The 71585-nt window shown below is 45.1% G+C and overlaps 1 protein-coding gene, 1 long non-coding RNA gene and 1 pseudogene across 6 annotated transcripts; 1 reads left to right on the top strand and 2 right to left on the bottom strand.

The window, feature by feature from the left end:
• Positions 1-1752: 1752 nt before the first annotated feature.
• Positions 1753-2288, bottom strand: LOC114028430 (annotated as a pseudogene).
• A 24329-nt stretch (positions 2289-26617) lies between these two features.
• On the top strand, positions 26618-43054 carry VSIG4 (V-set and immunoglobulin domain containing 4). 5 transcript variants are annotated; one of them, XM_027842668.1, is made up of 10 exons: positions 26618-26801; positions 30505-30861; positions 31389-31667; positions 33092-33160; positions 35568-35654; positions 35861-35947; positions 37406-37459; positions 38261-38362; positions 41174-41195; positions 42274-42497. In XM_027842668.1, exons 1-10 carry the CDS (start codon positions 26738-26740, stop codon positions 42275-42277), a joined length of 1125 nt encoding a protein of 374 aa, XP_027698469.1. In that variant the 5' UTR covers positions 26618-26737; the 3' UTR covers positions 42278-42497. The 5 variants fall into 5 exon arrangements, with proteins under 5 accessions (XP_027698469.1, XP_027698468.1, XP_027698467.1 ...); XM_027842667.1 differs by having other exon boundaries at positions 38261-38365; XM_027842665.1 differs by having other exon boundaries at positions 26620-26801; positions 42402-43054.
• A 14458-nt stretch (positions 43055-57512) lies between these two features.
• On the bottom strand, positions 57513-60601 carry LOC114028437. The gene is made up of 3 exons (XR_003567361.1): positions 60499-60601; positions 58444-58671; positions 57513-57693 (listed from the first exon to the last, which is right to left on the bottom strand). It is a non-coding gene; the product is annotated as an uncharacterized LOC114028437 (long non-coding RNA).
• Between the last annotated feature and the right edge of the window lie 10984 nt (positions 60602-71585).

The following is a 71585-nucleotide window of genomic DNA, read 5'->3' as shown; positions in this document are numbered from 1 at the left end:
GAGGAATACCACCATGTCTGGCCCTACTTCCTATTTTTGTAGTCATATCTTTTCTTCTCTTTTATTTATTTTTAACATTTAAAAAAAATTTGGAATTCCACTTCTGGGAAGCCAAGATGGCAAAGTAAGAAGTAAATCACTCTCACCCTCCCTTATTGACCTCTGAAAGCCCAGAAAATATTGCCCCAAGAAAAACCCTGGAACATCTGAGGCAGCAGAAAGATGCGGTGCAGCAATCTTGTAGCCCAGGAAGCTTGAAGGATTAATGGTAAAGGCCCCTTTTGCTTGGAGGGAGGGGGAGCAGTGCAGGACGGGAGGTGTACCAGCAAGCCAGTGGCAAACCCCACCTCAGCAAACCCGGGGGAGATCCTGAGCCCCAGGGTGAGCAGGCAAATGGCAACACCAGGATCCCATCCCCCACCCTGAGTACCTCAGTACAGGTAGAGGAACCAGTAGACACCTGCTCAGAAAACCACCATGTGCAATGGCATTTTCTAGCAGCCAAATCTCCCAGGGCCTCAGCACAATTCCAAGAAGCACGACTCCAGGAGGCAAAGCTCTAGGCTGACAGACATCCTCCAGCAGCCAAACATTTGAGTGCAAGACCCAGGTGAGCAGGAGCCAAACAAAGGAACACAAGGCCCCAGTGAGCAGGCATTCCCCCAGGGGCCAGACTTCCCACCCCCACCCTGAGAGCTCCAGTGTGGCTGATTCCAGCCCAACACCAGGTAAGCTGCCAGAACCCTACAGCCTCCAACTGCCAGCACTTGAGACCCCAGCACACAAAGCCAGTGACCAGGCCTCAGGGTCCCAACACAAGAAGCTTGGGTCAGTGCCCCCTGCACTCCAGCAGGAGAGCTCAACTCTTTTTTAAAAGTCAAGAAATAAGCAAACACCATGAGCAAAAAGCAGAAATGGACAATGACCGTAGATTCTTAGTACAGAGACAGTGAAGATCAAGGCACAAATTCAGAAGAGGACAACATTGTCAATACACTCACATCTGAAACCTCAAAGGGGAATATGAATTGGTCTCCAGCCCAAAAAGCCTTCTTGGAAGATCTCAAGAAGGACTTTTTTTTTGAGTTTTTAACCCTGCCCTGGTGCTCCCTTCATTTATTTAGACATGAAAGAATGTTGAATTACATTCACAGTCGATCTACAGGGAAATAAATGGGGTAGACATAGGAAAATAGTCCTGAAACAGTACTGAGAGACTCAACAAGTTGACTGGATTTCTGTTTGTGTCAGAGTCAAGCTGCCCTGCCCCTTTCTCATACTGATAATTTCAGACCTGGATGTGGGGCAGCAGATGGTTGGCTCCCCCTCGTCTGGGGACAAAAGGGCTCTGGAAAGAGGCACTCATCTGGGCAGGAAGGTAAGTCTGCTCCTGTGATATTGAGGTGATTCTGAGGCATCTTTGGGACCATTTGCTTTAGCCCCACCTTAGGAAGCATTAAAGCAGTCTCATTTGAAATAGAAATACCATGAGGTATGGAAGGAAATGCAGTGACAGGATGTCTGAGGGCAAGCCAAGGATCTGGGCAACTCCTGCTGGCCTGAAAGAGAAGCCTCCGAGCTTTACTCCTTCTGACACCTGCAGAGTCCTGGCCTTAACACCTCAAATACAGCAGCATAGACATCTGTGTGGCAAACCAAGAAAATACCCCATAAGAAACCAGCAAATGATATGGTCCCCTCTGGTCACTTCAGTAGAGACTAGACAAGACAAACTTTGGACAAGGGTTCAGATCACAGTTCAACGTGACCTGTTTTGGCCACTAACATGATTTTGGACAGTTCAGCTTGGAATGCCCCTTGCCTGTAGGTCACTGCTGTGCTGGTCACTTCAAATTCTTCAGGTTTCAGGGGAACATCTGCATCTTTTCCAGTTGAAGCTTTAGAATAAGCCATGCCATATTCAACCTCTGCTCCCTGCACTTCCACCTTAAACTGAGTAAAGAACAGCTAAGACTTTCCCTGGGGCCTCCAAATGATGCAGGTGAGGAGTCAGCTGTCATCACTGTTTGCCACTGCTCATTAGTCCCAGCTTGAGCAGCATATGTGAATGTGTAAGTGTGCCCTCCCACCTGCCTGTGGCTCTGCAAGGAGTGCACCACTCCACTGGGCCACACGTCAAACTCAACGGCATGGTCACCGTCACTGCCGACCACTGCTGCTGCTGCTGCTATTGCCAGGAGCAGGAGGAGTGAGGCCCAGGGACATAAGCCGGGGGTGCCACTGCTGCCATGGCCACTGGGCACCACCATTTGAGCTGGAGGTTGGGAGGGAAGGACTCAAGAAGGATTTTAAGATTCAAATAAGAGAAGTAGAAGAAAAACTGGGAAAAGAAATCAGAAGTATGCAAGAGAGAGTCAATAGCTTGGAAAAGGAAGGACAAAAATTAACCATAGAAAATAAGTCCTTTAAAAATACAATTGGCCAAATTGGGGGGAAAGTACACTGAAGAAAACAATTATTTAAAAATTAAAATTGGCCAAATGGAAAAGGAGGCACAAAAACTCACCAAAGAGAAGAACTCCTTAAAAAGTAAAATGGGCCAAATGGAAAAGGAGGTACAAAATCTAAAAGAAGAAAACAATTCGTTAAAAATTAGAACTGGGCAAGTGGAAGCTAATGACTCTATGAGAGGTCAAGAATCAGTCAAACAGAAATAAAAGAAAGAAAAAATAGAAGAAAATGTAAAATATCTTGTTGGTAAAATAACTGACCTAGAAAATAGATCCAGGAGAGACAATTTAAAAATTATTGGTTTACCTGAAAACCATGATGAATAAAAAAGAGCCTGGACAGCATGTTTCAAGAAATCATCAAGGAAAACTGCCCTGAGGTCTTAGAACCAGAGAGTAAAATAGTCATCAAAATAATCCACTGATCACCTCCTAGTGATCCCAAATTGAAAATGCCAAGGAATATTGTAGCCAAATTCCAAAATTACCGGGTTAAAGAGAAAATACTATATGTTGTTTACAGGAAACACATTTGAAGCAAAGGGATACACACAAAGTAAAGGTAAAACACTGGAGCAGAATATATTAAGCTTCAACTGAAGTAAAAAAAAAAGGCAGGGGTAGCAATTCTGATCTCAGACAAAGCAAAAGAAAAAATAGATCTAATTAAAAGAGATAAGGAAGGAAACTACATCCTACTGAAAGGTACCATAGACAATGAAGTAATATCATTACTAAACATATATGCACCAAATGGTGTAGCATCCAAATTCTTAGAGGATTAGTTAAGGGAGTTACAGGAAGAAATAGATAACAAAACTATACTAGTGGGGGAACCTCAACCTCCCCATCTCAGAACTAGATAAATCTAACCACACACACAAAAAAAAACAAACAAGAAAGAAGTTAACGAGATAAATAGAATTTTAGAAAAATTAGATATGGTTGGCATCTAAAGAAAACTGAATGGGGATAGAAAGGAATATACCTTTTTCTCAGCAGTACATGGCACCTACACAAAAATTGACCATGTACTAGGGCATAAAAACCTCATAGTCCAATGCAGAAAGGCAGAAATATTAAATGCAGCAAAAGAGGTTCTTAGCAGAAGTTTTATGTCTCTCAATGATTACATGAATAAAATAGAGAAAAAAGAGATCAATGAATTGGTCATGCAATTAAAAAACTAGAAAAAGAAAAAATTTAAAATCCTCAATTAAATATCAAATTAGAAATTCTGAAAACCAAAAGAAAGATTAATAAAATTAAAATTAAGAAAACTATTGAACTAATAAATAAAACTAAGAGCTGGCTTTATGAAAAAAAAATAGATAAACATTTGGTTAATTTGATTTAAAAAAAAAAGAAAGAAGAAAACCAAATTACCAGCATCAAAAATGAAAAGAGTGAATTCACTGTCAATAAAGAGGAAATCAAAACAATAATTAGGAGCTATTTTGCCCAACTATATGCCAATAAATTAGATAATCTTAGTGAAATGGATGAATATTTACAAAAATATAAATTGCCCAGATTAACAGAAGAGGAAATAAAATGCTTAAATAACCCCATTTCAGAAAAGAAATTGAGTTCATCAATGAACTCCCTAAGAAAAAAAAATCTCCAGGGCAAGATGTATTTACAAGTGAATCCTATCAAACATTTAAAGAACAATTAATTCCAATACTACATAAACTATTTGGAAAAATAGGTGAAGAAGGAGTCCTACCAAATTCTTTTTATGATTACAAATATGGTATTGATACCTAAACCGGGTAGAGCCAAAACAGAGAAAGAAACTTATGGACCAATTTCCCTAATGAATATAGATGAAAAAAAATTTAAATAAAATATTAGCAAAGTGATTACAGCAACTAATCTCAAAAATAATACATTATGACCAGGTAGGATTTATACCAGGAATGCAGTGCTGGTTCAATATTAGGAAAACTATCATATAATTGACCATATCAACAACAAAAGTAATAGAAATCATATGATTATCTCAATATATGCAAAAAAGCACTTGACAAAATACAATACCTATTCCTATTAAAAAACACTAGAGAGCATAGGAATAAATGGAGTCTTCCTTAAAATGATAGGTACCATCTATCTAAAACCATCAGCAAGCATTATATGTAATTGGGATAAGCTAGAAGCATTTCCAGTAAGATCAGGGGTGAAACAAGGATATCCATTATCACCGCTGTTATTCAATATTGTACTGGAAATGTTAGCTTTAGCAATAAGAGAAGAAAAAGAAATTGAAGGAATTAGAATAGGCATAGAAGAAGCAAAGCTACCACTCTTTGCAGATGATAATGATGGCATACTTAGAGAAGCAAGTAAAAAATTACTTGAAATAATAAATAAATTTAGCAAAGTTGCAGGATATAAAATAAGCCCACATAAATCATTGGCATTTCTATATATTACTAATAAAGCCCAACAACAAGAGATAGAAAGAGAAATTCCATTTTAAGTTACTGTAAACTTTATAAAATATTTGGAAGTCTACCCACCAAAACAAACTCAGGAATTATATGAACCCAATTACAAAACACTTTTCACACAAGTCAAGTCAGATCTAAATAATTGGAAAAATATCAGTTGCTCATGAGTAGGCTGAGCTAATATAATAAAAATGACAATTCTACCTAAATTAATTTACTTATTCAGTGCCATACCAATCAAACTATCAAAACTTGTTTTATAAAGCTAGAAAAAAAAACAATAACAAAATTCATCTGGAAGAACAAAAGGTCCAGAATATCAAGGGAACTAATGAAAAGAAATGCAAGGGAAGGTGACCTAGATGTACCAGCCGGTAAATTGTATTGTAAAGCAGCAGTCATCAAAACTACATGGCACAGGCCAAGAAATAGAGTGGTGGATCAGTGGAATAGGTTAGGTACACAAGACACAGTAGTCATTGACTATAGTAATCTACTATTTGATAAACCCAAAGACTCCAGCTTCTGGGATAAGATCTCACTATTCAACAAAAACTTCTGGGAAAACTGGAAAATAGTATGGCAGAAACTAGGCATAGACCAACATCTTACACCAGATACCAAGATAAAGTCAAAATGGATACATGATTTAGACTGATATTATAAGCAAACTAGGAGAACAAGGAATAGTTTACCTATCAGATCTATGGAGAAGGGAAAAATTTGTGACTAAACAAGAGATAGAGAATGTTATGAAATGCAAAATGGATAATTTTGATTACATTAAATTCAAAAGTTTTTGCACAAACAAAGCTAATGCAACTGAGATTAGAAGAGAAGCAGAAAGCTGGGAAATAATTTTTACAGCCAGTGTCTCTGACAAAGACCTCATTTCTAAAATATATGGAGAACTGAATCGAATTTATAAGAATACAAGTCATTCCCCAAATGATAAATGGTCAAAGGATATGAATAGGCAGTTTTCAGATGAAGAAATTAAAGCTATCTATAGTCATATGAAAATAAATGCTCTAAATCACTACTGATTGAAGAAATGCAAATCAAAACAACTCTGAGGTACCACATCACACCTATCAGATTGGCTAACATGATAAAACAGGAAAATGATAAATCTTGGAGAAAATGTAGAAAAATTGGAACACTAATGCATTGTTGGTGGATTTGTGAACTGATCCAACCATTCTGGAGAGCAATTTGGAACTATGCCCAAAGGTCTATAAAAATGTGCAAACCCTTTGATCTAGCAATGCCACTACTAGATCTGTATCCCAAAGAGATCACAAAAATGGAGAAAAGACCCACATGTACAAAAATATTTCTAGCAGCTCTTTTTGTGGTGGCCAAGAACTAGAAATTGAAGGGATGCCTATCCATTGGAGAATGGCTGAACAAGTTGTGGTATATGACTGTAATGGAATACTATTGTGCTATAAGAAATGATGAGCAGGCAGATTTCAGAAAAGCCTGGAAGGACTTACGTGAACTGATGCTGAGTGAAATGAGCAGAACCAGGAGACCATTGTACACAGTAATAGACACATTGTGGGATGACTGTCTTTAATAGACTGAGCTCTTCTCAGCAATGCAAGGATCTAAGACATCTCCAAAAGTCTCATGATGGAAAATGCTATCCACATCCAGAGAAAGAACTATGGAGTCTGAATGCAGATGGAAGCATACTATTTGCTCTCCTTTTCTTTCTTTTTTTTCCTTTTTTTTTTTGTTTTGTTTAGGCAATTGGGGTTAAGTGACTTGCCCAGGGTCACACAATTAGTAAGTGTCAAGTGTTTGGTCTGAGGCCGGATTTGAACTCAGGTCCTCCTGACTTCAGGGTCGGTGCTCTATTCACTACGCCACCTAGCGGCCTCTCTCCTTTTCTTTTGTTGTTTTGTTTTATTTCTTCTTTCTCATAGTTCTTTCCATTAGTTCTAATTCTTCTGTACATCATGACTAATGTGAAAATATGCTTAATATGAATGTATAAGTAGAGCCTATATGAGATTACACACCATCTTGGGGAGGGAGGAAGGGAAGGAAGAGAATAAAATTTAAAACTCAAAATTTTATGGAAGTGAATGTTGAAAATAAATTATTTATTTTTTTAAAAATTTGAGTTTGAATTCTCTCTCTTCCTCCAGCCACTCTCCTACCCATTTGAGAAAACAAGCAATATGATATCAATTATTCATGTGAAATCATGCAGAACATATTAGCCATATCACAAAACAGCAAGAAAAATAAAGTGAGAAAATTATACTTCATTCTGCACTCAGAGTTCATTAGTTCTCTTTGGAGGTGGAGAGCATTTTTCATCATGAGTCCTTTGGGATTGTCTTGGATTTTTGTATTGATCAAAATAGCTCAGTCATTCGCAGTTGATCATCCTTACAACACTGCTGTTACTATGCATAATGATCTCCCGGTTCTTCTTAATTAATTTTGCATCAGTTCACATAGGTCTTGCCATGTTTTCTGAAACCACCCCCTTATCATTTCCCATAGCACAATAGTACTCCATCACAATCATATGGGCATATAGGCATCCCCTCGATTTTCAATTCTTTGCCACCACAGAAAAAGCTGCTATAAATATTTTTATACATACAGATCCTTTTCCTTTTTCTTTGCTCTCTTTTGGGTACAGACCTACTGGTAGTACTGCTAGGTCAAAGGGTATGCACAGTTTCATAGCACCTTTGGGCTTAGGTCCAAATTGTTCTCCGGAATGGTTGGATCAATTCACAACTCCACCAACAGTGCATTAGTGTCCCTATTTATCCACATCCCTTCCAATATTTGTCATTTTCCTTTTCTGTCCTATTAACCAATCTGATAGGTGTGAGGTGGTACCTCAGAGTTGTTTTAATTGGCGCTTCTCTAATTATTAGTGATTTAGAGCATTTTTTTCATATGACTATTGATAGCTTTCCCTCCTGGATCACTACCTTGTCATGGCAGAGGGGTCTGTGTAGCTCATCAAAACAATGAGCTACGCCATGCAGAGTTACCCAGTGTAGACACAGGTCATAGCGAAGAGCTCTGACAAAAGGTGATTCACTGGAGAAGGAAATGGCAAACCACTCCAGTATCTTTGCCAAGAAAACCCCATGGACAGTATTAAAATGATAAAAGACATCATGGCAGAAGATAAGCCCTCAGGTCAGAAGATGTCCAGCTGACTGTGGCTCAGATCATGAGCTTCTTATTGCAAAAATCAGACTTAAATTGAAAAAAGTAGGGAAAAACATCAGACCATATAGGCATGACCTAAATAACATCCCTTATGAATATGAAGTGGAGGTGATGAATAGATCTAAGGGCTTAGATCTGGTAGACAGAGTACCTGAAGAACCATGGATAGAGGTTCACAATATTGTACAGGAGGCAGCAACAAAAACATCCCAAAGAAAAAGAAAAGCAAGAAAGCAAAATGGCTGTCTGATGAGGCCTTACAAATAACAGGGGAGAGAAGGAAAGGGAAAGATATACCTAACTGAATGTAGAATTCCCAAGAATAGCAAGGAGAGATAAGAAGGTCTTCTTAAAAGAGCAAAGAAATAGAAGAAAACAATAGAATAGGAAAGACAAGAGATCTCTTCAAGAAAAGTAGAGATATCAAGAGAATGTTTCATACAAAAATAGGCATGATAAAAGACAAAAGTGGTAGGGATTTAACAGAAGCAGAAGAGATTAAGAAGAGGTGGCAAAAATACACAAAAGAACTATCCAAGAAAGATCTTACATTCTGGAGAACAAAGTCAAGTAGGCCTTAAGAAACATTTCAAACAATAAGGCTAATGGAGGTGATGGAATCCCAGCTGAGCTATTTAAAACCCTAAAAGATGATGCTGTTAAAGTGCTGTACTCAATATGCCAGCAAATTTGGAAAACTTAACAGTGGCCACTGGATTGGAAAAGAGCGGTTAACATTCCAGTCCTAAAGAAGGGCAATGCCAAGGAATGTTCAAATTACCAAACAATTGTGCTCATTTCACATGCCAGCAAAGTTATGCTTAAGATTGTGCAAGCTAGGCTTCAGCAGGATGTGAACCAAGAATTACCAGAAGAGCAGACTGATTTTTGAAGAGACAGAGGAAGTAGAAACCAAATTGCCAACATTCTCTGGATTATAGAGAAAGGAAGTTCCAGAAAAACATCTACTTCTGCTTCATTGATTATACTAAAGTGTTTGTGTGGATCACAACAAAATGTGACAAGTCCTCAAAGAGAGGGGAGTACCAGATCATCTTATTGGCCCCCTGAGGAACCTGTATACGGGCCAAGAAGCTATGGTTAGAACCAAACATGGAACAACTGATTGGTTTAAGATTGGAAAAGGACTACGACAAGGCTGTATATTGTCACCTTATTTATTTAACTTATATACAGAGCACATCATGTGAAATGCCAGGCTGGACAAATCAAAAGCTGGAACTAAGGTTGCCAGGAGAAATATTAACAATCTCAGATAGGCAGAAGTTACCACTCTAATGGCAGAAAGTGAATAATAATTAAGAAGCCTCTTGATGAGGGTGAAAGAAGAGAGGAGAAAAGCTGGCTTGAAGCTTAACATCAAAATTACTAAGATCTTGGCTTCCTGGCAAATAGAGGGAGAAGAAATGGAAGTTGTGTCATATTTTCTATTCATGGGCTCAAAGATCACTGCAGACAGTGACCGCAGTCATGGAATTAAGAGACACTTGCTCCTTGGAAGGAAAGCTATGGCAAATCTGAACAGCCTACTAAAAAACAGAGATATCACTAGGCTGACAAAGTCAGCTATGGTTTTTCCAGTAACGATGTATGGTTGTGCGAGTTGTGAAAACTGAATCCCGCAGAATCAGCTTTTGAATTGTGGTGCCGGAGAAGACTTTCGAAAGTCCCTTGGACAGCAAGGAGGTCAAATCAGTCAATACTTAAAGAAATAAATTAGAATATTCCTTGGAGTTTAAATACTGAAGCTGAAGCTTAAATAGAGGGTGAGACGCATAGATAGTGTCATGGAAAGAATGAACATGGGCTTGGTCAGACTTTGGAAGATACTGGAAGATAGAAGGGCCTGGCGTGCTTTGGCCCATAGGGTCACAAAGAGTCGGATATGACTGAACAACAACAAATTGATAGCTTTGATTTCTTCTTCTGAAAACTGCCTGTTTATACCCTTTGACCATTTATCAATTGGGGAATGGCTCTTATTTTTATCACTTTGACTCAGTTCCCAATATATTTCAGAAATAAGGCCTTTATCAGAGGAACTTACTGTAAGTTTTTTTTTATATTACTTCGTTGTCTATGGTACCTTTTAGCAAAATATAGTTTCCCTAATTATCTCTTTTAATTAGGTCTATTTTTGCTATTGCTTTATCTGAGATCATGATTGCTACCCCTGCCTTTTGCAGTTTAGCTGAGGTATAATAGATTCTACTCCAGCCCCATACTTTTACTGTGTGTGTGTGCGTGCTTGTGTATGTCTTTCTGTTTCATGGTCCTACTTCCTATTCCTGATAAGTCAAGCTGTGGGCCAGGAAGCATAGCCTTCACCACAATGTTTTGTTCTTTGTTTTTATGGTCCTTAGGAATGAAGGTTCATCATTACTTTTTATGGTTTGGGATTCACCTAATGTTGACCCAGGAGGCAGATCAATGTTCGGAGGAGGAAACTGAGACCCAGAGATGGCAAGTGAGTGGCTCTACATAATGTAGCAAGTCATTGGTAGAACATCCTCTCCAAAAGCTATTTTAGGCTCATTTTAAGAACTAGTCCTGAGAAGATAGTCAGTAGAGAGAGATCTACAGAGCCAGGGGAAGAAAGAATGCAGTAGCAGCTCGCTGAAGTCTGGGAGTACCCTATTGCACATTCATACCTGCATCCTTCACCAGTCTTTTTTGATCTTTATTAATACAATATATCCTAGATAGTATGGTGTAATGGTTAGAGCATTGAACTCCCACCTCTGACATTCAGGAGTGTCTGTATTACCTAGTGCAAGTCATTTCAGATCTCTGGGCCTTAGTTTCCTTGTCTCTAAAATGAGAGGCAGTTGGGTGGTGCAGTGGATAGAGCACCAGGCCTTGAGCCAGGAAGACCTGAGTTCAAAACCAACCTCAGATACTTACTGTGTGACTGTGGGCAAATCACTTAACTCAGTTTGCCTCAGTTTCCTCATCTATAAAGTGAGCTGGAGAAGGAAATGGCAAACTACTCCAGCATCTTTGCCAAGAAAATCTTAAGTGGGGTCATGAAGAGTTGGACACAACTGAAAAATGACTGAACAACATGAGAGAGTTGGAATTGATGACTTCTGAGCTCCCCTCCAGTTTTAGGCCTATGATCCTATGCACCATTTTGACCCCACAGGAGAGCTCTGATAGTGCTAGAAAGAGAATGAGTCATGCACACCTGCTTCGCCATGACTTTGGAGACACTATCAAGAAGAGTAGGTCAGCTTGTGCTTCTTGGGGAAGGGAGGTGCCCTTCTAGAAGGGCCTATGATGGAAACCATGAGAATCTCTTTGGTTCAGCATTCAGCTGCCTGGAGTCCTCTGTCTGTGTTCTCTCCCCTGGTGAATTCATCAGTTCTCATTGCTTCGTGTATCTGTCTTTGTCCTGTCTCCTAAATCCCACACTCACGTGTCTACCTGCCTTCTAACAATCTCCTCTTAGACTTTCCCTCCCACCCAATTCAACATGGCCCCAACATAACTCATCGCCTTTCCTCAACCAAACCAATCTCTCCTTCTGGCTTCCATCTCTGTCAGTCCCCCTCTCATTCTTCTCAGTCATTTGGCCTCAGAACCTTAAAGCCATCTTGGACCCTTCCTTCATGTCCAATCATTTTGTAGGATCTTAAAAATATACTAATCGTAGGAGCCTAACCCAAGAGCTAGTAGAGACCTTAGAAACCATCTAATCCAACCCCTTCCTTTTATAGAAAAGGAGACTGAGGGCTGGAGGTGAAACAACTTGTCTAATATCATACAAGTCGTAAGTCAAAGGTAGCAGTTAGGTGACTCAGTGGATAGAGCACTGGGCTTGGAATCAGGAAGACTCATCTTCCTAAGTTCAAGTCTGGCCTTAGCCACTGCCTAACTGTGTGACCCTGGACAAGTCACTTAACCATGTTAGCCTCAGCTTCCTCATCTGTAAAATGAGCTGGAGAAGGAAATGGCAAACCACTCCCATATTTTTGCCAAGAAAACCCCAAATGGAATTATGAAGAATTAGACATGAGTGAAAAACAACTGAACAACATTGCTTGTTGTCTTTTGTTCTCTAAGAGGGCCAAAATGACGTTACTATGTTGGAGTCGAGGTACAGTGCCTCCAACTGTGACTGATTAGACCAATATGAGCTCAGAGTGCTCTACCACAGGTCGGGCACAAATAGTCTATATGAACACTTGGGGTGGATTCTCTAAATTTGTGCATCTCGGGTTTCTTTTGAGTTAATTTAATTCTGCTTTGCTCATAGAGCACAGCACCTTCTCTGATGAGGGCACGACATGCTGAGCAGTCCTGTACCAGTGTCTCCCATGTCACACAATCAATTCCAAAGTTCTTAAGAGAGACTTTGAGAGTGTCCTTCTGACCACCATGTAAGAGCTTGCTTTTTGTGAGTTCTCCATAAAATAGTCTTTTAGGCAAGTGTACTTTTGGCATTTGAACAACATGGCCAACCCATCATAGTTTCATTCTCTATAGTAGAGTTTGACTCCTTGCCAAATCTGGTAGTCTGAGCCTACTCTAGCATTAAAGTCACCCAGTATTATAAGCTTGTCCTCTTTTGGCACATTGATGATAAGGGTCTACAGATCTTCATAAAATTTTTCTTTGACCTCATCAGGGTTCGTTATGGTGGGAACATAGGCACTGATGATGGTGGCGTGATGTTTTCCTGCAAGTGGCAATCGCATTGTCATGAGCCTGTCATTCACTCCTTGAAAGCAGTTCAGCCCAAAAAAGAACCTGTGTCTAATATCTTATCCTGCCAGGGTGATTTTCAGAACCATCCTAAGACAATTCACATGGAAGTGATTCAGTTTCCTGGCATGGCGCTGGTAGACTGTTCAGATTTCCCAGGCATACAACAATGAGGTCAGCACAACGGCTCTGTAGACCTTCAGTTTGATAGTTAGTCTAATATCTCTTTCTCCCACACTTTCCTTTGGAGCCTCCCAAGCACTGAACTAGCTCTGGCAATGGGTACGGCAACCTCATTATCAATGTGTACATCCCTGGAAAGTACACTGCCAAAGTAAGTGAACTTATCCACAGCATTCAAAACGTCTCCATTTGCTGTAGCCAATGGTTCCATGTATGGATGGTGTGGTGGTGGCTGATGGAGCACCTGTGTTTTTTTGGTGTAAATTGTTAGGCCAAAATTAGCACAAGCAGCAGAGAAATGATCTATACTTTGTTGCATCTCAGCTTCAGAGGTCTCATTGAGTGCACAATCATCTGCAAACAGAAAATCATGCACCAACACTCCCTCCCCTTTGGTCTTGGCTTGTAGCCTTTTCATGTTGAAGAATTTACCATCTGTGCAGTAGTAGTTCGTCCTCATTGAAAGTGTTTGACAACATGGATGAAAACATCATGCCAAAAAGCATGGGAGCAAGCACACAGCTTTGTTTCACTCCACTGGTGACTGGGAAAGCACAAGAACACTGTTTGTTATCCAGAACCCGGGCAAGCATGCTGTCATGAAACTGATATGCAATGCTGCTGAACTTCTCAGGGCAACCAAATGTTGACCTAATTTTCCATAAGTCCTCATGACTGACAGTATCAAAGGCCTTGGTCAGATCTACAAATGTTGTGTACATTTGTACATTGTACATTGTTCTGCTCCTGGCATTTCTCCTGGAGTTGTCGGGCAGCAAACACCATATTGATCATTCCTTGGCCCTTTCTGAAGCCACACTGACTCTCAGGTAGATGACCATCTTCCAGATGAAGCCTATCAAGGAGGACTCTGGCAAGAATCTTGCCAGGAATGACTAAGAGAGAGAACCCCTTGTGACTGTTGCAAGACAATCTATTTCCTTTACTTTTATAGATATGGACAATGGAGGCCTCCTCTTGAACCTCCTCTTGCCATATAACCCAGAAAATTTCAGTCAGATTTTGAATGAGCAATGGACCCCCCACCTTGTAAATCTCAGCTGGAATAGAATCAGCACCTGGTGCTTTGCCACAGGATCCTGATGGCATTCAAAACATGCTCTTCAGTTGGAACTTCAGCTAGGGAGGGATTGACTTCAACCTGAGGTGAATGGTCAATGGCTTCAGCATTGATTGATGATGATCTGTTGAGAACACCATGGAAGTGTTCAGCCCATCTCTATAGGATCATGTCCTTATCACTAATCACTGTGGCTCCACCAGCACTGAGCAGTTGAGATGCACCATAGGTCCTTGGCTCATAAATAGCCTTCAGGGCATCATAAAAGTACTTTGAATTGTTACTATTAGCATAAAACTGAATTTCATCTGCCTTCTTACTAAGCCAAGAATCCTACATCTCTCTAAGGTTTGCTTGTACTTTACTTTTGATGGAATTAAATGCTGCCTTCTTAGAGATAGATGAACTATTCTGCTGGTAAACCCTGTGAAGTTCTCATTTTTCATGTGGCAGCTTCTGAATTTCTCCATCATTTTTATCAAACCAGTCTGGATGTATTTCTGGCCCAGATGGGCACATGCAGTGCTGTACAGCAAATCTCTGAAAGTTGCCCACTCCTTTTCTGTTCCACTGTTGCTAACTATGTGTTGGCTCAACTTTCCCCCCCAAGTTAGCAACAAGCTGGTTCCCCTCAGAGAAGAGCTCTAATCTGTTGACATTAATTCTTCTGGTAGTCATTTTGCGTTGGGGCCGCCACTTTTGTGGAGGATAAGGCTATGATCAGTCCAACACTCTGTGCCAAACATTGCCTTCGTCACTCTCACATCCTGCCTGTCTCTTCTCCTTACAATCACATAATCTATTAAATGCCAATGTTTGCAGCTAAGCTGCATTCACAAGGTTTTATTGCGTTTAGGCAAACAGAAGACAGTGTTGGTGATGAGAAGGTCATGAGATGCAGAAGTCTTCAGTAGTGAGTGACCACTGCTGTTGCTGTTTTCAACTCTGTTCCTCCCTAGGACTCCTTGCCAAATCTGGTAGTCTGAGCCTACTCTAGCATTAAAGTCACCCAGAATTATAAGCTTGTCCTCTTTTGGTACATTGATGATAAGGGTCTCCAGATCTTCATAAAATTTTTCTTTGACCTCATCAGGGTTCATCATGGTGGGAGCATGGGCACTGATGATGGTGGCATGATGTTTTCCTACAAGTGGCAATCGCATTGTCATGATCCTGTGATTCATTCCTTTTGGGAGGCATACAAGCTTGTTGACTAGATTAGTTTTGATTGCAAAACCTACACCAGCTTCATGGCACTCCCCTTCACTGCTGCCAGTCAAGAAAAATGTGTATCCAGCTCCAACTTCAGTAAGCTGGCCTTCATTTGCCAGCCTTGTTTCACTCAGGGCTGCTATTTGGAGGTGATACCTACTGAGTTCTCTTGCTACGTGAGCTGTTCTAATGGATTTTGTGTTGTCCATAAGTGTGCACACATTCCATGTGCCAAGGGTGAGTGGAATCATCTTTGCAGACATTTTTGCACATTTTTTTTGTGTGTTTCAACTGCAGGGTGGGATCCTAGCCTGCCACAGTAATCAAGCCAGGGTTGGGTAAGCAGACAATTTTTAAGGCATCTTTTTTTATTTTTTTTTTATTTTTGCTTTTTTTGGTGAGGTGATCAGGGTTAAGTGGCTTACCCAGGGTCACACAGCTAGTAAGTGTTAAGTGTCTGAGGCTGGATTTGAACTCAGGTCCTCCTGACTCCAAGACCAGAGCTCTATTCACTGCGCCACTAGCTGCCCCATAAGGCACCTTTTCTAGCCCCTTCCTCACACCAGGAGGTGAGAAGTGCGATCCTTAAAAGGCTGCTCAGACACCCAGGGGGCTGCCGAATCCCACCGCTGCTTCCAGTGAGAAGACGATCCTATGACCTGGGCTGCCTGTGTGCAGAGTTGTGACTACAGCTCCCAGTGCACCTGCACCTGCTGCTTTGTCACTTGCCTGTCGCCACAGGACTTTGAGATAGGTAAAAATGGTAAAATGGTATGAGTGATGTCTTTTGATTCATGCGTAAATTGGATTTAAGTGAGGCAGAGTTGCACGAAGTTGTCATCCTCACTCTGTCTTCCAGAGTCATCACAGTCCAGTGGCAGAACAAAGTCAATGTGACTGGTGATGGCTCGAGATGCAGTGATGACCTTGGCGTCTTCGATGTCTGACCAAGTTCTAAGCACTCCACAGCGCCTGCTTCAGCTGCCTTCATGGCCATTGGAACAAATTGTTCTTACTTACCCATTCCACCAGGGGAAATCTTCACATGCTTGGGGTAGACACCCTCCTAACTAACTGAACAACAACGATGTAAATGGAAGAGCTTGGGATTTCAACCTACGTCCTTTGACTACAGACGCTACCCCTTTCCCACAATGCTGTGCTGCCTGTATTCAATGGCTAAGTCTTATCAATTCTACCTCACCACTAGATCTAGCATACTTCCCTCCCCCTCTCTCCACTGCCAGTGTCCCCACCCAAGTAGAGGCCCTCATTGCCTCCTACCTGCACTGTTTCCAAAGGCTCATATTTGTCGTCTCCAGCCTTCAGTCTCACATACTGGCATTTCTACGTACACTGTTGGATTCATTTTCTTAAGATAATTCCATTCTATCAGTCACATGGTCAGCTACTTTTAGTGATAACTCATAAAGCCCAAATTCCTCAACTTGGCATTACAGAGACCCTCCGTCATCTGCTCCTGCTCTCCCACTCCAAGACTGTACAATATAACACACAGCATTAAAAACACCATTGTACTGCAATGGTGGGGGGAAGAGGAGGGACAGATGTTGATTCTATATTAAGAACTATCTAGCAATTCAAGCCGTCTGAGTGGAAATGGACTCGTTCTTAGGTAGTGAGCTCTCTGTCACTGGAAGTGTTCAAGTAGAGGCTAAGAACCACCATGCCAGATATGCTTTAGAAGGAATCTTTCTATGAGGTAGAAAGTGCAACAGATGCCTTCTGGGGTATTCCAGCTCCCCTATACAAACTGTCAGTTCCACCTACACTGGTGTGCCTGCTGTTATCAGAACACTGATTAGACCTTCCCAGGCTCTGTGCCTTCACTCACACTATCACTCCTTGGTCCTATGGTCCCTCAGGGCACAGCTCAGAAGTCCATCCTCCTCCAGGCCCCCCTCCTGGTGATCCTGAGGGCACCATTATCTTCCTCTTCAGAAGTTCTATATGATTAGACTATCTATATCACAGGGGCACTGAATATCAGACCGTTAAGGGCCCTTAGGGACCATCTGGTCTGATCCCTTCACTTTACTGAAAAGGAAACTGAGGCCCCAAGAGGGAAAATAATTTGCCCAAGTTCTCACAGTAAATGTGAGAGCCAGGATTTGAACCCAAGTCTCATTAGTTGGGTGATATAACAGTCCAAAAAACCTAATGGGATCTGAGGCTACAATGAGAGATAGAGCCTCCAGGAATAGGGAGGTGATAGATGGCTCCACTGTCCTCTGCCCTGGTCAGGCCATGCCTGGAGTATTGTGTCCTCTTTGGGCCTTGAGTTTAAAACATTGATAATCCGGAGAAAGAACTTTGGAGTCTGAATGCAGATGGAAGCATACTATTTGTTCTCCTTTTCTTTTATTGTTTTGTTTTATTGCTTCTTTATTGTGATTCCTCCCATTAGTTCTAATTGTTCTTTACATCATGACTAATGGGAAAACATGCTTCATATGAATGTATAAGTAGAGCCTATATCAGATTGCATACTGTCTTGGGGCGGGAGGAGGAGAGAGAGGGGGACAAAATTTGAAACTCAAAATCTAATGGAGGTGAATGTTGAAAACTAAAAATAAATAATTATTTTAAAAAACATTGATAAACAAGAAATCATTGGTATGAGCGGGTTGGAGATGAGGAGCCAGGATAGTGAAGGGCCTTTGGTCTGTGCATACAGCTTGAAGGCATGAGATATTTAGCCTAGAGAAGAGATGACTCATGGGAGGCATGGTGAGGTGTTCAAGTATTTGAGAAGGTCTGACATGTGAAAGAAGGATTTGATTTGTTCTTCTTGGCCTCAAAAGGCCAAACAAATAGAAATGAGAGAAAGATTTACAGTTGAGGTCAGAATAAACATCCTAACACTGAGTTGCCTCCAGTGGAGACTTCAGGAGGGAGTGAGCTGCCCTTCACTAGAGGTTTTCAAATGGAGACTGGCCAACTGATTGCTCAGAGACCCTCGGCTGGTATGGGACAGGACTCAGACTTTAGCTTGAACTTTCTAAATGTGTACTCTAATTGGTGTGATTTTTCAGCTTATTTGTGTTTTTGGTCCATCCTGTGCTTTCACTGGGACCTCTTGGTATGGAAACTCTCTTTACTGATAGAGGTTAGTGCTTATTTTGCTACTTCTAACTTTTAAGTATTCCCTAGGGCTACAGGTCAGCACCTTCTCTACATGGTCCTAGAGAGCTACTGAGAGCACTGAGGATGTGATATACCCAGGGTCACCCAACAAGTATGTGTCAGAGGCGAGACTGGAATGCAACTTCCTGACTCCTGAGGTCAGAAATTACTTAATCCAGTGCATTTCTTTCTTTCCAAAAAAGATCTCCTTGTAGAGGCATAGCCAATATTTGGAGCATTGACACCATATTTATGTTCCATGCCATCTTCCCTCCTAAATGATGATCCTAGCTTAGTCATTTTTACCTCCTCCAGGGCTAGCACAGGGCCTTGTACACAAGAGATATTTATTGAATGAAATGGAAGTAATTGATAGCAATAGGGCGTCCTGATGGGTTTCAGTGCCAGCCATTAACACCATGCCTCTGGGAACCAGTGACTTCTAACATAGAAGGAATGTGGGCTGAATTTACCCATGTGTCCTTCCCCACAGCCATTTTTGGATCAATAAGCAATAAGGCACTGATATTAAATCCTTCACCCCTCTACCTACTCTCAGGGATCTTTTTATAAGGCAGCCATTCAGACTGCCTCAGGATAAGGTCCATCCAGCTCTCTGATGACTTGGAGTACAGAGTAACCTGGTTTTGAGTGCCAACTTGGCCACCTTCTAGCCCTGTGATCATGCTCTGGTCATTTAACCTAAACAGTAGGGTGCCCATCTGTAGAATGGGGATAATAAGGCTAGTCCCCCCTCCCTTGAGGCAGGGTGACAGTGCATAAAGAGCTGGCCTCAGAACCAGGAACACCTGGGTTCAAGTCCTGTCTCTGACACACACTGGCAGTGGGACCCTGGGCAAAATCCCTTCTTCTCAGTGCTTGGGGCAACACTCTAAGCCTCTACTTTGGTAGCTATACCTATGAGGGCCCAGGTCTGGGCCCCATCTTTTACCTCACAGGGTTGTTATGAAACACAAAGTGAGGCGATGACAATCTCATGATCTTTCAGAAACAGGAGACTTGGTTTGGGACTTTGAGAAAAGTCTCCTTATTGTGAGGGTGGGGAGGCTATGAGTGGACATGACCACTGGCACCTCCTTGAGAGGTCCAGGGGCATCTCCTGGGGCATCGGCCTGGAGAGTTTCCTGATCAATTTGATACGCCGATTGGGAGGTGAGCCTTTGCCTGGGACTTTGGACTATATCTTCTTATGGAAGATATGGGCATGCCCTTTGATACCTCCTAAAAGATGAGCCTTTTTTCCCATTGGAAGATCAGCTGGTGTCATATAAGGGGCCCTGGGCCCTGGTGGAGGTATGTGATTTTCTCCAAAGGTCTGCCCTCTTAACAGTTGTCAATGATTTCCTGGGGTGGAGGCAAGGGAGAGAAGCTCATGGAAACTCTCCATGTGCACTAACCTAGGTGGCTCCTGGCCTCAGCCTTAGAGAGGTGGCAGATTAACTTTTCTACCTGAGCAATATTCTCCATGGAGAGGAAAACTATTTTGAGAGGTAATATGGTAGAATGAATAGGTCACTAAACTTGGAGACATGAGCACCGGGATTCAAACCCTGACCTTACAGACTCCCTAGCTGTAAACTCTATGTGCCTCAGTTTCCTCATCTGTAAAATGAGAAGATTGGGGGCAGCTAGGTGGCTCAGTGGACAAAGCACCGGCCCTGAAGTCAGGAGGACCTGAGTTCAAATCCTACCTCAGACCAAACACTTGACACTTACTAGCTATGTGACTCTGGGCAAGTCACTTAATCTCAATTGCCTAAAAATAAAAATAAATAAATAAATACAAAATTAGAAGATTGGAAACCATGGCCTTTAAGGTCCCCATTCAGCTCTAAATCCATGATCCCAGATAGCCAGAGTGATGAGAGTTCTTGAATCCCAATCATCTTAGATAAAGGAGAGGGGAGGTCCCAGACAGTACCACACTTGGGTTTCCTGCCTGGTACTCCTGCCTGGCACCAGAGTTTGAGAATCTAATCATTTACCAAGAGAAGGGGAGTTCTTGGGTAGCCCCAGCCTCCTGAAGAGAGAATGGCCCTTGATGCTCAGAGATCAGCCATCATATGAGAGAGGAAAAGACTGGACTAGGTCCTTTGCCATCACCATATATTGTCTGCACTAGAGGTCCAGTGGAAGAAAGAGGTGTCCTTTTTAAAAACCTCCAAGTTTGTTTCCTTGGGGGTCATGAATCCAAATCCCTTAGTATGGTACCATCTCCTTGGATGCCATGATGACTTCCCAGGATGAAAGTGAACCGGCAGCAAGACAAACCTGGGAACTCTATGAACACAATTACAAAACACTTTTCAAGCAAATCAAGTCAGATCTAAATAATTGGAAAAATATCAGTTGCTCATGGGTAGGCTAAGCCAATATAATAAAAATGACAATTCTACCTAAATTAATTTATTTATTCAGTGCCATACTAATCGGACTACCAAAAATTATTTCATAGAGCTAGAAAAAATAACAACAAAATTCATCTGCAAGAACAGAAGGTCCAGAATATCAAGGGAACTAATGAAAAGAAATGCAGGGGGAAAGTGGCCTAGCCATTCCAGATCTTAAATTGTATTATAAAGCAACAAGCACCAAAACTACTTGGTACTGGCTAAGAAATAGTGGTGGATCAGTGGAATAGGTTAGGTACACAAGACACAGTAATCAATGACTATAGTAATCTACTGCTTGATAAACCCAAAGACCCCAGCTTCTGGGATAAGAACTCACTACGTAACAAAAACTGCTGGGAAAACTGGAAAATAGTATAGCAGAGAAACTAGGCATAGGCCAACATCTTATACCATATACCAAGATAAAGTCAAAATGGGTTCACTATTTAGATATAAAGGCTGATACTATGAGCAAATTAGGAGAGTAAGGAATAGTTTACCTATCAGATTTATGTTGAATGGAAGAATTTAGGCCAAACAAGAGATAGAGAACACTATGAAATGCAAAATGGATAATTTTGATTACGTTAAATTGAAAGGTTTTTGCATGAACAAAGCCAATACAACCAAAATTAGGAGGGAAGCAGAAAACTGGGAAACTTTTACAACCAGTGTCTCTGATAAAGGCCTCATTTCTAACATATATAGAGAACTGAGTCAAATTTATAAGAATACAAGTCATTCCCCAATTGATATATTATCAAATGATATGGAGAGGCAATTTTCAGAGGAAGAAATTAAAGCTATCTATAGTCATATAAAAGAAACTCTAAATCACTATTGATTAGAGAAATGCAAATCAAAACAGCTCTGAGGTACCACATCACACCTATCAGATAGGCTAACATGACAAAACAGGAAAATGATAAATGTTGGAGAAGATGTGGGAAAATAGGAACACTAACGCATCATTGGTGGAGTTGTGAACTGATTCAACCATTCTGGAGAGCAATTTGGAACTATGCACAAAGGGCTATAAAAATGTGCATACCCTTTGATCCAGCAATGTCACTACTAGGTCTATATTCCAAAGAGATCACAAAAATGGGGAAACGACCCATATGTACAAAAATATTTCTAGCAGCTCTTTTTGTGGTGGCCAAGAACTGGATATTGAGGGGATGCCCATTCATTGGGGAATGACTGAACAAGTTGTGGTATTATGAATGTGATGGAATACTATTGTGCTATAAGAAATGATGAACAGGCTGACTTCAGAAAAACCTGGAAAGACTTGTATGGTCTGATGCTGAGTGAAACGAGCAGAACCAGGAGAACATTGTGCACAGTAACAGCCACATTGTGTGATGACCAACTTTAATAGACTCTTCCCAGCAATGCAAGGCTCTAAGACATCTCCAAAAGTCTCATGATGGAAAATGCTATCCATATCCAGAGAGAGAACTATGGAGTCTGAATGCAGATGGAAGCATACTATTTACTCTCTCTTTTTTTGTTTGTTCCTTCTTTCTTGTGGTTTCTCTCATTGGTTCTAATTCCTCTTTACAACATGACTAATATAAAATTTAAAAAAAAAAAGAAAGTGAACCGGCAGGTCAAAAGGTTGCCTATTGTCCAGGTACATTTCTCTTCTAGGGGGAATCGAACCATAGGGTCCCACCAAAGGGCTGAATGCCCAGATAGGGCTTGAAGAGGTACTCTACAGCCTGAACCCCAAATTTGTTTTCCTTCTAAGAGGAATCCAACCCATAGTGTGGTGCTATGATACTGCAAGCCTTCAGGACCCTAGGGGAAGGTGGGATTCCCTGTAGAAAGAGGATAGTTGTGTTGATTGTGATTTATGTGGGCTTTGTATTTTCCACAAGATGGAATAAAGACAGTAGTCCAGTGGTACCTCTATATCAATTTTTAGCATGAATGATTACATGAGAGCTGGATACCCTTTTACCCACATCTGTGACACTCATACCCATATTTGAGCTAGATTATGCGATTTCCCAGAGTAAACTCTGGGTGGGGGCATGCAAACCCCAGCCTTTGTTGATTTTGGGGTAGTCACTGAGATTAAACCTGGCTCATGTAAACCAGGGGTTCTTAACCTGAAGTCCATGAACTTGTTTTTCAAAAGGGCTTTTGATAACTGTATTTCAAGTAAAATTGATGACCTTGGGGAACCTATGTGTGGTGTTCCATGTGTTTAAAACCTAATTCTGAGAAGGGGTCCATAGACTTCCCCAGACTGCCAAAGGAAAGAAAAAGAGTAAGAACACAAAAAAAATGAACTTAACACAATAATTCCTGGTGACAGCCTCCCAGAGTGGTGAACAGGACCACCCAAATTACAAAGATGTTGAAAAGAAAGTCCCTCATTAACTGTCAAGTGATGTAGAAATGTGAGCAGCTAATTACAAGAAAAACACATCTTTATCTTGTACTTAAGAGCCTGTGAAGTACTTGTCTCATAATCCTTCTGTGGGGGAAGCAGGACAAGGATGTTTCAGCAATTTTATCAATGAGGATGTCAAGGCTCAGAGAGTGATTATAGATTTGCCCAAGATCCCATGACCAGTGTGTATCAGAGAAGGGATTTGAACCCAGAACTTCCTGGTTCTGAGGCCAGCTTTCTTTGCACCATGTCACCCTGCCTTGAGGGAGGAGAGACAGAAGCTTATTAGCCCCATTCTACAGATGAGCCCCGTGCTGCTTGGATTGAGCGGCCAGGATGTGATCATAGAGCTAGAAGGTGGCCAAGATGGCATTCAAACCCGGGTCTTTCTCTATTCCAAGTCTAGTGTTCTTTCTAAAGGAAAAGACGGGTCTTCAGAGCACAGGGCCAGCCAGGTTCCAAAGGCTGGGTTGGTAGGCACCACGAAGAGGGAGAAGACTTTGGGGGCAATGACCGTGATGAGGTTGTTTCTGACTTGGCTCTCATGGCCAACCCCCTCATTTTACAAATGAGGAAACTGAGTCCCAGGGTGGGGGAAAGACTTGCCCAAGGCCCCACATACATCTAGAGACTGAAGGAACTTCAGAGGCCATCTAATACAATACTTTATTTATGGGACAACTAGGTGGTACAATGCTTAGAGCCCTGGGTTTGGAGTCAGGAAGAAGTAAGTTCAAATCCAGCCTCAGCCACTTAGTTTCTGTGCAACACTTAACTTAACCTCTATATGCCTCAGTTTCCATAATTGCAAAATGGGGATCATAATAGCACCTACCTCCTAGAGTTGTAGTGAGGATCAAATGAAATAATTGTTAAGCACTTAGGGTAGTGCCTGGCACACAGTAGGTGGTATCTAAATGTTAGCTATTATTATTATTATTTTATAGATGAGAAACAGACTCAGAGGGGAAGTGACTTGCCCAGGGTCACACAGTCATAAACATCATAAGCAGCATTTGAACCCATGTCTTGTGATTTCAGTCAGTGGTTTTTCTCCTGTCTGAGATCTCATAGCTAGTAAACAGTAAGACTTTAATATCCTCCCTTCAGGGGCTTATTACCTATGTGACCATGGGGAAAGCACTGAACCTCTCTGGGCCTCAGTTTCCTCCTCTGTAAATTGGATGTAATCATGCCTGAAGTGTCTACCACAGGACTGTTGGAAAATTCAAATGGGTTGTTAAGACATTTTGTGAATTTTAAATGCTATAGAAATGCTAATTATTATTGTTATGGTTGCTTTCATTTCTTTTCATTTTTTTTATTTTTTCATTTTTCACTTTTTTTTGCTTCACCATTTCAACCGCTTTTTGAAATGGCTAAGAATGAATCTTCATCTTTATGCAATGGAGCTTAGATAGAAACAGCTGAGTTGCAGCCCTACTCTTCGTGAATGGTCACTGTTTGGCAAAGTCTTGTGCCAGTGGGAAAAAAGAACTGTTTTTTAAGGATTTAAAAACAGTATTGAGATGCAGGAACGTTTTTGGCAGACTGGGACAGTCAATCCATCAAGAAGCATTAAGCAAGGGACAGCTAGGTGGCACAGTGGATAGAGCTCTGGTTTTGGAGTCAGGAGGACATGAGTTCAAATCCAGTCTCAGACACATGACACTTCCTAGCTGTGTGACCCTGGGCAAGTCACTTAACCTCGATTACCTCACCAAAAAGCAAAAAGAAAAAGAAAAAAGAAAAAAAAGAAGCATTAAGGACCTACTGTGTGTCAGGCACTTTGATAAACCCTATCAACCTCTATAGTAGAAGGATTGTGGGGGTGAGAGTTCTCTGATTTGGATTTCTAGCAGGAAGTCTCTGTGTCTTGAGATCTTTTCATTATAAGCTAATCATCATCATTATTGTTGAAAACAATTCTCTCAACATGATGAGAGAGAGCGGCCTCGGAATCAGAGAGAAGAGGGTTGAAGCTTTGCCTCTGACCCGTACTGGCTGTATGACCCTGGCTAAGTCTTTTCGCTCCTCGGTGTCCCAGAGAAGGTAGAGAGCCTTATTCGCCACCACTCCTCCTCGGGGAATTCTCCATAGCAGTGAAAGCCCAGGCCCAGACCCTACCCCTATTATTCTTTTCCTATATTTTTGTTGTTATTTAGTCAAAGGAGGGGGAAGTTACATTTGAAATTGTTTGTCCTTCATTTTCCCCTCACTATTTTATTTTTTCCAATTGCATGTAAAGATAGTTTTCAACATTCACTATTTATAAGATTTTGAGTTCCAAATTTTTTTCTCCCTTCTCCCTTCCCCAAGATGGCAAGCGATCTGATATAAGCTATACATGTACAATCATATTAAACATATTTCTACATTAGTCATGTTGTGAAAAGGGAAAAACGTGAGAAAGAGAAAACAAAAAGAGAGAGAGAGAGAAAATAGTATGCTTTGATCTACATTCAGCCCACAGTTCTTTTTCTGGATGTGGATAGCACTTTCCATCATGAGTCTTTTGGAATTGTCTTAGGTCATTGTATTGCTGAGAATACCTAAGTCTATCAAAGTTGGTCATTGCACCATGTTGCTGTTAGTGTATCCTCATTCTTGAAGAGGACAAATGACATCAGGAGGGGATGTCTTGACTTGCAAGTGAATTGGATTATAGTGAGGGAAGGCTGTGCAAAGTCACCAACCTCCTTTTCTCCTCTGGAGCCATCTGGATCCAGTGACAAGACATAGGTCAGGATGTCTGGAGATGGCCCCAGATGCAGTGGGAGACCTTGGTCTTTTTAAGCGAATTCTTCAAAGAGCTGCCAGGGTTTAGGAGAAGCAAGAGAGATTCTGAAATTCAGAGATTCATATTCTCCCTGTGGTTACTGGGTAGCATGGAGATGGGGTAGGCTCATGGGAGTTAGTGGCATCTGCTGAGAAGTAAGGTAACCCTGGTCTAGCAGGGGACATGATCATAGGGCTAGAAAGTGGTCACCCCTGTTCTTTCTCCATTTGACCATCTAGACTAACCTCTTCCCCCTGCTACCCCGACTCTCCCCCCTCAGATCCTGCAGGGTCTTTCCTAACTAGGGTCACCTGCCACTTGCTAGGCCCTGTGCAGGGCCCCGGAGCAAGCATTGACCCATTGACCTACGAGTTCAAAGACTACTGAGCTTTGTTTCAGAGAAAGTCAATACTCCAGGAGGGGGAGGAGGGAGGGGATAGCCTCAAACCCCGTGCTGCCTCCCCCAACCCCAGGGCTAATGAGCTCCCCCCCACACCCTTATGACTCAAACTAAAATAAGGAAGGAAGATAGTCAGTGGGACTGGGAACTGAGTGAGAGATAATAAGGAAGGAAGGGTAGCTGGCAAGGTACCAGACACTGGCTTTGGACTCATCGGCAACAGGAGGGAGAAGGCAGCAGTGGACAATGACCTCCATGGCGCTATTCCTGGGGATGGCCCTCCTGGCCCACCTCTCAAGCCATCTGAACGGTAAGAGCTGGGCCAGGGGCACCCTTGGGCTCGCTAGCGCTGGGGTGGCCAGCTGGGGTCCTGAGGGTGGGGGAGCTGTGTTCCCATTGGGTCAGGGGAATCCTCCGGAAAGGGAACCAAGCACCAAGCAGCCATCAGCAAGTCCTGAAAGAAGAGCCAAGCATCCTGGGGGTATGGTCTAGGGCAAACAGCGTTATGCCTGGTGCCAGGAGATGGGGTCTCAGGTGTCACGGGACTCCGGGCTCATACCTTTCTGCCCTAACTGCTTCACCTATTTGCTTTTCCATCTAGAAAAAGGAGAGAATAACATTTGTACCTGCTACCTCCTTCATAGGGCTCTCATGGGGCTAGCTGGTAATTTTGATAATGGCGTGTTCTAAGTCATGGCCAAGGCTGCCCATGGAAAGATCCAGAGATTAGGGTCAGAAGACCTAGAATGAAAGCTCAGCTTTACCACTAAGGAGCTGGGTGACTTTGAGCAAGTCCCTTTCCCTCCCTGGGTCTCAGTTTCCTCCTCTGAACATTATTAAAACTATTTTTAGTTTTAATAGCAGACTAGGTGACCATTTAGAGATAGGGACTGGTAGCGCCCTAGACTTGGAGTCAGGAAGACCTGAATTTGAATTCTGCCTTGGTCGCTGTGTGATACTGGCCAAGTTACCTTGGTTCTGTTTCTTCATCTATAAAAAGAGGGGCTTTGAACCCTTCTTGCTCAGCTAGGAACCCTAGGAGTAGAATTTGATTGCTATAGGGGACTCCCAGGGGAGGAAGCTCCTTCTACTAAAAGAAGTCAGCACCTTCTCTGAAACTACGAGTCTTCCAGGTTGTCCAGAGAACAGAGAGGTTGACTAATTTGTCCAGGGTCACTCAGTGTGAGGAGGAGTTAAAGATGGGACTTGAGCCCAGAGTTTCTTGACTCAGAGCCCACTGAGGCTCTCTAAATGTTGGACTTTCAGGGAATTCTGAAGGTCTCCCTGCCTCCCCCTGTTTCTGATGTGGGAAATCAACCCACTGGAGCCTCATCCCTTTAACAAAGGCTGTGATCCCCATTAAAAACAATCCCCTACCAGGGTGAATATCCGAAGCAGTTGTCTGTCACTGACCCGTGAATGCTAATGAATTCTATAGCCTCAGTTAGGGGTCAGGAGACTTGAGGTTATAGTCCAGCTCTGCTTTTTATTACCTATTTAAACTTGGACAAGGTATCTCTGTGCCTCAGTTTCCTCATCTGTAAAATTCTCCAGTAGAAGACCTAATTTGGACTGGTTGGTCCATAAGATCCCTTCCAAATCTGACATTATGCATTCTATATTCTAAGTGCCCCCCCCAGTGCTGACATTCCAGGTTCTAAGGTCCCTCCCAGTGTTGACACACCATCATCTAAAATTGTAAATGGAGCTTTTGATAAGAAGGGAGCAGTAGGGCATTTGGGAGTTGTTGTGGAGACTGTGGGGGTCCACTAGGTGGTGGAAAAAGGTGAACAAAGAGGAGGCTGGGTCAGCTGCAGGCACATTTCTCCCTTCTGCCATGACTGGGTCCTTCTGTTATGCTGGGAAGGGATGGATGGGCCCCCCAGGCTACTCCATTTGGCCCTCCCTCCCTTTTCCCATTCCAGCAACTGTCCAGCAATAGTTAGTCCTGGAGTCAAGGAGCCTGCCATTTTCCCCAGGCTCTCCTCAGAGCAAATTTGTGCGGTAAGGAATGCCAGGATTATTATCTGACCCCTCATTTTACAGAGGAAGAAACTGAGGCTCCTCAGACAGGAGCCACATACACCAACCCTATAGCAGGGCTGGCCTTGAGCCTTGTGGGGCCCATCGTTTGTACTTTGCCCTCTTCTTGTTGGTCTTTGGTTGAAATCTAGGACTCCACATTCAGGGCTGACCCTTGACTTCATCCCCTCTCCTGGCCTTTCAGCCACCCTGCCCTTGTCTGGACCTGTTCTGGGGAAAGGACCTGCTGTGAGCCAATGATTGATCCCCATGGGTCTCCAGAGTGAGGGGGCCTGCAGAAAGGGAGGCTCAAGCCCTCCAGGCCTGATGAGGGTGCTGGCACTTCCCAAATTCACCTCTCTTTAAACTATGCTTTCTCCCTGTATAGTTTTGCTAGAAGGGCCCTAGAGCTGGGAGGGGCCTTAGAACATAGAATATCAGATCTGAAAAGGACTTTGGAACGCAGACTGTCAGGGATGGTAGGGGCTTTAGAGCATAGAATGTCAGAGCTAGCTGGAACTTTAGGATATCAGAGCTGTGAAGGACCTAGATTGTAGAGTGTCAGGGCTGGTAGGGATCTTAGAACAGTGAAGGGCAGAGCCCAGGACCTTAGAGCATAAGATCATAGAGCTAAGGTGAAGGACAGGAGAGAGGCAGCAGGCCTGGTAACTTTCCCTGAAGTGGTTTTATCCTGCTCACATTTCCAGTAAAGTTAGGGGCATTGCTTAATCCTTATGTCAGCTCCCTAACTCAGGGATAGGGAAGGAGCAATTCATTCCTGGTCCCTGGTCACTGCTCCCAGAGAAGGTGACTGTCGATTCCATTTCTGGTTTTTGTATCTCTAGCACCTAGGACAGTGCTGGACATGTAGTAGTTGCTCACTAAATGATTATTGATTGATTGATTGATCCGGGGAAGAGAGTGCCATTGCCAGGGGCTGACACAAGATGGTCAGGCCCTCCTGCCATCTTTCTCTTGATCAATCGCCAAATCTTCACTGAGCACCCATGAGAAGAGTGGTACAGAGGGCAGAGCCTGGGCTCGGGAACCAGAGTAACTAGGTTCAAATCCTTTCCCTGTGTGAGGACCTTGGGCAAATCCTTCCCCCCCCCCCGCCCGGGCCTCAATTTCCCCCTCTGTAAAGTGTTCTGAGGTTCACTCCAGTTCTACATCTAGGATCCGATGTGCACCATTAGATGACTCCCCTTCCCTCCCTGAGCCTCAGTTTCCTCCTTTGTAAAATGAGAGGTCAGACTAGGTGGCATTGCAGGTTCCTTCCAGCTCTACCTGACCCTATGAAATTGGAGGGAGTGAGTCCTTACTGCTTTGGACATTATGGCCTTCACACTTTAGTGACATCCAGGAGAGAAGGATGTTGGCTATCAAAGAAACTGTGGATGGTGAGGAGGATGGTTGGAATGGGGGCAGGGGTGGGGAAGGCCTCCTTGGTGGTGAGGATGATGGTGAAGAGAACTCTAGGGACCAGTGTCTCCATTAAAGTTCACTCCAGTTGAACTAGTCTAAGCTCCCCTCTGTGTGGCTGAAATTTACCCCTCTTTTGACCACTCTCAAAAAGTTTAGCACTCTGCAGGCCTTGGAGGGTGAATTCTCAGTTCTCTCTAGCCATTACAGAGAGAATGAGTTTTGAGATGGGGAGAGGAAAGAGAACAGGAAGCCTGAAGGGTGGATAGAGTTGTCTAAAGTTCCTGCCTGGGGTTCCCCAGGTCCTGGGAGAATAATGGGCAAACTGGAAAAGCATAGTGGGAAAAGACTGGGCATACTCTCAGCCCTGATTGTCATTAGCTGTGTGACCTGGGGTAGGGCCACACTCTCTCTGATCTCAGTTTCCCCGTTTATACAATGTGGACAATAAAATGCTACCTACCTCCCAAGATTGGTGCTGCCAGGGAACAGGGTACTTTGGCAACTATAATGCATTGAAGAAATGTTAGGGAGTATTGTTACAATCATTGCTATACCTCATCTCCCAGCTGACCCCACGTTGGAAGGACCTGTCAAAATGATTGGCCCCTGGAAAGGGAATGTCAACGTCGCCTGCACCTACGGGCCCATAGAAGGTTACACCCAAGTCCTGGTGAAGTGGCTGGTCCAGCAGGACAATGAGGCCGTCACCATCTTTTTGCGGGATTTCTCTGGGGACCACATACAACAGGCCAAGTACCGAGGCCGCCTGCAGGTGACCAGAGAGCCCCCTGGTGATGTGTCCCTGCTCCTGGAAACCTTGGAGATGGATGACAGGGGTCGCTACCGATGCCAGGTAACCTGGAAGGACCCTGATGGTAGACAACTGGTGAAAGAGCGCATGACAGAACTTCAAATCCAGAAACGTGAGTTTGGGATGAGGGGAGAAAGTCTGTGCTGGAATGGGATCCTGGCAAGTCTAGAGAAAAAGGCCTAAAGCCTCTTCCTGGGCTGACATTCTCTGTTCTCTGTTCTAAGGCCCTTCTCAGCCCTGACATTCTCTGTTCTAAGATCCCTCCCAGCTCTTACACTCTGTGTTCTAAGGTCCTCTGACATCTCTGACATTCTCTCTTCTAAGGTCCTTCCCAACCCTAACCTCCTCCTTTCTTGGGTCCTTTGTATCTCTGCCTTTGTGGATGCTAATCTTTCTGTATTTGCTCTTTGCCCTTTCTCTCTTCCTCTACCCCTTCTAGGCATCTCTCTCTTAATTCTGTGAGCCAACTTCATCTCCTTTTCTTAGGTTTTTTGCTCATTCCAGCCCCCAGGCCTGTGCCTCCAAGCTATACTCCACTAATTCAATCACCTTCCAGTCCTGTCTCCACCCCACCCCAGGCTTGCTCTCAGTCCTTGTATCCTTCCTCATTCCAGACCTTTCTGTGTCTTCTTCCTCTAGTTCCTGCCTCCAAGCCCCTGGTGACCACAGGCTCTGGCTATGGTTTCAAGGTGCCCCACGGCATGAGAATCAGTCTTTTGTGCCAGGCCCAAGGCTCTCCACCTATCACCTACAAGTGGTACAAGGGGAAGCCGGACGGGACTCCGACCCAGGTGACTTCTCTCGGCACCCTCCTCTTTAAGCCTGCCCAGGTCTCTGACTCTGGGACGTACTTCTGCATTGCCAAGGCTCGTGTTGGTTCTGAGCAGATGAGTGACCTTGTCCACTTTGTGGTCACAGGTGAGCTGCTACCTTCATTGCCTGGTTTTCCTGCTTGTGGCACAGGGAGGGCCCTGGGGTCCAGTTTCCTGGGCCCTGGGGAAACTTGGGTTCTTTCTTTTATCTACCTTTGCAAGCCGCATGATTTTGGCAAGTCACCTCCCTCAAAGCCTAAGGCCAGACTTACCTATAAGGAAATGGGGCTGCTCATACATTCACAGAAGCCTTAAGCATCAGAAGGGATGCTAATGGTCAATCAATCAACAAGCATTTATTAAGTGCTTACTGTATGCCAGACATAGCGTTGAGAACTGGGGACCCAAAGTAAGGCAAAAAGACCAAAACTTACCTGCCCTCAATCAGGGCAACAAATTCAACAAAATTCAAAAAAATTCAACATGTGAATGGTCACATCCAGGCCAGGGGCAAAAGCTACTTTGGGAGGTGGGGGCAGAGGTCAGAGGGATGGAGATACAAGTGTGGCTGGTTTAGCTAATCGAAGACAGTGTGCATCGTGGGAAGGGCACTAGATTTCAAATTGGAACTGACCTTTGAATCAAGGCATGCCTCTGACACACATCTTTTGTGGGAAGTCACTGTACTTTTCTGGGCCTTAGTTTTCCCCTCCATAAAATGATTATGATGGTACTGACACCACATATCTCTCAAAGGTGCGTTGAAGATTGGATGGAAAGCACTCTCATCACTAAAGAAACTTCACTTGTTATTTACATGCTTGGGGGAAGGTACCTAGAAACTCATGGTCATGCTGAAATTTTGAAAATCTGAATTGAAATTTCTGAAATCCAGAATCTGCTGGAACCGTTTGGGACTGGTTGGAATCTATTAGAACCCCCAAAGATCAGAAACACAGATGAGACTTTAAGAATCATCGAGTGGGGGCAGCTAGGTGGCACAGTGGATAGAGCACCAGCCCTGAAGTCAGGAGGACCTAAGTTCAAATCCGACCTCAGACCAAACTAGCTGTGTGACCCTGGGCAAGTCATTTAACCTCAATTGCCTAAAAAAAGAAAAGAAAAATTAAAAAAAAAGAATCATCTAGTGTCACCAGCCCACTTCACAGATGAGGAAACTAAAGCCCAGAGAAGGGAAGGGACTTGCCCAAGATCACACAGCTGGCAAGTGACAGAGCTGGCATTCAAATCAACGTCTTCTAACTCTGAGGCCAATGATCTTGACCCTGGCACTCGATGACCTCAGAGATCAGGATCAGCTGAATCAGAACCTCGGAGCTGGTCAGGGTTGGAGGAGGGCATTTCAGAGGTTGCAGAGATGTGGGGGGAAGAGCTGGGGACACATTGGGTCTGGGTCAGACAAACCTTACTAGCCTAGGCCAGACCCTTGGCCCATAGCAGTTGTCCATGGAGTGGGGGACGGGGGAAAGAACATGACAATAACTAGTGTACTGTCACCTCCCCTGGCAGACTCTTCCAAGAGGCCTACATCAGCGATGCTGCCTGAGGAATTAACAACCAGCACACCCCGCCCTGAAGGTGAGTCTTATTGGAGGCCGAGGGGAAGTTGCCAGGACCTCTGGTGAACCAGGAGGAGGCAGGCAATGGACAGGGGCACTTGGGGACTGGCTTCAAATGGCCCCTCTTGAGGGACCCTCCAGGAATCCAGAGAGGACATCATAGGTGGTAGTACCAGGGTACGAGGGGAAAGAATCTTGCTTCACTTGCCCACTTCCTGGGCATGTGAACCTGGCCTCAGTACTTGTACCTGCAAACCTGGGCTGCAAAAGTCTTTCTGGGGGCAGCTAGGTGGCACAGTGGATAAAGCTCTGGCGTTGGAGTCAGGAGGACCTGAGTTCAAATCCAGCCTCAGACATTTGACTCTAGCTGTGTGACCCTGGGCAAGTCACTTAACCCCAATTGCCCTCACTAAAAAAAAATCTTTCTGAACTACAAAACTTCAAAGGCCTTGGTGACTAAATTGCTCTGTGAGCTGTAAAAGGGCTGGAGAGATGTGAGCTCTTGTTAGGATGTGTATCTCTCCTGTTCTTAGTCCATAGTGGTAATGACACTTCCATGAGATGCAGTCCCTTCCCTTGATAAGTCTGTCAACTAAAAAGGAAGTCAAGGCTGGAACTTTGGGCCATCTGAGAAAGGCCTACATGGGGAGGCGAGGGGCAGGGATGAGGAGGCAAAGGGCAGCTCCTTCAAAGAGCTGAGGAGATGAAGCCCATTTCATTCATTCAGTCAAGCATTCATTTAAGATGATCATGGGATTCTAGGATCAAAGGAGGAAACTGAGGCTTGTGGAGAAGTGACTTGCCCAAGGTCATACAGCTAGTAAGTGACAGAGCCAGAATGCAAACCCAGGCCTCCTCTGTAAAATGAGGGGATTGCATAGACGGATTCTTCCAGCTCAAGATCTGCTTATCCTGACATCACTTCTGACTGCCTGGTGAGAGAAGGTTTCCTGGAAAACCATTTGACTTGGGCCTTAGAGGATGGGTAAGATTTTGACCGACAGAGATAGGGGATGGATGAGTTGAGAGCATCCCAGGTAGAGAGACTTGTGTGAGCAAAGGCACGGAGGTGGGAATGTGCAGTGTGTTTTGAAGAGATTCGAAGAAATCTGGGTTTGGTTGGAATACAGAGCACATGAAGAGGAAAGTCACTTAAAATAAACGATGAATTAGGGCAGTGACAGAGTTTTGTCATCAGAGGTTCTCTATGCCGATGAAATCCCAAGTCTGGTCCTTATCCCTCGGTAATATTGTTGGGAATATTTTCTTAGACTAGATTCGGGCTGAGGGCACTGAATAAGGAAGGAAAGTGGTGGTTTGGGGCTTGGAGTGCCATCTGGTGCCTGCCCACCTACATAGCACCCTGACTCTGGGGGCCTGGAAACACCACCTGATCCCAGTAGTACGACCATGGTCCAGAGACCAAGGGACATGAACTTTCTGACCCCTGGCGTCTTCATGTGCAAAGCGAGAATCAGAGAATGTGTGGTGCCTGCTTGGTGCTAAGATGATGAAACGCAAGAGGCCCCAGCCTCCCTCTCACATCCTTCCCCCTCAGGATCTTCTGTATACTTCTCCCAAATCCTTCAAGCTGATTTTTGCTTATGGCCATAGGAGCCATAGGGAACATCAAAAAGCATGAGACTTAAAAGTCCTCAGTCCTGAGTTCGAGTGCCAGCTGTGGGACTTACTGATCCTGTGACTGTGGCTAGGTCACTTGAACCTCTTTGGGCCTCAATTTCCTCACTTGTAAAACAAAGCTAATTATGCTTGCAGTACTCATCTCAATTTGGAAATTGTGTAATCCACAACCCACCCCTTCAGCCTTCACTTCTTCCCTTGAGAGGAAAAGAACACTGACCTGGGGTCAGAGGACTTGAGTTCACATCTTAGTTCTTCAACTCTGGAGGTAGAAGTCACTTGACCTTGGACAAGTCATTTATTTCCCTTCCTCTGGGCCTCAGGTTCCTCACTTGTGAAATGGGAGGATTAGGCTAATTTCTAGCGGCCCCTCTGACTTTGATGTCCTTGGTGCTATAGTCCTTCTGTCCACTGGTCTCTAACATTCCCCCTGAGAGATCTGTGTTCCAAATCCTTGAATACCTCCATTGTACTTTGACCCCTCTCTAAGTTCTCAGCACCTCGGCTAAACACAGTGATGACCTGGTAGAGGGAAAGCCCTTATCAATTGAGAGGACTAGTCAATTAAGCCATGGTTCTCCATGTGACATGTTTGATCCATACCTAAGCTTCCTATTCCTGTGAGGTGTGATCTCCATTTTGGCTATACTGCATGGCCGTGTTGTGGTCCACCCTGACCCTTGGAGTCTTTTCTATCTAGTGTCCCACGGAGTCAGTCATCAACATGTGAGTGTCCCCTGTACTCATTCCCAGAGTCCCCTGATCTCATTTCCTTGTTTGCATAGTAATACACCAGTCAACCACAGTGACCCCAGCTAGAGACCAGACATCAGCAACAGACAGCTTCTTGGGGGCAAGCACCATTGGACCAGGTAAGGGCAAGACCAGGGCTTTGCCCTGCCCCTTCTGCTTCTGGAGCACCTCTGAGCTTGGGATTTCCAAGCACCGCGCCTATGCTCTCAGAGGCCCAGGGTAGGAGAGGGCCTGGAGCAGAGTGGCTAGTGATGTCCTCACACTTGTGTGCAGGACTCAGCTCCCCACTGAGGGATGCCTTCATCTTGGTTCTCTGTCACCATAGCAACGCATGGTGCTACTGCAGAGACGTCATCTAGGGAGCAGACAACCATGGAGGCTGGCCATGCTGGGGCGAGCAGTGACAGGCCAGGTAAGATCCTGGGGGATCTTCCCTTGGCACTTAGCCAATGATCTTCAGGCACCTTGCAGGGATATACAATGGAGCTCCCTCTCCCTCCCCCAGGAGCTTTAGGGAATTTGGGGTTGAGGTCCCTGGACTGCATGGATTCCCTCTCCACCCTCCCTCCTGGGCCCAGGATGTTGGGAACACCTCCTCCAGTCAGCAGCCCTGATATGCCTGGTCTTGACTGTACATCTCCTCCCGGGCAGCATAGCCCTTTGACTGACTTTGGGCACCAGAGGACAGTGACGTTAGAGTCTTATCTTTGGACCTTAGCTCTTCCCCTTCTCTTCAGGCTTCAGTCTCCTCATCTGTTTGACTTAATAATAGCTAACCTCTCTATAGTATTGCTTACTATGTGCCAAGCAGTGTGCTAAACACTTTACAAGTATTATTTTATTTGTTCTTCACAACAACTCTGGGAAGTAGGTGTTTTTATTATCCTCTTTTACAGATGAAGAAACTGAAGCAAACAGAGGTTAAGTGACTTGCCCAAGGTCACACAGAGAGTAAGTGTATGAGGCTGGATTAAAACTCAGGTCTTCCTGAGTCCAGGCCCAGTGCTCTATCCACTGCACCACTGAGTCTCCAAGGCCCCTTTCAGCTGGAATGCTATGGATTCATCCTGGTGCCCAGGACCCCCAGGACAAAGGAGGAGAGGGGTTCAGCATGGAGTGGGGAGGGGTGTAGCCCAGGTCAGGATCAGTGGGTCCCATTTCTTATTGGGCCAGAAATTCTTTCCTCCAGTGTTGCATATAACCCTTTTTATAGACGTGAATTTGGACTCTTCCAGGCTGGGCTTCTGGGTCTTAGAGGCTGTACTGGAGGTGTATGTACACTGCTGCTCATAACCTCCTCAGCCATTGGATTTTAGCTCTCAAGCCCCCACCCCTTAACTGACAATTTCCAATGCTGATTAGGCAGCAGGGTTGTTTGTCATAAGGCCCTGATCAGCAGCATCTTATCTCTCCACTGATGGCCTTGTGCCACATCCAAGGTCCCCCAGTTTGGCTCAAAGGGGCAGCATGATATTCACTAGGTAGAGAAACACTAGGCCAGGTGAGGACATTGGCTGTAGATGTAGCTTTTGAAGGACAAGAACACTTACATGGCCCCTGATTGCTAGCCAGACTTGAGAACCACAGAATGTCAGAGCTGGATGAGACCTTAGAAGCCAGTGATAGCACAGAAGAGATCATGGTTGTCAAGTGCTTTAGGCAAGCCTTAAAATGCAACCCAAAGTTTTAGTATTATCTAGTCCAACCATTACATATTACAGAGGTCCAGAGAAGGAAGAGAATTGTCCAAGGCCACACAGTGCCTAAGTGGCATAGGCAGGATTTGAATCTGGGTCCCCTGACTCTGCCTGTTGGCCTACACTGACTTGCAAAGACCACAGACCATCCTGACATTCCTCTTCCTTTGCAGGCTCACCTATAGATGCTGAATCGAGGGACCAGGGAAATGCTAACAAAAGAGCAGGTAGGAGTGGATGGAGGGTGGCTAGAGGAAGGAGTTGTCTTGGAAAGGAGGTGGCCAGCCAGCCCACGCACCTGCATGGCCCTGGGCCTGGCTGCATCAACAAGCACCCACTATATGCCAGATGCATTGATGCCCAGTGACCTTTCCAAAGCTCGAGGTTTAGCATGGCTCAGGGCGGGGGTGGGGAGGGGCTCCTGGGGGCCACCTCAGTGACAGACATTGAGCCCACTATGTCAGGACTGATCCTAAGGGCCCCGGGAAGATTCCTTGTTACTCTGTCCATGGTGACTGTGTGGGGATGGGCTACGCTGTGTGGCTCATGTGCTGAGACCTGTACTTGGCCTTCTTGAGAATGTGTTTGGTGACGGCCAAGTGACTGGGCCACTGGCTCAGAGCACAGGGTGCCAAGTCTAAAATGAATGAGCTGTTCTGCCACTCCCCTCCTCTCCCCTCCTCTCCCCTCCTCTCCCCTCTCCCCTCCTCTCCTCTCTTCCTTCCTCTCCTCCTCTCCCCTCTCCTCCCTTCTCTTCTCCCCTTCCCTCCCTTCCCCTTCACTAGATCTCTCTCTTCAGGTACTAGAAAGAAGACTAAGTATGTTCAGTAATCCCTAATTAAGCTATGAGACTGTGCTCTTGTCTTGAACCTGGTGCTGGGGCCAAGATAAGAAAGGGACAGGTGGGAAAACTGGAAAGTCCAGGAGCTGGCCTTGGGAGAGGGGAGCAGGGTAATGGATATATAGCTTCAGGTGACCATTGGCCCCCACCCCACCCCAAAGCCCTCTGGGAATGTCTCCTCTATTAGGTGGACAAGGCCTGCCCCTCTATGCCATCGTCCTTATCGCCTTACTCTGCATCATACTGGTCTTTGCCATGATCTTTGGGCTCTGCCGGAGGAAATCACAAGGTGGTGAGTGTGGCAGGGCTTGGTGTTTACGCGCGTGTGTGTGTGTGTGTGTGTGTGTGTGTGTGTGTGTGTGTTTCCTCAGACAGTTATTCAGTCTTGCGATCTCAGAGGAGGAAACTGAGGCTCAGAGAGGGGAATGATGCACCCAGGGCTCTTTCTGCATTGCATCAGGGTGCTCACAGTAAGCATAGGAGATGAGAGCTCCCCATGGGAATCATTTAATTGGCACTACCAATGAAAGTCTCTACTTGCTGCTGCATGGGGGAACAAGAGAGGTTGCCCAAAGCCATACAGGGAGTAAGTGACAGAAAGAGAGTTTGAACCCAGACTCTCTGACTCCGAAGCCAATGTTCTTTCCACGGGATCACCATCAGTAAAGAGGAAAAAAATGCTCCAAACTTTGCTCATCCCACTCCCCTTCCTGCACCTTGTGCTCTAGTCAGACTGGCCTCCACCCACAAATGGTCACCATTGCTCTGTCCTCCTGAAGTGTCCTTTCCCCTTCTCTCTCTATCCATGTCTTCTCCATACATGAGTCTGTCCCCAATCCCTGCCCCTTCACTCCCTTTTCCCTGACCACCCCCGGTATTCTTTCCTCTGACTTTCCTAAAGCAAACTGCTTTTCATCATGTCGTTCTCCTACTCAACCACCACCAGCGACATCCCAAAGAAAACATCAGCGATTCCCAAATTTGTTCTTTCTCATGGCACAATATTCTTTGACATGAGGAGCTAAGGCACACTGAATGTTTAAGTTGACAGTGCTGGGGGAGAATCAGGAGCCTCTCACATACACAGTTTCCCTTCAATAAGAAAGAGCAGCTGTTTTGGCTGAGTTCTTTGCTAGTTCAAAGTCTGACATGTTCCGACGTTCGTGCGTACGTGTAGGGTGTATGAGTAATAGGTGAGTTATATTTATTTTGCAAATACTGTACTTACAATTCTGTGTGTGCTGGGAGAGCAAAATTTATATTAACCACTTTATTTATACATTTTCTTTTATCTGCAACAATATAACATTTAAATCTTTGTGGCCCGCCTGGTGATACTTGGGGCTCACTTGCATGTGCCCTTTGAGAGCCCAGGACAAAGGCCAGACTCAGACTCCACTCACTCCGGACCCTTTCCTGCCTTTTCCATTTCTCTCTCTTCCTACATCCCTTCTTAGGACCTCTGCTAAGGCTCGACTCTCACTGTCTTCAAGTACTGCTGGTATCACTATTGTTAAAGTCCTATGTGGTTAGTTATATTTTCTAGTGTGTGAGTCTCACTTTCCCAACTGGACTAGGTGCTCCCTGAGGGCAGGGACTGCTTCTTAACATCTTTCTGTCGAGAGTCAATGCCCCAGGGAAATGTCTCTTTCCTGATCCCTCTCACCTCCCCCTTGGATTTTCTCCTCTCCAAAGCCAGAAATTTTGCTTCATTCCTAAATTTGACTCCTGTCTCCTAGAGTTAAAATGAATTTATTGACCCCTAATGGACACTGAATATCTGCTCCCTCAGTGAAAATGTGTTCCACTTGGCCCCAGAGGGTGGCACTAGAAGCAATGAGGCATATAAAGACTTGACAGGAGTCAAGTCAAGTCAAAAAGCACTTAGTGAGTGCTTACTATGTGCCAGGCACCATACTAAGTGTGTCAGGATAAACTTCATAACAACTGTGGAATGGGCTGCCTTGGGAAGAAATGAGTTCCCCATCACTAGAGGTATTCAAGTGGAGACTACCTGAGGGGGATGCTGTGAAGGGGATTCCTGCTCAGATAAGGCCCTAGATGGCCTCCGAGGTCCCTTCCAACTAAGAAATTATGTGATTTTGTCATAGAATTTTAGACCCAGACAACTTGATCCAATCATCTCATTTTATGGGGGTCAGGTGACTTGCTCAAGATCACACAGTCTACTGTGTACTTGGCCCAGAAAATACCAGAAGGCAGGAATGGAGTGAGGGGCACCATCTCTGGGCCCTCCCTGTAGATCGATGCCATTGGACCATGGCTTAGGCTTCCCTGAATGCCTCTTCTTTCATTGGCTATGGCTCTTCCGTCCCCCATCAAGGTTCCCTGGCAGCTTTTGCTCAGTCTCTCTGGTTCCTGGTTTATTGGGAACCACCCAGAGGCTGTTCACTCTGGGTCCCTCCTCAAGGACACCTGGGGCCAGGGAAGGTCTGCCCTCCTGGAAAGATTGAGGGTGGGAGGGTGGGGCAGAGCTCCCCATCCAGAGACTAGAGCTGGAATAAGCAGAGTCAGTCTGTCCAAACCAAGGCCTACTACAAGAGCAGCAATGATCACAGTACTGAAAAGCAGCAGTGCCTTGCACTCCACTGCCCTTTCCAAAGCACCTGTCATGAAACTGAGCCACACGACAACCCTGGGAGGCAAGCAGTGGAACTGTTTTACAGAAGAGGCTTAGAGGAAAGTGACTTGTTCAAGGTCACTCTGCTGTGACAAAACCTGATAGAATGGAAAGAGTACTGGGTTTGGAGGGAGGCATTATGCTGCTTAACAGCTGGGCGGCCCTTTTCCTTCTCATCTGTAAAATGGGAATAGCCATGCTTTGGCAGGGCTAGATGGCCGGGGAATGCGTGGGCTCAATTTGTCCCCCTCTAGCTTATCTTACCACGTGTCCCCTAAGCCCCTCCCCACTCAGGAGGCTCTCTTTAGACGTGGAGGGGAGATACCCTGCCCCCAGACCCCAGCACTTGTCTCGTGGGTCTTGGCCATACCCGATTGGCTGGTAGAGATGTCCAGACCTGTCCCTGGGTGCTATTGCTACCCAGGTGCTTCTATCTTGACCCTGTGTCTTCTTTTGCAGAGCACGCCTATGAAGTGGCCAGGTAAGATTCTTCCCCTCCTTCCCCTCCTTCCCTCCCCCACCCCATCAGCCTCCTCAGCACTGGCTGGAAGACATTAGGACAGACCAGACCTAGGTTTCATTCAAAGGGTCACAGGCTTCAGCACTGGAAGGGGCTCCAGAGACCCTCTGTGGTTCAGAAGTGATTCCACAGCCTAGAAGTGATCGAGCTGGGAACTGAGCCCAAGTCTCCCAACTGCCCTTCTGGGGCTGAGGAAACAGCTCCAGTTTTATCAGCTTCATTCACTCGTTTAGTCATTAATATTTCTTAAGTACCTACTATGCGCCTGGCACGATGCTGGGCACTTGGGATACAAAGACAAAAATGCAGTAGGCCCTTCCATCGAGATGCTTCTATGCTATTGAGGGAGCGAAACGAGTTTGTGCAAAATAGATAATCATTCCCAAGGTGAAGAGGGCACTACTACTGGTGGGCAACCAGGCCACACCCCCTGGTGGGAGGTGGGATTTAAGCTGGACCTTGAAAGAGGAGAGGAATTCTATGAGGAAGAAATGAGGAGGTTGGCATTGCAGAGGGGGTCACAACCTTACAAAGCATGGAGATGGGAAACGACAACATAGATGAGCCGGTTTACCTGGTCAAGAGAGTGGATGAAGAAGGGGAATGTGTAAGCTTAGAATAGTAGCCTGGAGCCAGATTGTGAAGCAGCTTTAAAGGCCTTTATCCTAGAGGTAAAAAGGAGCTACTGATGTTTGTTGAGCAGGAGAGTGACCTGGTTGGATCTTTGCTTTAAGAATAGTAAATTTGGTGACTATGGGAGAGAGGGATGGAGAGGATGGGGAGTGGGGAGAGACTAGAGGTAAGGAAATCAGTTAGGAGACTACAGCAAGGAGAGGTGGCATGACCTGGGCCCTTCTAGCTCCAGATCTAGGATGTTGTATGACCTTGGACAAGTCCCTTCCCCTCTCTGGGCCTCAGTTTCTCCCTCTGTAAAATGAGGGGGTTGGACTAGGTGGCCTGTGAGAGCCCTGCCAGCTCCAGACTTAGGCTCCTATGACCTTGTGTACAACATTATGAGTAGATTTTCTCCATTTTATAGATAGGAAAGAAGAGGAGAGGCCTCAAGACAAGGGGATCCTGGGTCCTGTTCTCATCCCTCCCCAGTTCTCCCTGAACCCCTTCTTCCACTCTGTTCCTTTCTCCACCTTTGGGTGTTGTTGGCTGCAGGATGAGTACAGGAGGTGGCCCCAGGATTGCCATCTACTCTGGGGGCACAGCAGAGGCAGAAGCTGAGACCAGGGCACTTGACAATGAGTACCACAATGACCCTGCCAGCACCCAGGATTACCAGATCATCACCCAGGCCAACAGTGACTACGCCCGGCTGCTGTGTGGGAGTAGCTCGGCCGAATTAGAGATGCAAGAGAATGGAAAACCGAGCTGCTGAGGACAAAGGGGCTGAGTGAGGAGCCAGAGGGCCATGCCACTGGTCTGGCATGGCCTGCCTTCCTTTCCTCTCTCTCAGAGATAGGAAGGGTCCTCCCCAACCCACTCTGTCCATACCCCTGTTACATCCCATCCCATCTGCTCCCATCCCATACCATCCTATCCCTTCCTGTCCCCTCCCATACAGTCCCCTCCCATCTCCTGACACAGACCCCTTGGTTCCTGGCCAATGGGACATGGTGTTTCTGAGAAAATTGACTTTATCTTGGAAAGTTGCATATATATATATATATATATATATATAGGGACTTTCTATATTTCTTTGGGCCTAGAAGAGTGTTGAATTCAGGTGACTAGGACACTGGGTGGAGATGAGCTCTGTGTCCACTGCCCAGAACATTGTTGGTGCTCAATAAAGGTTTGCTAATAAGAGAGTGATGGAAGTCCACTAAGTCAATCCCCCTGACCTCTCACAGTGTGATATACTGTTTCCCTGCTTCCCATATGTCATCTCAGTAATTGGCTACTTTCTCCATGCCTGCCCACCCTGGACAACTCAGGGCCATGTTTTTCCATGAATCCTTCAAAGAAGATCCACCTTCACCTGGCTCTTTGGCCTGGACATTCATAAGGCATTTCTTGTCATCCCTCACTCTTATATCATGGCTGCCCCACCTCCCTTCCCATAGTCCCACATTTCTTGGATGCTGTCGTACATGTGACTTTTTGCTTCTAAGGCATCATTGGCGATATATTGCTACCTACCCTATGTGCTAGGCATTAAAGGACTATAGGAATTGAAAGCTTGACAGGACTACTCTCAGTTTGCAAGTGAGGAAACTGAGGCCCAAGGAGAAGGGACTTGCTAAAGACACACACATAAGATCCTGCCTCAAGATCCCTGTAGAATGGCCTTCAGAAGCCATCTAGTCCAACCCCTTCATTTTGCAGAGAGGGAAATTGAGGTACAGAGATGCAAAAACAGTTACTGAAGGTCACACAGCTAGTAAGTCATAAGGTTTGGATTCAAACCCAGATCTCTCAAACCCCATCCCAGTGCTCATTCCATTGCACCATGTGTCTTTCCGTCATCTGCTAGATCACTTGTAATTTTGATTTAAATGATAGTGCCCATTTGTATAGTGCTGGAAAGTTTGCAGAGCTCTTTACAAATGTGATCTCATTTGCTCTTCACAACAATCGTGAGGGGTGAGTGCTATTATTATCCCCATTTTACAGAGGAGGAAACTGAGGCACAGAAAAGGTAAGTGACTTCACCACATAGCTAGCAAGCATTTGAGATTGGATTTGAACTCAGGGCCTCCTGACTCCAAGTCCCACGACCTCTCCACTGTCAGCTCTGCAAGGCTCCCAAATGGGGCCGTCCTGGTATCTTCCTCCCAGGCCTTTATCCTGCTGCCAGGTTTGTCTTAGCAATAATCCCCAGAGTGGCTCATTTTTATAGAGTGTGCTATAAAACACTTTCCTCAGAACAGTTCTTTGAGGGAAGGAATGACTCGTTAGTATCCCCATTTTCCAGATGAGGAGGCAGATGTGCTACCTTGCTTTAAGGTAGCGCAGTGGGTAAATGGAAGGTCTGGGATTTCAACCCCATGCTGAGGATGGTAGATTCAGTGCTTTTGTTTATCCAGATCCTGACAGCTTACTACCTATGTGGTCTTGATCAGGTCACTTGGCCTCTGAGGTCCCTTCCAGTTCTGAATCCAGGAGCCTAGTGTGACCTTGCACAAGTCCCTTTCCCTCCCTGGGCCTCAGTTTCGTCATCTAGAAAATAAGGGGGTGGGACTAACTGGCCTGTGGGCTCTATGATCCAGTGATCTCATCCCTTTCCCTTTCTCTTCTCACCCTGACAGGTAGGTAATTTATCATATTTCCTGATTACTAAATTTCTCCATAAACAAGGTAGAAAGCTGAGGCAGTAGTTTCTGCAAAGACTTAAGAATCCCTAAGAGGAAGGGCAAGAAGGGAAAGGACAGGAGAGGTCCCCTTCTACCATCAGTTGCTTTGAACCCTGACCAGTGACCCTCCCTCCTATCATTTGGTGAGAGGGAGGAGAGATGAGATGAACAGGGGAAGCGAATCAGGGATCAGAAGAGGTCAAAAGGCCATGCCCATGCCAAACCGGCACCAGACTGCACTGGGCAAGTTCCCAGTGATGAAGCTGTTGCCTCAGTTTCCTCTTCTGTAAAAGAAACAGGGAAGGGTAGACCCCTGATTCCTAAGAGCCCTCCCATCTTGAAGGTCCTGTGATCTTGTGATTATTACCAAAGAGCCCAAAATCACAGGCAAGATCAGGGCCCACATCAGGGGCAGCTGCTTCATTGCCTTCCCTTACCCTCCACCTTTCAATTGTGGTAGCATCCAGAGATCGTACTGGGCTGACCTGTAGGCTCTGTGTGGCTAGACATGGGGGAGGGAGGGTACAGGGTGAAAGGCCAAGACAGAATTGACCAAAGGGAAAGAAGAAGTGAGAGGAGAAGGGAGGAGCAGGAGAGAAGAGGGATGAAGGAGGGGTTCAAGTAGAAGGCATCTCTCCGTCTGACCCCCCAATTCCCCATTAACTTTTTTGGGATGAGTTTCTCATTCACTCTATGAGGTCTCTGGGCCTCAGACCTCTAACCTCTTTTGAATGGTGACCAGAGGGACTTATCTCTCCTCAGCCACCAAGCAGGCTTTGACAAACAATATTCCACAGCAGGCCATAGCCTTACCATCACACAGTTGATGGAAATATGTAAAGAACAGAAGCTCCCACCGGGCTTACATTTGTGTCAAAGTGACTGATTTGGTAAAGCAAAACCTTGTCTTAAAGGTACTCTTCCAACAAGGCATTGCCCAGGCACTAGTCAAAATTAGCCAAAGTTGCTTAAGAGATGGAAACACTGAGATAACCTTGTTTAATGACCCTCTGATCTTTAATATCAAGCAAAGTATAAAATGGGGAGACAGACTCAGCAAGGGTATTTGCCAGGGTCCCAGAGGAAATCCAGCATGGAGTCCAAGAAGAAGGGCTTCCCTGGGGATGGTGACGTCCTTGAGATGCTCCTGTTGGTAGATGGCACTGTGCCTGTTGCATCAAGTTAAAGAATGCTACCCGTTCTTTTGCACAAGATGCAGAAGCCCTCAAGGATATGACCTAACTACAGTTGCCCCTTCCACATCGTGACTTTCCCCATCATGGTTTTAACATATCATGGGTTGGCATAAGAAATCAAATAGGAATTTTGGGGGAGTTTTGCAGAAGCAGCAGACAACACTGAAAAAGTTTAGAAACTCAGAAATGCATAAAATATATGTAGAGTATTAGATAATATCAACATATTTTATCTTTCAATACCATGATAATTCAGACTTCTCTGCTATGAAGGAAGGACCAAAACATTTTACATGGGTTTTCCAGATTGTGGGGTGGTGCCAGGCTCCTTCCCCCAGTGATGTGGAAGGGATGACTGTATATACACAGGAAAAGCCAGGTAGATAAAGCATAGCTATTATCGAGATGATGGCCTGCCTTCAAACGGACAGCTTTCGATACTCAGTAGTAAGTAGATTTTTACATCGAGGACAGTCGCTGCAATCGGACCACAGGTTAGGTCCTTTTAAGTAGAAGAAGGAAACTGGAGTGACTTGCCTTTGGGAAATTAGAAAGTTCCTTTAATGATGCCGGACTTCTCCTGAAAACTCAAGGCTCATCTTTTTTAATACAAATATTCGACCGATGTTGATTTATGGATGTGAGTTTGGGAGCACAATGCCCAGTCTCAGAAGAACACAGAGCATCAGAATTTAAACAGAGTATCGGAACACAAAGAGATCTTAGAATATAGAATAGCGCAGCTGAAAGGGATTTTATGATACACAACATCAGAGCATGGGAAGAGGAGTGGCGCTTAGACCATAGAATGATGGACTAAGAATGGGTCTTAAAACAGAAAGTCAGCATGAGTGGTGCCTTAGTACACAGCATATCAGATGTAGAAAAGACTTTGGGACGTAGAATGACATAATTAGATGGGACCTTAGAACATAGAATGTCAAAACTGGGAGGGCCATTTTTTGTTGAGTCATTTCAGCCGTGTCTGACTCTTCACAACCCTGTTTGGGGTTGTCTTGTCAGAGATATTGGAGTGGTTTGCCATTTCCTTATCCAACTCATTTTACAATTTACACTGAGGCAAACAGGGTTAAGTGACTTGCCCAGGGTCACCCAGCTAGCAAGTGTCTGAGGCCACATTTGAACTCAGGTCTTCCTGACTTCAGGCCCAGTGCTCTATCCATTGCAGTGCCACCTAGCTGCCCCAGAGAAGATAAAATTTACAATGGAAGAGCTGGAGGGGACCTTGGAGGTCAAGTCTAACCTATACTTTTCAGAGGAAGAAACTAAAGCCCAGATGGGTGAAACGACTTGTGTAAGGGTTTATATAGTAACTAAGTATCAGGGCTGAAAATCAAACCCAGGTTTTTTCCTTCTTAGCTCAGCATTCATTCTTCCTTCCTTCTTTCTTTTTTTCTTTCTCTCTTTCTTTCTGTCTCTCTATCTCTCTATTTCTCTCTCTCTCTCTCTCTCTCTCTCTCTCTCTCTCTCCCTCTTTTTCTTTCTTTCTTTCTAATTTAGGTTTGTTTTCACTTGAGGTTAATGCTAATTCCATGCCGTGTTTCAGTAAGAATGACACAGATTCTGTATCTATGGCTCTGGGCAGATTTCCAGGGGTACAAATTAGCTTCACGTTACACATAATGAATGAAAGAAGTTGAGTGAGTGAAGGAAGGCAGGGAGGAAAGGAGGAGAAGGGCAGGGGGCAGGGAAGGAGAACAATAAAGAAAGAAACACAAATTCAGGCTTTTCAATCCCCCTTCAGTGCGAACCTGCTTTGAGGGAGAGAAAAAGTGGGCCAGAGGGAGAAGCCTGGGTTGCTGAGCAGCCGTCACCAGCGCTGGCCCTTTGAGCCACATTTCAGCCCCAATTGGAAACACTTTTTTGTGGCAAAACCACTACAATAAGTGTTCTGACGCATCATGAACCATCAAGCTAACACCCCATTAGTTTTAAACCTGAGTCTAAAATTTGGTTTCAGCCATTAGAAAAGGAGAAAGGTGCCCTCGTGTGCGCTGACCCTGCCTCTGAGACCCTCGCTCCCCCTAGCAGACTAATGGCTCCTAGATGGAGCCTCCATTTCCTCTGGTTATCTTGGCACATCTGGCACAGAGACCATCCAGCCCGATGCTTCCCAAAGCCTCGACGCAGCCCTGTAGGTCACCAGTGTTCTTTCCATTATAAAACCTCGGAACCCACAGTCAGCCCCACAAGTTGTTAGGAGCAGGGTGGGGAGGAGGAAAGAGAAGCAAGCACCTCTGTCTCCAAGCCATCTGGTTCCTATTTTCCCCTGAACAGCAGGCCCAAAGCCAGCTCTGACAGGCACTGGGCCCAAGGTCACGCACAAGATCCTAGAGCTGGAAGGGTCCTCAGGGGCCATTCTGTCCAATCCGCCTTAGCCCCTGATCCATTTTACAGAGAAGAAAACTGAGCCCCAAGGACATAACACATCAAATTCTAAATCTATAACTAGAAGGGACCTAAAAGGCCATTTAGTCCCACTCCCTCTTTTTATAGAGGAGGAAAAATTAGGCACAAAGAGGTTAAGTGATTTGTGTAGGGTCATGGAGCTAGTAAATGTTTAAGGTGGTTTTCAAATCCAGGTCTTCCGGACTCCAAATCCAGTGCCCTCTCCACTATACCATGCTGATTCTCTATCTCACACAGTGGCAAGTGGGCCTAGGATTATGGGCAGTAGCTAAGTTAGCAGGGGCTCAGGCTGAACTGAGGACATCCTTTCAGCTACTTTGGGTCACCTGTAGGTAGAACCAACTTCTGATAGCAGAACGTGTAGAAATCATAAGATCATAAGTGAAGTAAAAAGAACTGAGAGCACAATATATGTGATGTCTACAAAAATATAATTGGAGAACAAAAACAAAACCCCATGAAACTGAACTCTCTACTCAGTTATTCCCTTCTACATCGTAGGGGTTTAGGGGCATGGTGCCCCTGTGATCTGGAAAATCTGTGTAAAATTTTTTGGCCCTCCCTTTGTACCAGAGAAAAAGTCTGAATTATTATGGTATTAAAAGATAAAATAAGTTACTATTATACAATACTCTACATATATCTTATGCATTTCTGAGTTTCAAAACTTATTCTGTCATCTACTGGCCTTTGCATGTCATCTGTGCCTTCCACAAAACTCCCCCCAAAGTCCCATTTAATTTCTTATTGCCGACACTGGCAATATATCGAAACCACAATGGGGAAAGTCGTGATTTGGAAGGAATAACTATATTTATAATGACTAACCTTGGCCTTGAAGGAGAGGTGAGAAAATATACCTTCTTCCATTCTTTGCAGTGGGGAATGATCTTAGAAATTCCAGTGGTGGAAAAGGATATCAAGAACTAGGCCAAAATGCTCCAAAAGGATGCCCCTGGGAAAGGAAAGTGAATAGACAACAAAAATCCACCTAGAATTCCATCCCTCACAGTAAGGGGGCTGAGGATAGGCTCTAGCAGAGAACCCAGAAATCTATCTGGAGACTTCACTCCATCCTAAGAGAAATGGATTGTACACATGGAAAACAGGAAGTGAACCAGAATGGCCTGAAATCTAGACCCCGGTAAAGAGAAGTGGAATCTGTAACATCAAATCCAGCCATGGAAAATCATTCACAGCAGGGCAGCCAAAAGTGGCCTCTAGTAAAGATCCCCTAAAGTCATTCCATAGAGAGTTGCCACAATTTGGAGAGTCTATTGATTGAGAAGAACATCAAGAACTATGCCAGAATCTCCCAAAAGGAAGTCCTAGGTCAAGAAAAGAGGAATGAAGAAAAGGAATTCCATCCAGGATGCAATCACTCACTTCAGGAGGCCCGAAGCTGGGCTCTAACACAAATCTTGTTGTCCCATGTTGTCCCATGAAAATACTTGTGTCTACACGGAAAGCAGAAGGTCAACCAGAATCATGTGAAATGGAAACCCAAGGAACAATAAGCAGAATCTGCCTCATAGAAACCACCTATGGGAATAGCATTCCCAGCAAGGGGGCCAACCCTGGACTCTAGTATAGACTTCCTAAAATAGATGCTGGAGCAACCCGGGGATATCATACAGTCTAATGGTTCAGAGGGACGCTAGAATTCCCAAACAGAAAGCCCTAGGTAAGGAAAAGTGAATGGCCAACAGGAAATCCACCCAGGATGTCATGAATCACAGTAGAGGGTCTGGAGCTAGGCTGTAACAGAGACCCCAGAAATCGACCTTCAGACTGCATGTGGTCCCAAGACAATTCTTACGTCTCCATGAAGAGCAGGAAGTGGACCACAATCTCCTAAAATAGAGTTAAAGAAAAGAGGAATTTCTGATTCAAAAAGAAGACAATCTAGGGAACAGTCATTCACAGCATTAAGGCCTAAACTGGCCTAGAGTAAAGATCTCCTCAAATCTATCCACAGACAGGTTGTGGCACTTAGACCCTTGACCAAGAGGGACAACAGGAACTGGACCACAATTCCCCCCAGAAAAGAGCCAGGTAAAGAGAGGAGGAAAGTGCGAGAAGAAATCCAACCAGGTAGAAATTGATCAAAGGAGCTCGGCTGTCACTGGCCTTGGGGAGTGACTCTAGAAATCTATCCACAGACTGCACGTGGCATCAGAGCAATCTCCGTATCATGAGGTGAACCAGAATCTCCTAAAATGGAGACCCTGGTGAAAAGAAGAGGAATCTTCAACAAATAATCAGTCCATCCATGGGACAGTCATTCACAGCAGGGGGGGCCTACATTGGACTCTGGTCCAGATTCCCTAACATCTATCCACCAACAATCTGCAGACTTTCAAAAGTCCAGTGGTCCAAAAGGACAGCAAGAACTAGGCCAGAATCCCCCTCAAGGACCTCCCTGGTCAAGAAAGGTAAATAGACAGCCAGAATTCACCCAGAATTGGATCACTCAGAGTAGGGGGGCTGAGGATGGGCTCTAGCAGAGACCCTAGAAATCTATCCACAGACTGCATGTGGTCCCAAGACAATTCCATTCTACACAGAGAAAGCAGGAGGGGTACCAGAATGGCCTGAAATCCAGACCCAGGGAAAGAAAAGAGGAATCTGCAGCAAAAACATCCAGCCATGTGACAGTCATTCACAACAGGCTACCCTACATCGGACTCTTACACAGATCTTTTCAAATCTATCCACCAACAGTTTGTAAAACTTTGAGAGTCCCTCGGTCAAGAGAGACAACAGCAACTGGGTCAGAATCTCTTAAAAAAAGGAAAACCCAGGTAAAGAAAAGAAGAATGTGTACCAGAAAACCCAACTAGGATGCTTCTGATCAAAGCCAGGGGCACCAAGCTGGGCTGTAGCAGACACCCCTAGTATCTAACCACATAGATGTAGATCCAAGAAATTCCTTTTGATTCTCTGGAAAGCAGGAGATGGACCAGAATCTTTCCTCATGTGGGCCCAGGTAAAGAAAAGAGGAGTCTGGAACCAATAATCCACCCATGGGACAGTCATTCACAGCAGGGGGGGCCTATATTGGTCTCTAATCCAGATTCCCTAACATCTATCCACCAACAGTCTATTGATCTTAGAAATTCCAGTGGTGGAAAAGGGTATCAAGAACTAGGCCAAAATGCTCCAAAAGGATGCCCCTGGGAAAGGAAAGTGAATAGACAACAAAAATCTGCTGAATTGCTTTTATTCCCCTCTTTCTTTTTTCTTCCTTATTACGAGGAGTAGCTCTCTGGGTCCTCTAAGGAAGAGAGATATATTTGGAAATGAAAGTGATTTGCAGATAAAGTATCATTAAAAGTTGAAAAAAATAGAGGACATCTTAAATTAAGGTGACCAAGGGAACATCAATAAACAACCACATCCCCATTCATAGAAAACTTTCATGAGAATAACCTGGACACTCATGGGGGGCATTATGGCTAATGACCAAGCAGGCTTTGACAAGAAATATTCCACAGCAGGTCATTGATGGAAATATGTAAAGAACAGAAACTCCCACTGGACTTTACATTTGTATCAAAGTGACTTGATTTGGTAAAGCAAAACCTTGTCTTAAAGGCACTCTTCCAACAAGGCATGGCTCAGGCACATATCAAAATTAGCCAAGGAGATGGAAACACAGAGATAACCTTGTTTAATGACCCTCTGATCTTTAATATCAAGCAAAGCGTAAAATGGGGAGGCATAGACTCAGCAAGGGTGTTTGCCATGGTCACAAAGGAGATCAATGGAGACTAAGGAGAAGAGGGCTTCCCTACGGATGGTGACATCCTTGAGGGGCTCATTGCAGAATTTTCTGTACTAGATCCAGAAGCCCTCAAGCATATGGCCTAATTATACACACAGGAAAAGATGAAGAATACCTATTATTGAGATGATAACATGCCTTTAAATGGACAACTTATCATGCTCACCAACACTACAAACACACCATAAGTTGGATCCTGAATTAAATAGGAGACTGGACTGACTTGCCTTTGGGAAATTATAGTTTCTTTAATGATGCTGAACTTCTGGAAACCCAAGGCTCATCTTTTTTTATATCAATATTCTACTAATGTTGATTTATGGATATGAGTCAAGTAGCATGGGGCAATCTCAAAAGAACAAAGAGTATCAGAGTCACAAACAACCTTAAACTGAGAGTGTTAGAATATGAACAAATCTAGAATGTAGAATGTCAGAGCTAAAAGGAGACTTGGAATACATCATGTCAGAGTTGGGCAAGATGTTAGGTCACAGGAGATCAGAGCTGGGTGGGACCTTAGGTCACAGGAGATCACAGCTGAGCAGGACCTTAGGTCACAGGAGATCAGAGCTGGGAGGGACCTTAACACAGAATACTAGAACCAAGAGTAACCTAAAGCCATAGGATGTAAAAGAACTGGGACAGTGCTTAGAACCCAGAATATTAGGATCTAATGTGACCTGGGAAGCATGGAATTTTGTATGTGGATGGGACGTTATAGATCATATAGCCCAACTCCTTTACTTTATAGAGACTGAGTCTCAGAGATGGGAAGGATCCAAAGTCACAGAGTATAATGGAAAATCCATAAATCAGTCAATGCCGATTTACTGAGCACTTACAATGCCTAGGGGCCTGCATTAGGTTTTATGGGGGACACAAAGATGAGTAAGATCTAATCCCTGCCCCCAAGGAGCTTACAGTCTAGCTGAGGAGTGGAGATAAATTTGTGAAAAGATTAGCATAACTTCACCAATGATATTTCCTTCAATACTTTAAAAGATGTTTCTTAATACAGACACAATGTAAGGTCCTTGAGGGCAGAGACTTATTTTTGTCCCTTTGCCCAATGTCTAGCACTGTACTTGACATGGAATAGAAGCTTAATAAATGCTTTTTGATTGATTGATTCACTAATCGATGAGTACCCTTTTAATCAATGTCAATGCAGACCACAAAACCCCACCCCACCATCTTTGACAGTTATTGTGGCTGAAAATGTTCATGTCCAGGTCATCCCAACATTTGTGGGATGATTTCCGCCATCCTGAGATGGGCCCCCAAACTTTCTTAGCTTGATAGCACCTACTAATTTTTTGGTTTTTATGGCCCAAGAGATCCCAGGGTCATATCTGGGAGGCATTGGAAGAAGACTTTAGTGGAGAAGTAATGATTACTAATACCAGTGTATTGATTAATATGAGCTTACTCCAGAAGGTTGACCAGTGGGTGACAAGGGTTGTTTTTGGCTTAAGCAATGTATGAAGGAAGAGATTGTAGTGAAGGGAGAAAACACAATAATGACACATCTCCTTGGAGTGTTTAATCTGTTCTCTGAAGTATCATGCCAATTGTTTTTAGGTTTCTGAATTGCATTCCTCATAATGTCCCTGTGAGATAGGTACTGCAGACCTTATACCCATTTTATGGATGATAAAAGTAAGGATCAGAGGTTATGTAGCTGGCTCAAGGTAACCAAACTGATAAATGTGGTAAGATCTCAAACCCAGATCTTGAGACTTCAGTTTTCTTCCATTCCATTCAGTTATCAGTTATTGAACTGGGGACTAAAACTAACACTGGGGCTTGTTGGGTTATTGTTCAGTCGTTTCAGTTGTGTCTGACTCTTTGTGACCCCATTTTGGGTTTTATTGGCAAAGATACTGGAGTGGTTTGCCATTTCTTTCTCTAACTCATTTTACAGATGAGGAAACTGGGGCCAACAAGGTAAAGTGACTTGCCCAAGGTCACACAGCCAGCAAACATCTGAGGCTGGATTTGAACTCAGATCTTCTTGACTCCATGCCTGGCACTCTATCCACTGTACCACTTAGCTGCCCATCTCATACAGTGAGAGCTAGAACATAGCTAGTAGAATGGGGCCGAGCTTTTAGGAACATTCCCTGACTCCTTGTGTAGCCCTGCATGGGAGGAAGTGTAGAAGGTGAGCAGAGTGTTTCTGCACTGAAATTTGGAGTTAGAGGACATGGGTTCAAATCTCAACTCTGCCACTTCTTTGTGCGACTATGGGCAAGTCACATAGCCCTGAGAGGGACACTCTGCAGCCCTGTTTCCTTATCTACAAAATAGTAGGCTTAGACTATATGATACTCTCAGAGGTCCCTTCTAGCTCTAATGTTTATTGGGATTCATAGGAATATTAAGGATAAAAATGAAAAGGCAAAGAACAGCAAGGTTTCCAAGGTGGGATGAGTGATGTCAGTTCCCTTGCATCATTCCCTAATCTGGTCTGTATTGGCCATGGACCCATGAGTTTGGTCTGTAACAATGTGGCACAATTATTCAATCAATCAACAAACATTTATTAATTACCGATAGGTGCTGAGCACAATACTAGATGGGGGAGAAATAAGGGCAAAGATTAAATAATCTCTATCCTTGAGGATAGGGACCGCTAGGTGGTGCTGCAGTGGATAGAGCGATGGGCCTGGAATCAGGAAGATTCATCTCCCTGAGTTCCAATTTGGCCTCAGACACCTACTAGTCACAAGTCACTTCACCCTGTTTGCCTCAGTTTCCTCACCTGTAAAATGAGCTGGAGAAGGAAATGGCAAACCAGTCCAGTATCTTTGCCAAGAAAATCCCAAATGGAGTCACGGAGAGTCAGACAAGACTGAAAAACAACAACAATCTTTGGGGAGCTTGTGGAAGATGACATGTACATATGGGGAGAGAGACTAGACTTGTGACTTCATTGCTACTAGAGACTCCCAGAAGAGGAAACTCTACAGTGGCAGATTGGCACCCTTTCTGCAACTTACAGTCTTAGTTGTTTAAGACATGGAGAGATTTAAATAACTTGCCCAGGGTCACACAGTTTGTATATACAAAATATATAAGATATGTTCCATAAGAATATACAAGATATATTGAAATAAACCTGGGATGATTTGAGGGGTAGGAACTAGAAGCTGGGGTGATCAGAATTGATTTCAGGTAGAAGGTGGCATTTGAGCTAAGCTTTGAAGGAAACTCGGAATTATAAATGGTGGAGGAGAGGAAGAGAGAGGGCTGTGTCTTGCCTTGGATGCCATGCCTTGGCATGGCGATGGGAGATGAGAGATGGAATGCAATATGGGAGGAGTAGCAATGAGACTGTGTGGGAGTGTGGGAAGGAAAGTGATGTCTAATGATCCTGGAGAGGTAGATGACAGCCAGACTGTGAAGAGCTTTAAATGCCAAACAGAAGTTTTCACTGGATCTTAGAGTCAATAGAGAGTCACCGGGGTTTATTGACCAAAAGAGCAACACAGTGAGCCCCAGGCTTTGGGAATATCACTTTGGTAGGCATGCAAAGGATGGGTTGGATCCAGAGAAAGACTTGGGACAGCAAGACCAATCAGGACACTGTGGAGATGTTTCAGGTGAAAGGGGATGAGGAGTGGTTGTGTGAGTCACTATGAGAAGGAGGCCCAAGTGAGGGATGGTGGGTAGGGCCCAAGTGAAGGATGATGGGTAGAGTCCACATGAGGGATGATAGGTAGGGCCCAAGTGAGGGATGATGAGTAGAGTCCACATGAGGGATGATGGGTAGGGCCCAAGGGAGGGATGATGGGTAGGGCCCAAGTGAGGTGATAGGTAGGGTCCATGATGGATGATGGATAGGGCTCATGAGGGATGATGGGAAGGGCCCAAGTGAGGGATGCTAGGTAGGGCCCATGAGGATGATGGGAAGGGCCCAAGTGAGGGATGGTGGACAAGCCTTGGCAAATGAATGGATATAGAGGGTGAAGGCAAGTCAGAAGTCTAGGATGACACTGTGGTTGTGAACTTAGATGACAAAGCCCTCAATAGCAACAGGGGATTTAGGAAGAGGAGTAACTGTGCCCATATATGATACCAACAGCTTTCTGGCGACTTAAGTACACATTAATGAGGCAATCCAGCAACAAGCATTTATTAAGTGCCTACTATATTCCAGGTACAGTAACAAAAGCAAAATAGTCTCTGCCCTCAGGGAGCTTCCATTCTAACAAAGAATGAGTAGGAATGATAAGAACAATGTTAACCCCTACTTATATAGCACTTTCTAGTTTACATACTTTAATCTTGCCTTGAGAAGTAGGTGATGCAGGGATTATTGTTTCCATTTGCCTTAAGGCAGTTGTGTCTTAAGGAGAAATGACTCTAGCAAGGTAACACAGATGGAGAGCCAAGGAGTGAACTTGGGTTAATTCCAAATCCATCTCCCCCCTCCCATCCCAATGTGGGGCACCATCAGGATTGCACGACCTTTACAAACAGCCCAGCCCCACAAAGCCAGGTCATGAGAGTGTACCTGGGGCTTGGACCCTCCCTCTTTCCTCCCTCTTGGGACAGAGTATATGCCCTATGGCCCTCTGGGTAATCTATTTCCGGGCCACAAAGCTCTGCGACCAGAGCAGCATCCAAAGAGGCCTCCAGCTCCTTAGAAGCCTTGGAATTATTAACAGCGAATTTGTATCTAGTGCTCTACAATTTACAAAGCACTTTACATAAATTGTCTCATCGGTTTCTCACTAGAACCTAATCACTAGATGCTTCAACTGAGGTGGGAAGGGACTTACCCAAGGCCATGCAGCTAGGGAGTAGCAGAATTGGGGCTCAAGCTTAGCTTTCCTGACTCTCCCTGCTCTTACAGTCTCTGAGGAGCTCACTCCAACCATTTCCCAAATACCCTCGGTCAAGCTGAAAGCACCGTCCACAGCTGTCCCCTTGATCCACTTGGCATCTGCTCTCCAGAGATCTGGGTCTGGAAATCCAAGGCTGGCAGGGACAGTCCATCGGTCAGCCGCTCTGCCCCGGTCCAGGGTTGCTAGGCAAATGTCTCACTTGGGGTATTTGACAAACTGACACTCTACCACACGGAGTGTCCAACTCAGCTTGTCAAATACACGGAGTGTGACACTGCGGACCTGCAGTCAGAGGAGAGGCCGTGGAGCTGGAGGCCAGGGGCAGCCCTAGGGGAGAAAGAGAGATGGACAAACAGACAGCCGGGCAGACACAGGCAGACACACAGACACCCAAACACAGAAAAACTGAGGCAGGCTCAGGCACAGACAGGAACAGAGAGAGACAGAAAAGAAGAAAAGGAGAATGAGATGGAGAGGAGGAGAAAGAGAGAGAACAAAGGATCATAGAGTGAAATGGATCCCAAAAGCTCTCTAGTCTAACCCCCTCATTTTACAAATGAGGAAGCTGAGGCCCAGTGAGGAAAACGGACACACAGATGGTAGAACGAGATTTTGAGCCTGGGGTGAAGACACAGCTGGGATGGGGTGAGAGAGAGAGAGAGAGAGAGAGAGAGAGAGAGAGAGAGAGAGAGAGAACAAGAGAGCAAGAGAACAGGAGAGGAGAGAGAGAAAGAGAACAAGAGAATGAGAGAGAAAGAGAGAAAAAGAGAGAGAACGAGAGAAAGGGAGTGTGTTCTGGCCCAAGTACAACCTCGCATTGCAGAAGACAGGGCAGCTTTCTTGGGTCTTGGGTCTTGAATCCTCCACTCCGTGCCTCAATGGGCCCCTCTGTACAGTGAAAAGAAGACTGTGTGGTTATGCCCCCAGCTTCCAAGATGGCAGCCTTTTAAGCCCCACTTACCCTCCACCCTTACCCCCCTCCAAGAAGAAAGTGCTTCTGCTCCTTCCCCTGCCCCTGCCAGACTGCATTCTCAAGGGCCGGAGGTCTTTCCAGCATAAACAATTGGGTCTAAGGTCCTGCCCAGCTCTCACACCCTGCAAGCCTGTGGATAATTTTCCAAAGCGTTACCCCCTCGGGGATCTGATTGGATCTTCACAGCCAACCTGGGAAGTAGGAAGGGAAAACCTTGAAGTCCAAGGAGGGAGGGGAGAGATGGTGACAGAGAGAAATAGGGGAAGAGCACCAAGACGTCCTGTGGTGACCAAGGGAGATAGTTTCTTCTCCAGAGATTGCTAAGCATGGTTTGATGGGGGTGGGGGAAAGGGGAACTAGAATGAGTCTCTTCCCCATCTCTCTCCTCTCCCCATTAATTCATCTGTCCAGGCCCACGAAAGACTAGGTGAAGAAGGGGAAAGAGTAGGCCAGTGCTAGGAGGTAGCCTGAAATGCAAGTCCTTAGGAAAGGACCCTCTTGTTTCGCCCCACCCTGAAGGCCAAGAGTAATTCCTGCCCACCCCACTCCCACATATGTGCAGTGCCACCTGCTCAGCCTGCTGCAGGGGGATGGACAAACTGACCATTGGAGAGCCCTCACAGCTGTAATATTTGGCTTCTAAAATTTCTGTTCATATAACTTACAGACTGGAATGTCAGGGCTGGGAGGGCCCTTTGAGGTCTTGTCATCCCACCCCCTCCAACTTCCACAGGAGAATGCTGAGGCCCAGAGAGAGGCAAATGCTTGGTCAGAGCTTCACAGCTTTGGTGGGATCTGTCCTGGGAAGCAGGGCTGGGTCATGAGAAGATGGGTCCCAGGAGCCATCTAAGCGATCTTTGATTGGAGGTGGAGGGCTGACAGAAAAGTCACCTCTGGGAGGGGAGAACGGGGGTGAGTAGATGGGTAGCTACCTGAAACCCCTTGGGCATCCAGGGAAAGGAGATATGGCTGGGAGAGCCACGAGGCCACTCACTGGAGGCAACCTATGGAGAGCTGGGGAATTCTGGGGTGGAGTAGAAGGGGCAGGGAGGTAAGAAGGCTTTGCTGGTGTCTCAAACCAATGAAGAGGTAAAGAGCCTCCAGGATCATTGAAACAAGTCCCTGAGAAGTTCTCAGAGGTGGGGACTGAAGTCATAGCTCAGGGAGCAAACTTGGTAAACGACTAATCCTGGCAAGTATAAGCAGGCCCTATCCTATCCCCAGCCCTACTCCCGACACTATTTGGAAACTTGGGAAATCTCTCAGAGCCCAAAGTGACCCTGAAAGTGTCCCTCGACTTCATGCCTCCAGTTGACAGTGGGCCAGAAGGCTCCCTCCTGGAAAATCAACTTTGCCTCCCTTAACCCCCAAGTGCAGATGCTTTCTGGGCCTCCCCCTGCCCTTGGATGCAACCTAGGTACTCAGGGACCCTCTTTCTAACTCCCCTCCCCATTCTTTCACTCCCTCCTTCTCAGGTCCTGTGCTCCTGACATGTCTCCCACACTGCCTCTACCTTTCAAAACGTCCCCAATCCCCAGGCTCCTTAGGACCCTGCACTCTTGTTATCTAATCTCAGAGCCTAATTCATCAGAAGGTTTTGGTAGTTCATTATTTTACATCCTTTCTCTCCCACATAGAATATCGGTATTACCACAAGTTCCTTCTAAGAGACAATGTTGTGACCTCCAGGGATGTTCATTGGATTTCAAGATAGAAGAGACCTTGGAGATACTAGTCAGCCTCTCCAGGCCTCAGTTTCCCCCTCTGTAAAATTAGGGGGCTGGACTCAATGCTCTCCGAGGTCAAAAGCTTTGATCCTAAAACCCTCATCATACAGGGGAAGAAAGTGAGACTCATGGAAGCTGTGACTTACCTAAGGTCACACAGATAGTAAATGGCAAAGCAGGGACCCAACCTCAACTTGTCTGGTCCCAAGTCCGGTGCTCATCCCAGACTCACTTTCCGCCAGATTGCCTTGGCTCTAGCGCCAGAGTCTGGGGGACCTTGATGGGCTGATAGGGACAAGATTTGGCTCCAGTCCCCTGGCAGCTACCCTCTCCGTGTAGGAGTAGTCTAGGCCAGAGAACTAGGTCTACCATTTTTATCCTGTACTCTCCCAAGGGAGCAGCTCCAAACAGAGTCCAATGGGTCAGATTGGGTTGGAAGCATTGCCCCCTTCCCTGGCCCTCAGGAACTCCAAGATAGAAAGAAGAAGTATCTTCCCCTCCTATATATCCCCTTCCAGCAATCCTCAGGTAGGATCAAAGGCAAAGGATGAGGGTAGGGCCCCCACCTATTCTCAGCACAGGTGAAGTCATAGGACTCAAGGCTACTTAATGGCTTCTTGATCTTGATCAAGTAACTTCCCCTCCCTGGGCCTCAGTTTCCCCCCTGTAAAATAAAGGGAGTTGGAGCAGATTGCCTCTGAGGTCCCTTCCAGCTCTGATGCCATGATCCTATGTGTGATCTTGGCTGAGTCTTTTCTCCTCCATGGGCTTCAGTTTCCTCCTCTGTATAAAACTAAGAGATTAAACTAGCTGGCTTATGAGGTCCCTTCCAGCTCTAATCTAGGAGCCTATGACTCCAAAGGACGTTCTTTAGGGAGATTCCCCCTTTGCAATCCCCCACCACCCTCGTCTGCCCCGGTCTGAAGGTGGAATCACAACCCACCCCGTTACCCTCCTCTGCCCCGGTCTAGGACATTCAGCCAAATACTGTACCTGAAGGAGTGAGGGATGGGAAGAGTAGGAGCTGGGGGTAAGGGACAGCCCACAGCTTGCCAGGAGAAGCTCCAGGAACCAGGGAGAGCTGGGCACTGAGGCTGCAGGCAAGAGGGCTGGGGATTTTGAAGGGACCCTGGCCTCCTACAAGAGGAAGCCCAAAGCAGGAAGATAAGGCTGAGGTTGGCCAACGGAAATCTGGATGGGTCATGACAAAACTCCCTGGTTGTGAAACTCCCTCCTTCCCCCGCCTTCCTCCCATTCCCTCCCTAACCTGCTTCCCGCCTGCTCCAGAAGCTGCTGTGGACTCTGGCTTTTGGCTTCCCTGGGGTAGCTGGCTCTTCCCCTCCCCCACCCCCTTGCCTATGGGCCAAGGCTTGAAGTCCAGTGGCCCACACCAGCCAGGGCTCTTGAAGGGCCCTGAAAGCTTCTCAGTCAAGCTGTACTCACTAGATGAGAGATAGCAGAGCATGGCAGAAAGAGGATTGGCTTCAGAGTTAAGGGACCTGGAGTCAAATTTTAGTTCTGGTGTTTATGATCTGGGTGACCTTGGACAAGTCCCTTCCCCTCCCTGTGCCTCAGTGTAAAATAAGAGGGTTGGACTAGAGGGTCTCTGAGAGGTCATTTCCAGCTCTGGTTCTACTCTGAAGCCAAATTCCACTCTTATCATGATCTAATCTAGACCCTGGGCCTTGAGCCCCAAGCCCTGACACCCATCCTCTGCTAGGGCTGCTAGGCTAGGGCTGATGCTGTCACCTGGGAGGCCAGAGCGATGGGGGTAGGGACCACAAGGTGGAGGAGGCTGCTGTCCTGGAGGATGGGTTGATCGGGGTCCCTTGACAGGAAACACTTTTCAGCCATGGGCAATGTCCCCAAAGCCAGGGGAGACCTTCTCTGATCCACTGGAGGTCCCCAAAGGAGAGGCCAGATGACCACTTGGCAGTGACATTGAAGAGTGGATCCCTAGAAATTGAGAGGATGCCCATCAATTGGGGAATGGCTGAGCAAGTAGTGGTATATGAATGTGATGGAATACTATTGTGCTATAAGAAATGATGAACAGGCTGACTTCAGAAAAATCTGGAAAGACTTGTATGGTCTGATGCTGAGTGAAGTGAGCAGAACCAAGAGAATGTTGTACACAATAACAGCCACGTTGTGTGATGACTAATATTGATAAACTTAACCCTTCCTGGCAATACAAGGATCTAAGACATCTCCAGAGGTCTTGTCATGGAAAATGCTATCCACACCCAAAGAAAGAACTATGGAAGCCGAATTGTTATTTTTTTCCTCTTCTGTTGAGTTTTGTTTCCTCTTTCTGATGGTTCCTCCTACTGATTTTAATTTCTACTTACAACATCACTAATGTGAAAATATGTTTAATATGAATGTAAATGTATAGCCTATATCAGTTTGTGTGCCATCTTGGGGAGGGTGGTGGGGAGGAAGGGGGAGAAAATTTTTAAACTCAAAAGCATATGGAAGTGATTATTGATAAATCAAAAAAATTAATAAAAAAATTTTTTAAAAAAAAATTAAAAAAAAAAAAGAGTGGATCCCTAGGATGGAAGTCCTTAGCCTCACTGCCTTCCAACTGTGGATTTCCAAGGCCCAGCTTCCCTTGCTCCAAAAGCTGCAGCCTAAGGGACTTTCTAGGCCTTCCATAACCTTCCTCCTACTTTCACCCCTGAGCCAGGCCAGCCCATGGCAGTGGAGAGGGAGGGACAGGAACAGGGACAGGGACTTTGTCTTGTTTGCTGCCTCCTGCCTTCAAGAGAAAAGCTAACAGACCTCTAAAGCTGTCAGGCTCAGAGAGGGGCCCCAGGGGAGGGGCCGCTAATGGAGGGGCCACCCAAAGCCTTAGGGGCAGCTTGAAGCGATTAAAGCTTAAAACTTCACTGAATGACCTTCAAGATACCCTGTATAAGTGTATTATACATATGTGTGTACATGCATGTGTGTGTGTGTGTGTGTGTGTGTGTGTGTGTACAGAGGACACTGCTATTGGGATTTTCTTGGCAGAGATACTGGAGTGGTTTGCCATTTCCTTTGCCAGCTCATTTAACAGATAAGGAAACTGAGGCAAAAAGGGTTAAGTGACTTGCCCAGGGTCACACAGCTAGTAAGTGTCTATGTATGCATATGTGTGTGTGTGTATATGAATATATATATAGTGTATATATGCAGAAGGTTGCCTCATTATACTTGTGTGTATGGAGGGTTACATATATATATATATACATATAAGATGAGATAGCCCTCTTTATATGCACGTGTGTATACAGAGGTCTGTGTGTATATACATATGTGTGTATCTATATATATATATAGATACACACACATAAAATGTGGCAACCTTCTATACATACATATAAAAATATATATATACATATATACATATATACATACACACACATATAAGCACAATGAGGCAGCCCTCTATATACACACACATATGTGTGTATGTATACACAGAGCTGCCTTATTTTATGTGTGTGTGTTTTTACAGAGGGCTACCTCATTATATATAATATCTAAATATTATATGTACATACACACATACATAAAATATCAACCGAGACTCACAACAACCCTGTGAAGTTGGTTCTGTTTTACAGGTGTCCATTTTAGAGATGAGGAAACTGAGGCTAAGAGTAGCTAAGTGTCTTAGCCAGGATCACAAAGTCCCAGAGGTGGGATTTAAACTCCAGATTTCCTGACTCTACCAACTCCACCACCTGCCTGCCTCAAGCACTAAGGAATTCTGATCTTGGGATCCACAAGCTTGTTTTCCTTAAAATCATTTCAATAACCACATTTCCATCTAATTGGTTTCCTTTGTAATCCTCTAGATTTGATTTTAAGCATTTCAGACCGTGATTGGGAAGAGGAGTCAGTAGACTTCCCCCAGCCTGGCCATCCAAGGGGTCTGTGTTACAGAGAAGATTCAGAAGCAGATGAAGATGTCAGCAGGGGGCCTCACTTCCCCTCAGGCCCCGACCCCCTCTCCTTCTGCCCCTCTTCCCTCCATCCAGCACTTCAGCCTCTCACTTCTCAGCCTACGACCTCCCACCTGCTCCAGCAGCTCACCTTGCCTCATCCCCCCCCCTCTAATTACCCGGCCTCTTTCCCCGCTCCATCACTCTCTGTGGCCTACAGACACACTCCAGTCCTTAAAAACCTTTATTTGACCCTATCGTCTCCTCAAACTAATGTCCTATTTCCCTCCTTTTTCACACCAAACTCCCAGAAAAAACCAACTGACTATTTATTGCTTCATCTTTCTTCCTTCTCACCCCGTGCCTCTTGCTCTCTGACTTCTGACCACCACAAGACGGAAACTACTCTCTCTGAGGTCACCAATGATCTCTTGATTATTCGATCCAATGGTTTCATCCTCATCCTCATCCTCATCCTTCTTGACCTCTCAACCTTCGACACTATTGACCACCTCCTCCTTCTCTGGGTTTTTGTGACATTGCTCTCTCCTGGTTTTCCTCCTCTGTGTTTGACTGCTCTTTCTCTGTCTTTTCGTCATCCATGTGCCACTCCTTCACTGTGGGGGCATACTCAGGATCTGTCCTGGAGAGGTCCTCTTGGGCTTACGGTGGCCTGGATCAATTCTCTCACAGATTGAATTCTTATCTTTTTGCATATGAGGCCCAGATCTGTTTATCAGCCCTAAACAGTTTCATGAGCTCTGGTTCCACATCACCAACTGTCTCCTGGACGTTTTGAACTGGCTGTCCCATAGGCATCTCAAACTCAAGATGCCTAAACTAGATCTCTTTCTGTCCCCCCTCCCCAAGCCACCACTTCACTAACTTCCCCTTTTCTGTCCAGGGCATTGCCATCACAATGTGATTCTTGAGAGTAGGAACTGTTTCCTTTTTTATCTTTGTATGCCTAGATGCTAACACAGTGCTTAGCACATAGTAGGCACTTAATAAACCCTGACTGATTGCTTGCTTGATTCCAGCCACCCCACATTTACAATCTCCATATTCCTCCCTAGTCTTCACTCTTCCTCATCCTCCTAAGCCATTTAGTTGCCCAATATAACATCTTTCAACTAAGTCCCCCTCTCTGTACTTCCACGGCCCCCACCCTGGTTTAGACCTTCATCACCTCTTAACTGTATTTGCAATGGCCTGCCAATGTGTCTCCTTGCATTCAACTTCTCCCCTTCTCCGGGTTCCAGTCCCGGCTTTGCCAATGAAAAGTAATGTGACTTTGGACAAGTCACTTCCTTTCAATGAGACTCATTTTCCCCATCTATAACATGAAAGTGTTGGATTAGGTCTCTAAGGCCCCTTCTAGCTTGCTATCAATCGATCCAGTACTGTTCACATGCCAAAGAATTATCTCACAAGGGGTCTTCCAGCTTTTGCTTGCAGACTCCCGGGGACAGGGAACTCATCACTTCCTGAACCATGTAATTCTACACTCTTGGAGTTTGAAGCACCTAGTCTACCCTGGCCACGAGCAGGAATCCCCTCAACAAAATATCTCCAGCAAATGGCCAGCCAGCCTGTGTGTAAAAGCTTCACACAAAGGGAAGGCACCAGAGCAGCCCATTTTCCTTTGGGACTGCTCAAACCAGGAGTGGGGAAGCTGCGGCCTCAAGGCCACATGTGGCCCTCTAGGTCCTCAAGTGCAGCCCTGTGACTGAATCCCAACTTCACAGAACAAATCCCCTTCATCGAAGGATTTGTTGTGTCAAACTTGGACTCAGTTAAAAGGCCACACCCAAGGACCTAGAGGGCCACATGTGGCCTCAAGGCCACAGGTTCTCCACCCCGGGCTCAAACTATGAGAAAATTTCCCTTTAAATTAAACTGAACTCTACCTGCCCTCTGGTGCCAAGTAGAACCAGGCGAATCCTTTTGGCTGCCATGCAAATATCTGAAGACATGAAGATGGCCAACCAAGTCTTCTCTACCCCAGACTAAATTTCCCCAGTTCCTTCACCTGATTCTCACATGGCCGGCATGTTTTCCAGTTCCCTCCCCATCTTGGCTATTCTCCCCTAGTTGGGCCAGAATTGGTTCCTGCTTCACTATATTTTCTGACTAAACCGTGGAGGCCTCTGGGAGTTGTTTTTTTTTTTTGTTTTTTTGTTTTGTTTTGTTTTTAGCTAGGCATCTACCTTCCCAATAGGAAGGTTCAAATACCAACCCCCCCTTTCCTTCTTAGAGATGGGAGTAAGGTAAGCTATCTACCCTCCAACCTTGCTTTCCATCCCTTTCCTCCCTTTCCAGGTAAACTGCTGTACTTAGTTTTTAGTAGGGACTTTGTGGAGACAAGGTTGTCACAAGTCAACAACAATCCTAATGACGCATGTTTCTAGGGAATTTGAAGGCTGACAAAGTGCATTTTTCAATCTGACAGCCATCTATTAAGGCCTGTCTATGGGTAAAGCCCTTGGCTAGACATCAGGGATACAAGGCAAGATGTCACGCAAATATTTCCTTTGGAGAGCTTAGAATCTAATACCAGAGAAAGACATGAGAATAATTCCCATTTCTTGAGCATTATAAAGTTTGCAAAGTGCTTTTGTCAGAAGACAAGATGTACAAAATAGAATGAAAAGATATGGGAGTGGGGTTGGGTGTCTGGTCCTATAATTTTGTTGGTATAGGGAACTCCCCATGTGAAAGTTCCCTCTACCATCAGAGACCAGCAAACACCCTATGGCTGATAGCCTTAGAAAGTTACCCAGATGGGGCAGCTAGGTGGCGAAGTGGACAGAGCACTGGCCCTAGAGTCAGGAGGACCTGAGTTCAAATCTTGCCTCAAACACTGGACATTTACTAGCCATGTGACCTTGGGCAAGTCACATAACTCCACTGTTTAGCCAAAAAAAAACAAAAAAGTTACCCAGAGTCACACAGCCAGGATGTGTTGGTGGCCAGACTTGAACCCAGGTATGAGGCCAGCCCTCTATGCCACTCTTTAAAGCTTATTATATCCCTTTTACAGATGAGAAAAGGGTCATGGAATAGACCAGGCTTAGAGATGGAAAGCCCTGGGTTCAAATTTTGCCTTGGACGCTTCCTAGCTGTGTGACCTTGGGTAAGTCATTGGATCTCCAAATGTCTCAGGCACCTCCTAAGCTATAGAGAGTTGGGGCAGACCCCCGGATCTTTGTGCACAGATGAGGAACCTGTGGCTGTCAGATGAGGTAACTGTTTAGAGGTCAAACAATCCCCAGAGTGGAAATTGGCAGTTTGATGTCGCATGATCTCCTTCCTTTGTGTCAGCGGCCTTGGGATGTTTGTCTTGCTTTGGAGGCCCTGAGGCCCTGGGCCGGTTTATTATTTGCTTCTGTTTAAAAGAGAAGACCGAACGTGGGCAAAGTTTAGAAGCTTTCTGATCTGGCTTACTTATTAAGCTTGGCTGACTCATCATTTGAAGCTTTGCTGGGTTACATGTTGTTAACTCTGATGTCTTCCAAGCTGTTGGCTTATCGTGAGATGATTCCAAAATGGTCCCTGAATAAGGTACCAAAGAATTCTAGACTGATGGCTTTTGAATCTCCAAGGCCTTTGGAGGAATAGTGCCAACTGTAAGCAAAGGCTGATTTTCCAAAGCTTTCTAAGCTTGGTCTTAGCTCCTGTACTCACTTGGAAAGAGGGCGTGGATTCCAGTTCACTCGTTTTATTACTAGTCGCTTGACTAGGCTTTGAAACATTCCCTGGCGTACTCAGGTGTTCCTCAGAAGGCATATTCTCTGCAAATTCCTTCATAATGAATGGTGATTTTAATGACTGGGGTAGTTCTTTGAGGCCAGAATCACTTTTTTTTTGTTGAAAACCATCTGCCCCAAGGTTCTGTTGTATTGACTTAGAAAACCCTGACTATAGGGAAAGGCAGTGAGGCATGCTGAGAAGTGAGTTGGTCCTAGTGTCTTGAGCCCCGGCTTGGACGTGTAGCATCCATGTAATAATCTTTGGGCAAGGTTCCACCATTAGAGTCTTAGAACACAGAATGTGAAAGCTGCAAGGGACCTTAGGATATGGACCATCACAGTAGGTCCATCAAGCAGCATTGAGTAAGAGCCTACTATGTGCCAGGCACTCTGCACTAGGGATGCAAAGAAAGGCAAATGAGAGTGCCTGCCCTCAAGGAGTTTACAATCTAATGGAGAAGACAATGTACATATAACCATGTACAAACCAACCATATCCAGGGGAAATAGGAAATAATCACCAGAGGGAAGGCACTAGAATTAAGGGAGATTGAGAAAGGCTTCCTGGGACTTTTAACTAGGACTTGAAGGAAGCCTGGGAAGTCAAGGAGGTAGAGATGAGGAGGGAGAGCTTTCCAGGCGTGGGGCACACAGCCAGGGCAAAATCATGGAGTCTAGAGATGGAGTCCATTTCAGAGAGGCTCAAAGCAGTTAACTAACTTGCCAACACAGGTCATACAAGTAACAGTGGCAGTATTTGTTTCTGGTGTCAAATTCACTGTTCTTTCTATGTAGTGTCTCCAGGTAGACTTGGTATCTGATGAGTTTGAGGGTCACTTGCCCTCTATAGGCCTCAGTTTTCCCTTCTCTAAAATGAAAGGTTTGGCCTAGATCAGGGGTGGGGAAACCTGCAGCCTCGAGGCCACATGTAAAGATTTGTTCTGAGAAGTTTGGTTTCGGTCAAAGGGCTGCACTTCAGGACCTAGAAGGCCACATGTGGCCTCGAGGCTGCAAGTTCCTCACCCCTGGCCTAGATCAATGTTTCCCAAACTCAGTTGGCCCCAAGGCTTAGAACTTTTGGTTGGAGCCATAAATACTGCTTGAGGGGGCTGGTGGCATGGAGTATCTCCAGGGTACGGGGGACCAGGGACTTTTTAGAACAAAATAAAGGAAATTGAGTCTCTTTTCATACTGGAAAATCACCGAGTGTGATAAGTACTTTATACTGGTATGATTTCATATTTGATATTTTTAAAACGAAAATCCTCTTAGTATTGAAAATTCTTCCTGAGCCCTTTCTCACATGAAAAGGAACCCAGTTTGACAAAACTCTGCTGGACTAGATCATCTCAGAGGTTTGACAGTCCATGCCCCCTTCTGGCTCTGACTTTCTGTGTTCTAACTCTTCTGTTCCATTCCACTCTTGGGCCTTCCATGCCCAACCTGAGTCAGTCAACATGGCCCATTGGCCCATTGGCCGCCATGTTCTGGGGCCTCCCCCAGATTCTTTCAGAGTTGGCACTTTGCAGCTCTCATCACCCCTGCCCCTCCCCATCTTCCAGGCCACTTTGAGCAAGGGCCATCTGAGCCAATTGCCGAATTCAGCCCACTTCCCTTTGCAACAGGCCAGTGTCCACACAACCCATCTCTCGACTAACAAAGACTATGCAACTTCACATGGTGTTTCCTGACAATGCAACTCTGTGCTTGGAGAACTTCCTGATTGCAGTAGGCTGCCCACTTGAGCTGGATTTGAGTTCTTGCTCTGCCATGGGGGCAGCATGGTTCAGTAGAAGAGTCTCTGGAATCAGTGGACCTGGCTTCTTATCTTTGACCTTTCCTATGCGTGTGACCTTGGATGAGTCACTTCCCTTGTATGGGCCTCAGTTTCTTCCTCTATAAGCTTGGAGGTTGGACTGGATGACCTTTCCTCAGAGCTCTAGATCTAAGATCCTATGCAAAGTCACTTCACTGTGTCTCAGTTTCCTCTTCTATAAAATGGGGGGGTTACACTAAATGAAGTCCTTTCTAGCTCTAAATTCATGACTATATGAGTGACTTTGGGCAAATCACTTCCCCTCCCTGGGCCTCAGTTTCCTCCTCTGCAAAATGAGGGAATTGGACCAAGTTGATGGCCTCTGTGGTGTGCCTTCCAACCGTGAACCTAGGATGACTTACTAACTATGTGAACTTAACCAAGCCAGCTCTAAAAAAAACTCCCCATCTGCAAAATGTGGACAGCAACATCTACGTTCACCACATCGCCGGGTCGTAAGTCCTATGTAAGCTGACAATGTTCTATTACTAAGAGCCGTTGGTAGTTCAACTTAATGAATATTCATTAAACATCTTCTTGGTGCAAGACACCGTGCCCTGGACCCAGGGGATCCCAAGATAGCTCTGTTACACATGCCCTGCTTTCAAAGAATAGAAAGGAAGTGTGATGGGAGTACCGGAAACCGATCAGTTAATCATTAAAAAAGTATTTTTCAAAGTCCCAATGTGCCAGGCCTTGTTCTAGATACAATGATGAAATGTGAAACAGAACAGGCCCTGACCTCAAGCAGCTTACATTCTATCTGGGGAAACATTCTCTGTCAGTGCATTGTAGATTTCTACATATACATATATATATATATATATATATATATATGTATAATAGATATCAAAACAGTGAGGACTGCAATGGAAGCTGAGTGGGTTACATGCCCAAATAATGATGAAACAAGACAGAATAAGATAAACACAAAGAAGAGGCCCAAGCATAGGGTCTGAAGGACTGTCTAGGGTCTGGGGAGAGAGAGCCAGGGAAGGCTTTGTGGCCTGCTTTGGGCCTTGAAGGAAGGGAGGTGGGGTCATCAACCTAGGGCTGGAAGAGACAGCAGAGCCCATCTAGTCCAAAGCCCTCATTGTACAGATGAGGAAACAGACTCAGAGAAGGAAATGACTTGTCCAAAGTCATAAAGGTAGCAAGTGGCAAAGCTCTTACTTCAACACATTGTTAAGCAAAGGCATGAGCATAAAATGAGAAAGATAATAATAATAATAATAATATTCATATAGTACTTTAAGGGTTTCCAAAACTCTTTACAAACATTATCTCATTTGATCTTCACAACAACCCTAGGAAGTAGGTGCTATTATTATTCCCATTTTTACAGATGAAGAAGCTGAGGCAGATTGGGGTAAAGTGACTTGCCCAGGGTCACACGGCCAGAATCAGGTTATAGGATGCCTTGAATGCCCAGCTGAGGAATTCACACTTTGTTCCTTAAGGCATTGGTGAGCCATGGAAAGTTCTTGAGGAGGACAGTGCTACATTAGGAAGATTCTTGAGGCAACAGATTCAGACCTGATTGGGGCGGGGGTGGAATGAGGGTTGGGGAGAGTCTAGAGAAGCAGAGAGACGAGTCAGGAGGCTGTCACCATCATATTATAGAGGCACAGATTCAGGGCTGACCCTCTTTTTCATGTCACAGATGAGGAAACTTAGGTTGTGACTTGCCTGAGGTCACAGAATTCATGGATAATAGAGCCAGGAGTACCTTGTCTAGGATTGCAAGGCAAGGAGGGAAGTGGAGGCAAGAAGAGATGAGGCTCCATTCCTCTAATTGACCTGCAAGCAGGTCACGTCATTCTCTGAGCCTCAGTTTACTGATCTGTAAAATGGGGTTAATAATGAAGCAACCTAATTGAAACCCCCAATCACGAATACCGAGTAAAATGTCTTAGAAAATGCCCACTCCTTGAACCAACCTGCAGTCAAGAATGGAGGCCAGCGCCTAGCAGGAGCTGTCACTTTTGTTCCAAGCCCTCGGTTTGAATCTCCTCACCTCTAGTTTCTCCCATTCTAATCCTTTTTAGATGCTTGTTTGGTCACCAGGAGATTTCTCTCCCAACAAATGAATATCGTATAGTCCTTTCAACCTAAGAACTATCGTAATATGCGAGGGAGCAACAGATTCCTCTAATTGGCGGGTCACTTCATTCTCTGATTCTCGGTTTACTGATCTGAAAAATGGGATTAATAATGAAGCAACATAATATAATGGAATGTACACTGAATTTGAAGCCATAAAACCTGCTTTTAAATGATTGCTCTGGGAATTATTATTACCTGGGCATCCTGGAGCAACTCACTAGTCCATCTCTGGGTCTCATTTTCAACCTCTGTAAAATGACAGGGTTGAACCAAATGGTTTCTAGAGACTCTTTTCCTTCGCCATCCTAGAAGCCCCACTGTGCTCCCTAAGTTACAGTATTGTGAAAAGGAAAACATTTTGCAAACCTTTAAGCACTCCAGAAGTGTTTGTTTATCGTTTACATAAATGAGTTAATAAAGACGAAAACATAAGGGCGTGAGGACATAAGTGCCATCTGTGTATGATGTTCC

The sequence above is a fragment of the Vombatus ursinus genome, unplaced genomic scaffold, assembly GCF_900497805.2.
Source record: "Vombatus ursinus unplaced genomic scaffold, bare-nosed wombat genome assembly UNPS02014882.1, whole genome shotgun sequence".
NCBI lineage: Eukaryota > Metazoa > Chordata > Mammalia > Diprotodontia > Vombatidae > Vombatus > Vombatus ursinus.
Note: the sequence above shows the minus strand (reverse complement) of the source record. Positions and strands in the feature narration are given on the sequence as shown.

Bases quoted from the DNA above. Each gene is read 5' to 3' on its own strand.
- VSIG4 (XM_027842664.1), top strand. From the start codon at position 26,738: ATGACCTCCATGGCGCTATTCCTGGGGATGGCCCTCCTGGCCCACCTC. The intron at 26,802-30,504 runs GTAAGAGCTGGG...CTCATCTCCCAG, and splicing joins CCTCTCAAGCCATCTGAACG to CTGACCCCACGTTGGAAGGA. The intron at 37,460-38,260 runs GTAGGAGTGGAT...CTCCTCTATTAG, and splicing joins AAATGCTAACAAAAGAGCAG to GTGGACAAGGCCTGCCCCTC.